Source organism: Pipra filicauda, unplaced genomic scaffold (assembly GCF_003945595.2).
Source record: "Pipra filicauda isolate LSUMZ 115617 unplaced genomic scaffold, ASM394559v2 scaffold551_size315643_pilon, whole genome shotgun sequence".
NCBI classification, from domain to species: Eukaryota; Metazoa; Chordata; class Aves; order Passeriformes; family Pipridae; genus Pipra; species Pipra filicauda.
This window is the reverse complement of record NW_024104700.1, coordinates 128,902-195,305: the sequence shown is the minus strand read 5'-3', so window position 1 is coordinate 195,305 and position 66,404 is coordinate 128,902. Positions and strand designations below refer to the sequence as shown.

At 61.5% G+C, this 66,404-nt stretch overlaps 6 protein-coding genes across 10 annotated transcripts in view; 2 read left to right on the top strand and 4 right to left on the bottom strand.

Annotated features, from left to right (window-relative positions):
* Positions 1-137, bottom strand: part of HDAC3 (histone deacetylase 3) — a 14,359-nt gene extending 14,222 nt beyond the window's left edge. Inside the window, exon 1 of the mRNA XM_027711830.2 lies at positions 34-137. Within this exon, the coding sequence (XP_027567631.1) occupies positions 34-88 (55 nt within the window). The 5' untranslated portion in view covers positions 89-137. The remainder of the gene's footprint in view (positions 1-33) is intronic.
* RELL2 (RELT like 2) overlaps positions 1-15,385 on the top strand; it is a 15,663-nt gene extending 278 nt beyond the window's left edge. Inside the window, exons 2-9 of one of the 5 annotated variants that reach the window (XM_027711826.2) lie at positions 882-1,010; positions 5,288-5,501; positions 7,091-7,156; positions 7,234-7,297; positions 7,617-7,799; positions 12,223-12,781; positions 14,343-14,385; positions 14,678-15,385. In XM_027711826.2, coding sequence (XP_027567627.2) covers positions 882-1,010; positions 5,288-5,501; positions 7,091-7,156; positions 7,234-7,297; positions 7,617-7,799; positions 12,223-12,781; positions 14,343-14,384 — 1,257 coding nt within the window. In that variant the 3' untranslated portion in view covers position 14,385; positions 14,678-15,385. Of the gene's footprint in view, positions 1-881; positions 1,011-1,389; positions 2,144-3,520; positions 4,593-4,709; positions 4,845-5,287; positions 5,502-7,090; positions 7,157-7,233; positions 7,298-7,616; positions 7,800-12,222; positions 12,782-14,342; positions 14,386-14,677 lie in introns of those variants that run through there. The other 4 variants (XM_027711825.2, XM_039387308.1, XM_027711829.2 and 1 more) reach the window with 4 other exon arrangements.
* FCHSD1 (FCH and double SH3 domains 1) lies at positions 15,362-21,219 on the bottom strand. The gene is made up of 19 exons (XM_027711823.2): positions 21,123-21,219; positions 20,651-20,748; positions 20,230-20,275; positions 19,302-19,375; positions 18,906-19,050; positions 18,692-18,828; positions 18,555-18,618; positions 18,318-18,446; positions 18,022-18,144; positions 17,845-17,940; positions 17,660-17,767; positions 17,453-17,557; positions 17,014-17,244; positions 16,844-16,927; positions 16,597-16,753; positions 16,307-16,512; positions 16,102-16,198; positions 15,958-16,025; positions 15,362-15,827 (listed from the first exon to the last, which is right to left on the bottom strand). The coding sequence occupies exons 1-19, from the start codon at positions 21,141-21,143 to the stop codon at positions 15,762-15,764; spliced, it is 2,055 nt and encodes a 684-aa protein (XP_027567624.2). The 5' UTR covers positions 21,144-21,219; the 3' UTR covers positions 15,362-15,761.
* Positions 21,220-23,750: 2,531 nt separating this feature from the next.
* LOC113983057 (proteinase-activated receptor 3-like) lies at positions 23,751-26,262 on the top strand. Its single transcript, XM_027711811.2, is given in 4 exon segments — positions 23,751-23,883; positions 24,908-25,926; positions 25,928-26,076; positions 26,238-26,262. Coding segments are annotated over 4 exon segments (1,290 nt in total). The 5' UTR covers positions 23,751-23,786.
* On the bottom strand, positions 26,197-46,632 carry ARAP3 (ArfGAP with RhoGAP domain, ankyrin repeat and PH domain 3). Its single transcript, XM_027711813.2, has 34 exons — positions 46,584-46,632; positions 43,862-44,974; positions 43,237-43,298; positions 42,841-42,914; positions 42,337-42,407; positions 37,853-38,122; positions 37,348-37,417; positions 36,794-36,914; positions 36,432-36,619; positions 35,511-35,617; positions 35,205-35,404; positions 34,989-35,074; positions 34,636-34,818; positions 34,255-34,417; positions 33,818-33,949; positions 33,592-33,745; positions 33,342-33,444; positions 32,934-33,132; positions 32,785-32,848; positions 32,326-32,489; positions 32,003-32,215; positions 31,737-31,842; positions 31,068-31,215; positions 30,855-30,923; positions 30,489-30,563; positions 30,254-30,368; positions 29,963-30,091; positions 29,648-29,781; positions 29,421-29,503; positions 29,187-29,222; positions 28,688-28,751; positions 28,407-28,544; positions 28,033-28,071; positions 26,197-27,369 (listed from the first exon to the last, which is right to left on the bottom strand). The coding sequence occupies exons 2-34, from the start codon at positions 44,932-44,934 to the stop codon at positions 26,803-26,805; spliced, it is 5,400 nt and encodes a 1,799-aa protein (XP_027567614.2). The 5' UTR covers positions 44,935-44,974; positions 46,584-46,632; the 3' UTR covers positions 26,197-26,802.
* Positions 46,633-51,730: 5,098 nt separating this feature from the next.
* LOC113983060 (START domain-containing protein 10-like) lies at positions 51,731-58,506 on the bottom strand. Its single transcript, XM_027711812.2, has 6 exons — positions 57,901-58,506; positions 54,079-54,226; positions 53,871-53,974; positions 53,661-53,778; positions 53,383-53,435; positions 51,731-52,689 (listed from the first exon to the last, which is right to left on the bottom strand). The coding sequence occupies exons 1-6, from the start codon at positions 58,063-58,065 to the stop codon at positions 52,477-52,479; spliced, it is 801 nt and encodes a 266-aa protein (XP_027567613.1). The 5' UTR covers positions 58,066-58,506; the 3' UTR covers positions 51,731-52,476.
* Between the last annotated feature and the right edge of the window lie 7,898 nt (positions 58,507-66,404).

Genomic DNA, 66,404 nt, shown 5'->3' with positions numbered 1-66,404 from the left:
CGCTGCCCCGGCCCCGGCGGGCCCAGCCCGCACCGTAGTGGAAGTTCCCCACGTCCGGGTCGTAGAAATAAGCCACGGTCTTCGCCATGGCGGACAGGCCGCGCTCCTACCTACGTCATCACCGCGCGACACCGCGCTAAGGGAGGGCTGACGGAGGGGGTGGGGTTAAGGTGGGCAAGGGGCGGGGCTAACGAGACAGGGGCGGGGTTATGGGAGGGGGCGGGGCTAAGGGCCCCCGCGGCCCCAGTGCCCGCCTCCGGCACATCGCAGTTCTCTCCCGGCTCATCCCAGTACCTTCCCAGTCCACACACCGGCCTTAGAGCTGCCCCTTGTCCTGTCCCTCCAGGCCCTTGTCCAAAATCCCTCTCAAGCTCTATTGGAGCCCTTTTAGGCACTGGAAGGGGCTCTAAGGTCTCCCCGGAGCCTTCCCTTCTCCAGGCTGAACAATCCCGATCCCCCACCTGCTCACCTGGTACCTACACCTGCCTCCCAGTCACCCCAAATGCCCACAGTGTCACCTCGCTGCCCACTAGCTGCCTCCAGTCACCCCCAGCTTCCCCCAGTTACTCCCACGTGTCTCCCAGTGCCACCCCAGCAGGGTGCAGGTCCTCCCACCCCCGAGGTTGGCAGGGAGAGGGGGCAGGGAGGCACCGAGGGCAGGGGGAGGACAAAAGCCAGGTGGGAAATTGCCGACTGGGAAGAGGCTCCATGTGGAACGGGGGAAACCTGAACCTCAGCTGGATGCAGGCAGTGACTGGGAATGAGCAGGTGCCGACTGGGAACGGTGGTAAAAGTCTGTCCCCTGGGGGCTGGAAAGAACAAAGCGTGAATGGAGCACCCAAAGGCTTGGGAAGCTGAAATCTGGGCTTGGTCCTGCACAGCATCCTGCCCAACCCACTGGAGTCTCAGAGAGGAGCAGGACCCCCAAGGGGCACCCCAAGAGCTGGCTGGGAATGGAGGCCGTGGCAGATGGGCACTGGGATGTTCCCTGGCTTCTCAGAGGATCCCGGGTGATGAATGTACGGGAGGAAAACACCTGGATGTGCAGCAAGGGGGGCTTCCCACATGTGTGGTGGGGCAGCAAGGTGACAGTGGGATGATGTGGAATTTTGGGTGTTGTGCTGGCTGCAGATGGATGAGAGAATGTGCCAAGGTGTGAGTGAATGGTGGGATTATTAAATGAAACTTCTGGCTGGCTCTGCCAGTTCCTGCAGGAATGCTACTCCCCCTGTGTGGGTTTCCATTTGGAATACCAGTTCCTGAGCATGGAGCAAGGATCATAGGATGGTTTGGTTGGAAGGGACCTTAAAGCTCATCTCGTTCCAACCTTCAGAGGAGACCCAGGACCCCGCTGGGGTCACTCAGAGCAGCCACCCAGCACGGTGGGCACCGAGTCCAGCACCCACCACCAGAAGAAAATTTAAAGGACTTAAATTTAAAGGATTTAAGTTTAAAGGATATAATTTTAAGGGATTTGAACGTGCTGCACAGCACGGGTGTGCTGGGAACTCATGGAACACGGTGACGTCTCGGTGTGACGGTTGTCCTGTCACTGCCCCTCAAGCTGCTGCCACCAGATAACGCCCAGCCGGGGACATGGAGCCACCCGGGGAAGCACGTCCCAACACCCATCTGGGGGAACAGGGTGAGGAAGGGAGAAACACATCCCTGCTTCCAGCCAGGATCCCTCTGCTGGCTGACCTCCCTTCTGGAAGCTGGTTGCTGCTCCGGGCATCTTCACGGCTCTTGGAGCAGAGCAAGGGAAGCATCAGAGCAGGATATTTTTAGATGCACTTTGTGCTCAGAGAGCAAAACCACACTGTGGTTTAACGGCCATCAGCTGCTGGGCATGTTGGGAAAGCTGAAATAAGGGCTCAGGATTCAGGGAGATGTTGGACACCATGGGATGGAGCAGCTTTGCAGACACGACGGCAATTTTTGGGCTGAGCATCGCAGCGGAGACCCCCGGAGGAGCCTGCCTGTGGGATTCCAGGATCCGGGCAATCCAGCCTGTTTAGCTGCCACGTGGACAGTCAGCGGGGCCGGGGTGGCCCATCCCCTGAGCGGGTGCAGTCCCATTGTTTGTGGGGTGACATTGGCTCCCATGGCTGCGGAGGAGGTGTGGGAAGAGAGCGGACGAGAGGTAACGTGGCACCACAGTGGGATCAGGGCTGGGTGAGGGATGAGGGGACAGGGACAGAGTTGTCCCTCCACTCTCTCCTTGGTCACTCTGTCCCTCCCTCCCCAGCCACCTTTTGACGTGGAAGCTTAAAATTTAAGGGCTTCCAGTCAATGCCATGAGAGGGACCAGAGCCTCCAAGGGCCCTCAGGATTCAGGCCCGGGAAGGCCCAAGTGGGTGACCTGGGGAGGAAGGGCAGGGGATGGTGGTGCTGGATGCTGTGGGCAGCCAGGAAGCAGGCAGGAAGCAGGCAGCTGCCTGTCCCAGACATCTGGATGGATTGTCCTGTGTGTCAGCTCACGCTGCCTTTTTGGGGTCACACAGGGTGGGGACAGGAGCTGGGATGGGGTCAGGAGGGGACAGAGGATGCAGAGCCCACACTCTGGAGATATCACGAGCATCCAGCCCGTGGCCACGTCCACACCAACCTAACTTGGTTTGGGGCTTCATCCCATGTGGAGACCATCCCCACTGGCCAGGATGGACACGGCAGCCTGCTTGGGAGGGAGAGCTCAGCTGTGTGGGTTCATGGCTGCCAAGCTGGCTGCTCTTGGGGCAGAGAGGAACCCTGGTGTCCTTTTTGGGTCACCTGTGAGGGGCTGCATGGGACAAGGCTCGTGGTCTGACCACTGACGTGCTAATGGGATTCCCAGTGGGATGAGGACTGGGAAGCTCTGGAGGGATGCTGAGACTGAGGTGGTGGAAGCAGAATGGAGACTGGGAGCACACGATCCCTGATGGGAGATTAGGAAGAGAAACACTAAGAGAAACTGGGATAACCTGGCTCATCCTGGTTCACCCTGTGGAGGCCAGGATTTGTCTCCAGGCCATGGCTGCTGTGCCATCCTGTGCCCCTGAGCTTGTGGAAATGCTTTGACTCCAGGGGCTGTGGGAAAATGAGAATCCTCCCTCGAAGTGGGGAGTGCTGAGCAGCTCGGGCTCGTTATGCCCGACACGGCTGGAGTCTGGAAAGGGGGTGGGGTGCTGGGAGGGGGGTGGGGTGCAGCAATGCATCGGGTGGGCGGGAACGCCCAGGAGGAGAAAGAGCGATTTATTGTGCAGGACAGCGTGCGTGGGCACGAGGAAAAAAGCTCCCCATGACTGCACCCCCTCAGGGCTCTGCAGAAACCCAGACCTGCCAGTTCCCCCTCTCCGAAGAAACAAGGGCAAGGAGTAAACTGCCTTTGAGGTTTGCTTTTTGAGGTCTTCACCAGCGGAGACTCCCGTGATGTGGCAGCTTGTTGGTCCAGCATTTGGAGATCTCTCCTCTCCTCTCCTATGGCCCAGCAATTCATGGCAGGAGGAATAAGTGTTGCTGCCTGTGGTGTTTTCCTGCCGTAGATGGTCTCTCTTAGGACCTGTCTCCCTGCTAGGACAGCAGACAGATGGGTGGCACCTATGGTGTGGTGACCTCATGAAGTCCCAGTGATGGAGGAGGCCCCTGAGAGGTGACTTTGTCACCTGTACAGAGGGACAGGAGCCCTCAGCGTGGCACAGTGGCAGCCTGGAGGGGTTGTGGGTTGTCTCAGGGCGATGCAGAGTGTGGTGGGATAATTCCCATGAAGGAATGTGTGTTTGGATCGGTGCTCAGCTCAGCAGAGACGGGGTGGGAGGGATTTCAAGGGTTGCGTGTGCTCCTCAAGGTCTGGGAGGAGAACTGGCAGGTGGGTGAAGGACAGAGAGGAGCAAACCTAATGTGCAGCAGGAAAACAGGGATGGGTGAAGCCTCCCAGACTGAGGATAATGTGGTGGAGATGAAGGTTGTGGGACCATCACAGCTGGAGTTTTCAAATGGCTTAACCACCCCTTTTTTTGGAAGGAGGGAGAGACAGGGATCTCCCTGAGCTCTTTTCCCACCATCTACTCAGTGCTGTGATCCCAGTGTGGGTGTCTGCACCCCTCTCCCCCTGCTCATGCTGGTGTGGGGTCAGTCCCGGTCTTACTGAACCCCATTCCACCCTTCTCCCTCCCATTGCCAGAGCTCAGTGAGCTAAAAATCACGGAAAGGAAGGTGGCAGGGGAATTCGGGGCTGGCACGCGTGCGGGTGAGGTTTATTCACCCCGGGGCGGGCAGCAGCTTGGCAGCGCCGGCTTCCCTGAGCAGCGCTCCTGCTCGTCCTGCTGCAGCCCCCGGCATTTCCCTGAGCTCCGCTCCGCACCTTCCTCCGCCGAAACCGCTTCGGAGAGATTTTTTTCCTGGGATCGGGACGGGCTCGTGCTCTTGTGGCAGAGAGCGGCAGAGAGCGTCAGGCAGAAGCAGCTGGCTCCTTCCCGGGGAAGGCAGGCAGGGAGCCGGGAGCCGGGGGCCGGAGGATGCTCGCCGCGGTGCCCGTCCGCGGGGATGCGGGGTTGCTAGGAGGCAGGTGAAGGTGAAGGTGAAGAGGAGAGCGCTGCGGAGGACCGCAGGCCCAGGTACCGCCGCAGTGGGGCTGGGGGACAGCGGGGGGGACCCTCTGTGTGCCGGGAAGCGGAGCCGGCGAGCGGGAAGGCGAGCCCTGAGCCCTCGGGAAGGGAGCCGGGAGCGCCGGGGGGAGCCGGGGCGGAGGGAGCCGGCTCTGTCCTGCGGGAGGACGATGCGGGAGATGCCGGCGGCTCGGCCCTCCGCCAGCCCGGCTCCCGCGGCTCCATCCCCGCCTCTGCCAGTGCCGGCGGAGGCCCTCGGCCGTGAGTACCGAGGGCTGCGGGGGGAGCGGGGCGGCGCGGGAGGATGCTCAGCCATCCTCAGGCAAGGGCGAGCGGGGGATCGCCGCCCGCCGCAGAGCCCCGGGCAGGCCGGGGCACCGGTGCCCTTGGGAAGCCGCCTGCAAGGGCCAGGGGAGCGCCGCAGCCCGGGGCCGGCGGGCCTGCGGGGCCGCTGCCGCCGCCGCTGCCCTTGGGATGCCTCTTGCCGGGTGCGTGCGGGGCAGCAGTGTCCTTGGGACACCGCGCCCAGACACCTCCGGCTTGTCCTCGCCTCCCCGGACCTTGCGGGGCAAGAGATGAGCCCCGGGCAGCCCGCCCCGAACTGGGAGCTGGCTCTTGCCCGGCAGGAGGGAGAGGAGGATGGGCACAGGGACCCTGCTGGGGGGAGCACCGGGAGCTCTGAGCTGCCTTCCCCCTTCTCCTAGATCCGCATGTCAGACCAGAACAGCACCGACGATGGGGAGTCAGACCCCCAGCACAGCCTGTCTATGGTCTTCCTCCTCGTCCTGGTCTTCTTCATCATGGGGCTGGTGGGTTTCCTGATCTGCCATGTCCTGAAGAAGAAGGGTTACCGGTGCCGGACCTTCCGGGACGATCTTGACCCAGATAACAAAGATGTGCTGGCAGAGCTCCAGGACAGTGAGTGCTGGGGCCACGGGGGCTCGGGGGGGCTGCCTTTTGTCCAGCATGGACTGGTGCTCCTTACACACACTTCTGGGATGTGGGATGGGACTGGGAGAGTTACCTGTGACGTGTGGCTGGGTTGGGAAAAAGGGATGGAGAGAGTGTTCCCTGGGGATGGGGAGTGTGTGGCCCGGGGATCCCTCTGATCTGCTGGCTCCACAAGCTGGTGGTGACAGGGAGGTGGGAGCCAGTGTCTGGCTCTTCCCAAAGGAACATTACCATCAAAAGGTAATTCTGATGGACCTGCTGAATTCCCAGTGCCTGAATTACAATCCATGCTCCCCAGGGAGGGATACAAGGTGTCACCTCTGCCCCTTCGGCATTGGGAGGTCTGGCATGGGGCCAGCATGGTGCTGGTTTTGTCTTCTTCCAGTCCCTGCTGTGCAGGCCAGAGGAATAGGGATATTTCCTTGATCACCGTGCTAGAACGGGACCTTTAGGGATTTTTTCCCATTGCTTCAGGCCACTGTAAGTTGCTCTTGGGTGGTTGGGTTGGGAAGTCACTGCAGCATCGAGCGTGGGTGCAAAGTAGAGCCCGGCCCAAGTTGGTTTCATGAGTCTCTGCTGAAATGGGGAAGGCACATTCCTTCAGCTGCTTCCTTAGCTGGAAACAGCCACATGGTGCTGCATAACTCCTCCAGCTTCCATGTGCCTGGGAGGATCAGCACCTCCTGCTGCCGTTTCTCGTGCACGGGGGGGAATGTGACTCCTCCAGCTCACCCACGGATGCAGCAAGAGCTTCCAGGTGTCCACGGATCTGCTTCTGTGGCTCTAATGACCTGGCTGTCCACGACATGGAGACAGTGAACCTTCCAGGATTGGCTTTGCCCTCTGGACATACCACAGCCCAGGGAAACATCTCCATGGACTTCCAGGACCATGGTGGCAGCCCTTGACCATGTTCTTTGAGGCAGCTGCCTGCCAGACCACAGCTCCAAAGAGCTTACAGGAACAGCTAACACAGCAGACTGTGCTGAAAGTCCATCCTTCCAGGCCTCCTGTCTCCAGCAGTGTTCAAAAGCAGGTTGTAATAAACGTTGGAGAAGAATTCCACAAGCAGAGCAAGCAGCAGTCAAGTTTCCCCTCTTTTAAGCTTCTAACAGTGTGCAGCTCTGGGGCTTTCTCCATCAGAGGTGTTTTTTCTGTGTTTAACAGGCCCCAGTGGGTTTATTTTCTGTGAACATGTCCTGTTTACCCTTGGAGACTCGAACACTCTCAGCATCCTGCATCCAGATGCTCCTGGGCTGGACTGTCCCTACAAGGAGCCTCCTCTTTCAACTTTTTGGGACCTGCTTCCCATTCATTTCTCCAGATGTCCCCCAGTTCTGAAGGAGCAACACAACCCCCCTCTCCCTGCACACACAGCTGCTGGCTCAGCCATTTCCTTTCCGGGGTGAGGGATCTGGTGTTCCCCAGTGTCTTCCCAGCATAATGAGGAATATGAGGCTTCTCCAACCTCTCTGTGGTCGTGGCTGCTCTTGGGGAGAGAACTCTGAGTAGAGTCTCCAAATCCCAGCCCTCAGTGCCCCGTTGTCTCTTTTCAGATGAAGAGGAGGAGCTGAACGAGGACACCGTGGAGAAGATCGTGAGGTGCATCATACAAAACGAAGGTGAGCACGTCCATGGGCCGGCCTGGAGCCGTGCTGACCACTTTGGCTGACACATCCCTCTTTTCCTCTCTCTTCAGCAAATGCAGAGGCTCTCAAGGAGATGCTGGGGGAAAATGAAGGGGACGTCCCAGTGCCAGTGAGGTGAGGGAAGCCAATAGCAGCTTGTGGCTGATGCAGAGTGGGGGAGAAGCAGCCTTTGGGTATCCCTTTGGTCTGGAGGCTGCAGCCAGTCCCGTTCCAGCTGTTACAAAGCATCTTCCCCATAAGAAGTCTTGCTCTCCTGAGGGTTTTCAGGAGTGCTTCACCCCACTGGCAAGGGGAATAGCTCTTTCTCATTCCTATCCTCAGTGGAGGTCCCTTCCAGAGCTGCTGCTCCCAGTGCTTGCTGCAGTGGGGCTGCACCAAGGTTGGGATGACTCCTATGGATAACACGACCTGTCATGTCCTTTCCCTGTTGCAGCCTTTGTCCCCACAGCCAGGATGGGGGCCCACCACACCACCACACGGTGCACCTGGGCTCCACACAGGCCCCCTGCATCCACTGCAGCCGCAGGAAGAGGCCCCCGCTGCAGCGACAGGGACGGTCCAAGGAGGGCAAAGGCCGGATGCATCCCGGAGAGACCACCGTCTTCTCAGTGGGCAGGTACTTAAACCAGCTTTGCCAGCCATGGCCCTGGTGGAACAAGCACCATGGGCTCTCCTCAGTCCCCTGATTCCTTTCCCCTTCCTCCTCTGCCCCAGGCTGGGCTCCCTCTTGCTCTTCCCTGCTGAGATGCTTCAGCAGCAGCTCTGGAGCTGGAAGTCCCAAGGACCCAGGTGGCTCTTGCACCTGGAAATGCCTGTGGTGTGTGGAGGGCTGTGATGCACCCGTGGCTTCCCTCCTTCTCTGGGAAGGTGACTCAAGCCTGGCTTTTCCTGCTGAGTCAGTGCTGGGCACAGCCCCAGGTCCGTGTCCTTTCAGTCTGCTGTCCCAGCTCCATTCAAGCAGGGCTCCTGCTGCCCAGCTGGGGGCTTTAGGAACCTCCTCAGGAGGAGAAGGAGGGGGCAGTGTGCCCCAGGTGCAAGTTACCTCCTACCACCACCAGAATGAAAGAGTGGCTGTGCTGCCCCAGGTCGTTGCCTCCAATGGTGTCTGTAATTAGATGACACAGCAGGAATATAAGAATAGGGGAGTGCTCCTGATACTTCCCACAAATACTTCTCCAGTCCCCACCTGGTCTCACCTCAAGGGACTTCCTGAGCTTCCTGTGGTCTCTGTGTAATCAATAATCTGCAGGACAGTCTCCAGGCTCGCCCAGGTTGCCCCATTCCCGAGCAGAAAGGCTTAGGAAAGTCTCCCAGGGCTCGGCTCCCCACAGCAATGGTGACTTGCACAGGGTGACAAGCAACTGCCAGTCCCTGGAGGGCCATGCTGGTGAGGCACAAAGCTCTGTCATGCTCAAATCCTGCAGCAGGACTTCATTCAGAGACTGAGCCTTGATAAAGCTGCATGTTGTGGTCCAGAGAGACAGTCCTTCCATGGGAATGCTGAGCCAGAGTGGACATGGAATCATGGAGTGGTTTGGGTTGGAAGGGACCTCAAAACTCATCTTATTCCAAACCCCTGCCATGGACAGGGACACCTTCCACTAGCCCAGGTTGCTCCAAGCCCCGTCCAACCTGGCCTTCAACAATTCCAGGGATGGGGCAGCCACAGCTTCTCTGGGCAACCTGTGCCAGGGCCTCCCCACCCTCCCAGGGAAGAATTCCTTCCCAATATCCCATCTAACCCTGCCCTCTGGCAGTGGGAAGCCATTCCCCCTTGTCCTGTAATGGGGGTTTTTCCACTGTCAGAGCCGGGAGCTTCAGTAGGGAGGTCCTGGGGCTTTATGGGGAGCTGGAGAAGGGGGAGACATGCTGGATCTCCCCATGCTGAATTCCAGCTCAGATCACATCTGGGGACTGACAGCTCCTGGTGTTCTGCAAGCCAGGTCTCTGCACAGTTGCGTATTCATGGCTAATTCATTCCCTGGCTGGTGTCCAGCTCCATCCACTCCTCCATGTCCTTTGTCCAGGCCCTTCCCAGTCTCCTGTCACTCACCTCTGAGTGCCAGAGAAGACGGTCTCCTTTCCTAAAGGCACCTTCCCTCAAGTCTTGGTTTCTCCCCTTATCCCTGTTCATATCCCATGTCCCACCAACCTTCTCCGCAGGACAGTCATCCCATTTCTCCAAGGCTGTATTTTAAACCCCCAGTCTCCTTGGTACAAGGACCTATGTGCCCACGAGGTACAAAACCACCTCCAGATTCTGCTTCTTGTTTCCAAACTGACCCCATCTCTTCCAGATCTTTGGTGACTTTCCCAGGACTGTCTTTGCAGTGTCTTATTTATGACAAATATCTTGATTGCACGAAGTACCTTGACTCAAGACTGACCATACATAAACCAGCTTCTTTAACCCACCTCTTGGATTAAAGGCCCAGCCTGAGGTCTTTTTCTCTTTTATGTTTAGTTTTTTTTTTCCCTTGGACACTGGTTGAGAGTCCAGCCCCCTCCTACATGGACTGAGTCCTGGTCCTGGTAGACACAGGTCGTGGCTGAAGGACTGGAAAGGATGAGAACTGTGGAGGTCCACCAAGATGACCTGGGGCTGGAGAATGTGGCATGTGAGGAGGCTTTTTTAGCCTGGAGAATTATAAAGGGAGGATCTAATTGTTCTCTAACACTACCCAAAGGGTGGGCAGAGTTTAAGTGAAGATGGAACAAGACTCTTCTCAGACATGCACAGGGAAGGGCAAGAGGCAAAGGCCATAAATTTCAAGAAAAGAAAACGAGAAAAGACAAAATGAAAAGCTATTTCACCATGAAGTGCAGACCTGGGACAGGGTCCTCGGGGGTGGAGAGATTTCCATTCTTGGAGATTTCCAAATCCTGACTGGATGGGGCTCTGGGCAAATTGATTGAGGGTGGGAGGTAGCCCAGCTTTGAGCAGGGGATGTGACTGGAGACCTCCTGAGGGCTTTTTGCCCCTAAATTATTCTGCACTTCTGCAGCAATCTGGAGTGCTGCTGATCTGTACTTTCATATCACAGGATGATTTACCATTTCTCTCAGGGCTTTCCCTAAACCAGCTGTTGTCAGTGGCAGAGCTCATCCACCAAAGCATCTGAATCTGACTGCCTGTCCTCAGCCTGATCAGCCACAGTGTGTCCCATCCTACTGAATCCAAAGCCTCAGCGATGCTGATGAGGCAGCCAAACAGAGCTCTCTGCCTTCCCCTCAGCAGCTGGAGGTTGGTTACGTTACCTCTCGTGTCCTCTCCACTCCAAACCTTTCCTGCACTTTGAATCCATTCAGCTCTTCCAGGCTGACATTGCTCAATGGCATCACCAAGATGTGATCCTGCCACTTGTGCCTCCTCCCAGTCCCTCTTTGGGACCAGAACATTCTTTGGTCTTCCCAAATCGCAGCGCTGGTGTCTTGTCTCCCAACACCTGGACAGACCTGAAAGGCCACATTTGCTGCTGCTTGGCCTGACCTGAGCAGACCTGTGGGTACCTTGTCTGGAGCTGGAGCATTTCTCCTCTTGACCCTTCCAATTCTGAGCAGCATTTCTGACCATGCTGAGGGGTCGGTGCTGTCCATAGGCTGGTCCTCAGCCTGCTGGTGGTCTCCATCCCACCTGGCATCTGTCCTTATCTCTCAGACCTCTCTGCTCCTCCCTTCAAAAGCTGCCACTCTTGACCTTTGGGTTTTGCTCTTCTTTCAACCCCAGCAGTGCTTGAACTTTGCAGTGGAGCTGTGTTCTGCCCTGGTGCTGTCTCACAGCTGATCCTCAGCACATCCAGGGCTGTCAGCAGCTTCTCCACGTGTGAGCCAAGCGCAGGGAGAGCGGGAGTGGGTGAGTCATGGGCTGCAGGAGGTCCCTGTGGTGGGATTGGCGTGCTCTGGCTGGTGGACACCAGCTCACCATGGAAGAGATTTCCTGTCTGCTGGTCCAGCAGTGGCTGGCAGTGCTTGTGAGGAGGAGTCACAGGCGTGAGTCACAACCAGCTGGCTCCCAGATCAGTTTACACTACACTTGCCTACACTTGACCCCTTACAAGCTCAGGGAGTTGGGGTTGTTCAACCTGGAGAAGAGAAGGCTCCGAAGAGACCTTACGGCCCCTTCCAGTGCCCAAAGGGGCTCTGAGAGACTTTGGATAAGGGCCTGGAGTGCCAGGACAAGGGGGAATGGCTTCCCACTGCCAGAGAGCAGGGTTAGATGGGATATTGGGAAGGAATCATTCCCTGTGAGGGTAGTGAGGCCCTGGCACAGGTTGCTCCGAGAAGCTGTGGCTGCCCCTGGATCCCTGGAAGTGTCCAAGGCCAGGTTCTACAGGGCTTGGAGCAACCTGGGCTAGTGGAAGGTGTCCCTGCCCATGGCAGGGGTTTGGAATGAGATGTCTTGAAGGACCCTTCAAACCCAAAGCATTCTGTGATTCTATGATCCCTAACTTCACTCTACTCCCCATGTGAAATATTGCATCACCTCTGATTCTAAACACACCCCTTGAGCTTCTGCAGCTGTTCTCCTGCCCACCTGGGAGCTCTGAGCTGTTACCTGGTCATGTGGAACCTTGGTGAACCACTCAGGTACCATCCGTCACTCCAGGGGATGGTGCAAAGTGTGCTCTGGCAGATTTTAGCTAAACAGCTCCTCCTGAGTTGTTTAGCTGCCTTTACTCCCTGTACCCAAATCACTGCCAAACCCTGTCCCTACCCTCGCTTAGGGCACACTGTCACCCAGGCTGTGTTTCAGAACATTTCCAGCAGCTGTGATCCATCTTCTGCTGAGAGGACAAGCTGGGAGGGTCTGCACCAGCTGACATCTGGATTGGAGGCTGCATCCTTCTCTTTCTCTTTATTTTGCTAAAAATGCAGGGGAAAATGGGGTTAAGTCAGTGTGGGCACTGCTAGAGCAGGGGTGGTGCTGAGTGAGTCTGAAATGTTGGAGATCCGAGGCTGGAGGTACAGGCAAGCTGGGAACACAGCTGTGAGAGAGGAGGGGAAGGATTTTGATCTGCCCTGCCCCCCCCCCCTTCCAGGTTTCGCGTCACACACATCGGGAAGAAACCCGCTGTCCCAGAGCAGCAGGACGGCCCCCTGCCCGACGGCAGCCGGGAGCTGAGCACGGAGGAGCTGGAGCACAGCAGCGACCGGCTCCAGCGGGAGCGGGCCCTCAATGGGACTGTCCCCACGGGGGGCCTGCAGAACGGAGACATCCAGAGCGGCAAAGGTGGGGAGCAGAGCCTCTCCACCACCCCGGCCCCCAACACACCAGCCAGCTCTGGCACTCGCGACAGCCGTCGAGCGGGCACGGGGGCCGGCAAGGCGGGCTCGCCGCAGGATGCTGGCACTGCTCCCGGGAGCGTGAGCCGCCAGAGGAGGCTCCTGAGCCATCCGGCCCTGGGAGGGTCGAGTCCCAGCATCCCGGGAGAGCTGGCGCGGGAAGGAGCCGGCATGTGCCTGGAGGAGGTCGGACTGGGGTCGGCAGATGAAGTGTCGGATATTCACGGGAGCCTGAGTCTGCACGAGCAGGCTGAGGAGTTGGGGAGAGACGACAGCAGCAGGAGACAGCCTGGAGCGGAGGACGAGGAGCAGCAGGTACGTTCCTCCTCTTCCTTATCCCCGTGTGGTCCCCTGGGCTGGAGGGGATTGCTTTTTCCCACCCATTTTCCATGTCTGTGACACGTGGAGTCACCATGACAGGTCCCACCCTGGTGGTACCCGTGCTTCAAGGGGAGTAGGGGATGCTGCAGACCCAGCTGCCCCTCGAGCAAGGGGTGTTTTCCTCTGTGGTTGAGCTCTTTGGGGATATCTATTTCAGTCTTAACTTGGTGGAGCTCTACCACACATGGTGTCCCCAAAACTGCAGCCTCAGCGTGGCCAGCAATGAACAGGCAGGGAGAGGTGTCTCTAGGAGCCTTTCTTGCCCTGAAATCTAGGGAGTTGTGAAGCCAAATGGTTGGTTTTCCCTGCTCAGAGAGGAGAGCTCACTCTGCCTGAAGCTCCAGCACCCTGGTATCTCCTAATCTTCCCACCCAACCACCTTGCTGGAGGAGCCAGAGAGCTCCAGGGTGATGGCATGGTTTGCTTGGCCACTGGTGGCCTCCTGTTTGGGGGATTTGCTCCCTGAAACTGCCTCTGGGATCTTAGCACTGAGCAAACGAGGCAGGTGGTGGTGGGAGCAGACACCCAGCATTTCACTCACACTCACGACATGGTTCTGCAGTTGGGGTAAGAGGATTTTTGTGGAAGGGGGCTGGGGAAACACCCCTGGTGTGATGTCAGCAGCCCCAAGAAGTGGCCTTGACTCCCCCCACAAAACCAGCATGAGGGCACTCCTGCAAAGTCCAAAGTCCTCGAAAGAAAAAGGGAGTCAAACACCTGGGTAAAATTCCTGGCATGCTTCAAGGCCAGGGAGATCCCCACGGGCATGGCACATACCAAGAGCTCTTGGCACAGGCTGGGATGGGGCAGGACTGGGTCAGCGTGGGAGAGCCCTGGGAAAAGGTGCCTGGCTGGATGCCAGCCTAAGGAAAAAGCAGGATCCCACTGTTTTACTGTTTCCCTCTTTGCCTTCTGGTGTCCAGGCTGGAAGGTTTGAGCTGTTTCATGGAGAAGGGCAGCCCAGGGCAGCCAGGTAGGATAGAGCTGATGGCTGCAACCATTCTCCAGAGACCTGGAAAGGTGGTGACAGGTCCTTCCATGGCTCAGTACACCTTGGGTGATGGCTGTGGTACCTCTGATCCCTGGGGAAGCAGTTACATGCAGGGCAAGCCCAGGGACACGGTGATGTGTGTCCCCTCTGTGGCTCCAGACTCTTGCCTTGGACCCTGCATGTGGTGTTGAGGTGCTCCAGGACATGGGGTCCCAGGAGAACGGTGATGGGACCTCCTTGGGATGTTTGTCACTTGAACCCTCCCCTACCCCCTCAGTCCCAGTCAGGCCACCACAAGGGTTGTTGGCTGCTGCTCATCACGTCCTGCAGGCAATGGGGAAGGGCAGAGGTGATGTGTGGGCTGTACTTGCTCCTGGAGACTCAGTGGGGTTCTGCCCACTGGCCCAAAGGTTGCTGCTGCGGCCAAGGGAAAACTGGCCCCCACCCCAGCACCCTGCCTCTGCTGACATCCCTCCCCATGCACATCCCTCCTCCATCCCACAGGAGCCCAGCGCCGCGGAGAAGGACTGGAGATCAACGGTGTGACGTGAGTGCTTTGTCCCTTGTCCCCTGGGGCAACGTCCGAGGTGGGGTGGGGTGAGGTGGGAGGGCGCTGGCAATGTCCCTGCCCTGCTGGATCACAGCTTGGTGATGGAGACGGAGAGAAGGTGAACCCCTTCTCCAGGGGGGTCGGTTCCCAGTGCTCCAGGTCCCGCACGGGCAGGACCACATGCCCAGCCACGGGCAGCGATGCCAGCGGGCAGACACGGGCCTGGGGGCGGATGGGGGGATGCTACGGTTGGTGGGGACAAGTTCTATCCTGCCCCTCTCCCCCACAGCTCCTCTCCGCTCCCGGCTGGAGCGTGGACAGGAGGCGCGCAGCCCCCCGGCCCCCACGCCGGGCGGGGGGCTCTGCCGTGGGGCAGCCGCGGGGCAGCCGGCCCCGGCCCCGGGTGGGCAGCTACGCGCTTGGCATGGCCGGAGCGACGCGCCGGCGTTACCGACAACCGCGCTCGGCGCCAGACCTCATCCCATTGGCAATAGGTACCCGATCCCACCCACCGCACCCGCCCCGGAGACCCCCCCGGGGGGCGGGCGGGCAAGGCAGGGGCAGGACAGCACCCTGTCCCCGCCGCCCACCCGGCCCCTGCAGCCCCCCCAGCTCCGGGGCAAGGATCAGAGCGGGGGCTGCAGCGAGGGGCGGGGATGGAGGCAGCGGCTCGGGCCCCCCCGGGCGGGGGGCAGCACCCCCCCCCCCACCCGGCACGTTCACTGCAGAGCACAGCCCCCCCGGGCACTCCTGCCACGCAGAGCGGGCACAGGCACAAATCCTGCACCGGCGAGGGACCCTGCCGGTCCCCGGGGGATGCTGGCGGAGACAGGAGCTTCCAGCCCCATCCCAGCACAGGAGGGGCCGGAGCCCGGCCCAGGGGCGGGATCACCCCCCGGCCAGGCCAGCGGGCAGCCCCGGTGCCTGCCCGAGCTTCGGTGTAACCGCCCTGTACATAGACGAGCTACAATCATTAAAGCTGCTGAACCCCTCGCCAGACAACTGGATTTATTGGGAACAGGCCCCCCTCCCCTCACTCCTGCCTGTGGGGGGCTGGCAAGGTCCAGGGATGAGCCCCCCCAGGAACCAGGGCTGTGCAGGGGGTGCACGGGTGACGCCAGGCAGAAAGGGCAGAGGCAAGAGGTGGGTGAGATGGGGCCTGGCTGTGGCACTGAGCACCCGGACAAAGGGCTAGCCAGGGTTCCTGGTGCTGCACTGGGATGCAGGAACACTCTGCAAGTGGCACTGGGCGGGTTGTAGCCCCTGGAGAGACCAGCTCAGGGCGTGGGGCAGTGCCAGGGACAGCAGCCTGTGGTGGTTTGCTTGGGCAAAGCTTTTTGGGGAGCAGAGAGGGATGAGGGGGACTCGCAGGGTCAGCTGAAGTGCAGCTCGGGGTCGGGCTCAGGGACTCTGCCGGGTGGTGGGGGCGGCGCACGGAGCTGCAGAGAGAGGAGAGGAGAAGCAGTGCCAACATGCTGAGGCCACTCATGCCCCCTGACACCCCCCAGAGCACAGAGGTGACACCATCCCTTGTCATGGGAGAGCTGGGGGAGGATTGGGGGGTCTTACCGGCCGGAGTCGGGTGGCTGCCAGGTCCGGAGAGCTCTGCCCGCTGCCTGTGCCATCCTGCCGGCAACCTGGAAGGGCCCAGCAGCTCAGCCTGGCTTTCCAGGCCCTCCTAGCCCCTTCCCAGCTTCCCCCCCCAGCACTCACCTCCCAGTGATGTCTCAGGAGCAGGGCTGGGGGTCAGCATTGCCCCGGGGGCGAGGCCAGGAGGGGAGAAGGGTGGAGGGGATGGCGACGGCAGCTCCTGGGAAGACACGACCGAGAGGGATGGGAACAACGGGAAGGGGGTCTTTTCCCCCAGCAGACAGTGGGAACAACGCCCAGGGGACACAACGACCCTCCCGCCACTGACCTGCCCTGCCACCTCCCGGGCCCCGGTGAGCTCCTCCACCACCAGGGAGGGGAAGACGCCGACACGGCCGTCGAAGTCGCCGGTCCAGAATCCGTCGTCCACCTCTCCAGCGGCACGGGGCAGCACCCGGATGATGGCTCCCTCGGGGAAACTCAGCTCCTCAGGGCTCTGCCCCTCGTAGTCGTACAGGGCCCGCACCAGCCAGGCTGTGGGGACGATGGGGAGGGCGCTCAGCACCTTCTACGGTCCCGTCCCCCTCCCCGGGGTGGGGGTGATTGTGCAGCACCCACCTCCAGGCTCCAGCACCAGTTCTGCTGCCATGATGCTGGAGAGCTGGCGGTGCAACGCCGAGGGTCCTGGGGGGCCGAGCCCAGCCCCTGACTCACACCCGAGGGACAGCAGGTACTTTTCGGGGACGTAGCCGACCTGGCCTGCCTTGTTCCGAGCCTGAGGGGGCAGAAACCATGTGAACATCCCAGCCTATGGACAGGGAACAACCTGGGGACCTCAAAATGGTGAGACTTAGCCTGCTCCCACCTTCACCCATTCCTCTGCGTCCCCGTCCTCGATGACCTCCAGCTCCTCGCCCTGGGTGATGGACAGCTCGTCCGCCTGGCAGCCCTGCAGGGTAGAGGGACAAAGTGGCAGGGAGGCTGAGATGCCATCCCTGGGCAGGCAGGGTGAGAGACAGGCAGCTGGGGCTGTACCTGGTACCCAAAGATGACCCGGCAGGTGTAGGGGTAGGTGCGAGCAGCAGGACCAGGCTCATCGTCCCCGTCTGGCTCGTCACTGTCCTCGTAGTCATCGAACTCGGCCAGATCCAGCCCCGTGGGTGTCTCCTCGCCTGTCCCCACCATGGCCCCCGCCAGCCAGGCATCCACGTCCAGCCCTGCTGCCCGCAGCAGTGCCAGCCGAGCCTCGGCCTTCACTCGACTGACCTGGGGACACCCACAGTGCCAGAGTCTAAGGGGACACCCACGGTGGGGGGACAGCCAGTCCCAACCTCATTGTCCCCATCCCCAGTGTGGGGGCCACGGAGGTAGAGCATCCCCAGGGACACATCCCCAGCACCACATCCCAGCCACCACACCTCCCCATCCCTGTGTCCCCCACCCTGGGGGTGACAGACCCGCTTGGGGAACCCACCTCCGCCTTCCGGATGTTTTCCCTCGCTTCTTCCATCTGCCGCTCCACGGTCGCCACTTCCCCCTCGGGGACCTGCTGCCGCCTGGCCTCCAGCCGCTGCAGCACCTGGGAGGGCACCCGCGGGTCAGAGGGTGGTGGGAGCTGCTGAGGGAATGGAGCTGCTCCTTGAGCCCCCCATCCTGTCCCATGGGGCAGGACAACACCCACCTCCTCGCTGTGTGCCTTGTTTTTGCAGTCCCGGGTCACGCGCGTGGCCCAGCGCCGGGCCTCCTTCTCCAGGCTGGCTCCATCATCCCCTGGCGGCAGCAGGCACACCTGGGCAAGGACACGGGGGTGAGAAAGGCTTGGCTGCACAGACCCCCACGTTGCTGTAATGTGTCCCCCTCACCTACCTCCTCCACCCCGGTGAGCTGGAAGCGCTGCTCGGGGGCCAGGGAGAAGGCGGGGTGGTCCTGCAGGAAGAGGAGGAGGTCCTGCTCCCGGCACACCTGCGGCAGGGGAGTGCTGTGGGGCCGGGGGGCTCACCTGTGCCCTCCTGTCCCACCCAGCTCCCGGGACGGTGCCGTTACCCGCGCGGATGCCTCTGCAACGCCCTGGAACCAGTCCCGCGTGGCCCGGCAGGTCTCCACCTCCGTCCGGCTGGCGGCCGACAAGTGCTCCCGGAGCCGCTCGTAGAGGTCCCCGTCCAGCGCCTGGGGGAAAGGGGGTGGAAACCCCCCCAGCACTGCCTGCATCCCTCCTGGAGCATCCCTGACCCCCCTGTGCTGGCGGGACCCTCCCTGCTGCCCCCCTTGCAGCAGCACTGGGGAGATGCTCCTGGTGGGACCCTGGGGAGGGGGCACAGGGGGGTCTGGGCAGCTCTTACCTGCATGGCTGCGGGCAGCTCCACGCGCTGGTAATGCTCCAGGTGGGCAGTGGCAGAGACCAGGGCAAAGCTGTACTCGTTCTGCACCCCCGCCAGCTGCCTCGAGTGCTCGGCCAGCCGTGCTGAGAACTATAGGGATGGGGAGAGCAGGGCTTGGTTGATAGTGTGGGGGCCACCGCTCTGTGTCCCCCTGCATCCACCCGCCTGGGTACCCCGCCAGCCCCCTGCACTGCTGACCTTGGCACTGAGCTTTTGCAGACTGGCCTTGGTGTGAAATATCCGCCGGTCGCTCTTCCGGAGGCTGGGGAGGATGGGAGAGGGGTGTGAGACCACTCCACAGCCACAGCAGCCCCCCTACTGTCCCCCACACTCACCGAGCCTCCACGTCGGCCGCCTTGTCCCTGGCCACTTCGCTGCTCCGCTGGAGGTGTGTGAACTGCTTCTTGGCCTTGTCCAGCTCCTTCACCGACTCCAGCAGCTCCGCCTGCGCCTTCTGCAGCCGCTCCATGCCCTGCGGGGAGCGTCAGCCGGCGGGGGGACAGCTGTCCCCACCGCCCGGGCACAGGGGACACATCCTCGCCCCGGTACCTTCTTGAGCATCCTCTCCTTGGAGAGGCGGGCGGTGCGGGCAGCCTCGGCGGCCAGGGCGCGGTAGCTCTCTGAGGCGGTGACACGGACCTGCCCGGCGTGCGCCGTCCCCTCGATGACCCCCTTCCAGACAGCGGCCACGCTCCTGCAGGCACGGGGTGAACGCGGGGCAGGTGCTCCCTGCCCCACTGCCAGCTTTTGGGGACAGCCAGCAGGACAGCCAGCACCCCCAGCCCTGGTGGAGCCCTCCCAGTCGGGCACCGCACCCATGGGGACATCCCACCCAGGACTGCATCCCTGGACCTGAGTCACGGTTGGCATTAGGCATCTCCCAGCTGGGAGGCCATAGCCAGCCCTGGCCCCTTGTCCCCACCCCTGTCCCTGTCCCCAGCCCACCTGGAGTCGCCGGCCTCACCGCGGCCCCGCTGCCAGTCTCTCTTCACAAACTGGCTTGCCAGCCTCTGCAGTGCCTGCAGACAGACCCGGCATTGCTGGCACTCCCCAACCCTGCTGAGCACCTCAGCACCCACTGTCCTGCTCTAGGCCTGAAACTGGGGTCCCCCACACTGGCTGCCCACCCCATGAGCCCAAGGACACATATGTCCCCCCAGAACAGAGACACCCCCCCCTCCAGTGGCTCGGTGTTAGCAGAGATCCCCTCATGCTCCCCATGAGAAAACCTTTTTGGGGAGCAGCCACCAGAAGATCACCCTGCTGTGGCTTTTGGGACCAGAGGTTCTACAAGGGGACACCACCAAGGGACACTGGCTACAGACACAGAGCAGAGGAGCCCCCAGGAAAGCCTAGCACAGAGAGACCCCAACCCTGGGGGAACAGTTTCCCCCCACCTCAGGAGGGTGAAGAGTGGGGTGGTGCCGTGCCTGGCTGCAGGAAGGGGGGACACAGTTCTTCTGCAGTATGTCCCCAAGGGATGCTGCAGGGACATCTCCCGGCAAAACCAAGCTCTGACATTTCAGAGCACTGCCCTGCAATGACCCAGCAGACAGCAGAGCCCAGCAGTTTCCCCCCCACACAGGGTTTTCCCTCCAGGTTCCCAAAACACCCGAGTTTGGACCATGCTGTGCTCAGCAAAGCTCCCGGCGAGTGTCTGAACATGGTTGGGGTCCCCTCAGCGAGGGACATCCAACTGTCCATCTGCTGCCACCCCCTCGGGCAAGCACAGAGCTGCCAAGCCTGGATAATTCCTGAGGCTGCCCATCGCCTGCATGAGGCTGTGCCCAGCTCTGGACACCCCAAAAAGGCAGGATGGGGCCCATGGCTCCCCAAGACATTGGTCCTGGATCTGGCAGCACCTCCTCCTTACCTGTCCATACTCCCTGTCGATGGCGGCCCTCTGCTTGCTGTAGGACCTGGGGGGAGAGGGGATATGGGGCAGGAAAGGACACACAGAGAGGGGCAGGGACAGGCCACCCCTGCCATCCCCCCTGCTATCCCCCCCTGCCACCACTCCTCTGCCATCACCCACTGTCATCACCCCCTGCTCTTGTGCCCCTGCCCTCATCCCTGATACCACCCCACACCTGGATGTCCCCATCAGGCCACCCCAGAGGCTGGTGGAACCTGTGACCTCGAGGTGCCAGGTTCAAGGTGAACTGCGCCCGGTCTCTGGGCCACACGTGGGATGAGCTGCCTGGTCTCTGATCAGGGACACACTCACACCAGTGGGATGAGCTGCCCGGTCTCAGCTCTATCGGGGGGTGTCACACACACGCGTGGGGCCGTACCTGATGTCCTCCAGCAGCTCGGCGTCCCGCTGCTGCTTGCTCTGCAGGCCCGAGAGTTGCTCCAGGACGTGGACCCGCAGCTCCTGCGTGAGCTTGACCTGCGAGACCGCCCTGCTCAGCCCCGGCCCCGCCGCGGCGCCGGCCGCGATCGGCTGCGGGGATGGGGTGCGCAGACGGGGTGCGGGGATCGGCTGCGGGGATGGGGTGCGCAGACGGGGTGCGGGGATGGGATGCGGGAATGGGGTGCGGGGATGGGGTGCGTGGAAGGGGTGCGGGGATGCGCTGCCCCCCCGGCCCGGGTACCGGTCTCCACCGCCCCTCCTCCTGGGTGCCCCCCAGCCACAGCCCCGCTTCCCCAGCCCCGGTGAGGGTCCGCCGGCGGCGAGTCCCGGTCGCGGCTGCAGGACACGGCAGCACGGGAGGACACGGTCCCGGTCGCCCGCCCCTTGCCCCGGCCCGGCCCCGCGCTCACCTTGCGCGGCGGCGGCTGCATCGCTGCGTTCCCCCGGTGCCGTCCTGATCCCGGTCCCTGTCCCGGTCCCGACCCCGATCCCTGCCCCCGATCGCGTGCGCGGAGCCCGGAACTGCCGGGACGGGCCCTCCCCCGCCCCGAATAGGCCACGCCCCGAATAGGCCACGCCCCATCAGACCACGCCTCATCAGGCCCCGCCCCCTCCCGAGGACACGCCTCCATTACCCGGGCAGGCGCTCGGAAAGCCCCGCCCACCGCGCCGGCCAAGCCACGCCCACCGAGGTGGCTTTCGCGCCCCCTGGCGGCCAGTGCGGCACCAACGCGGGGAGCGGCGGATACGGGACAGGGGGACACGGGACAGGGGGACACGGGACATGGGGACACGGGACAGGGGACAGGGGGACACGGGACAGGGGGACACGGGGACACGGGACAGGGGACAGGGGGACACGGGACAGGGGACGAGGGGACACGGGACAGGGGGACACGGGGATATGGGGACAGGGATGGGGAACATGGGACAGGGGGACACGGAGACACGGACACGAGGATAGAGGGACACGGGATAGGGGGACACGGGGACACGGGACAGGGGGACACGGGACAGGGGACAAGGGGACACGGGACAGGGGGACAGGGGACAGGGGGACACGGGGATATAGGGACAGGGGTGGGGAACATGGGACAGGGGGACACGGAGACACGGACACGAGGATAGAGGGACACAGGATAGGGGGACACGGGACAGGGGGACACGGGGACATGGGGATGTGGGGACACGGGGAGACAGGGATATGGAGACACAGGACAAGGGGACACAGACACGGGATATGGGGACATGAGGAGGCAGGGACATGGGGACACAAGAATATGGAGGCACGGGGATGTGGGGACATGGGGCATAGGAACATGGGGATATGGGGACACGGGGAGACAGGGACACGGAGACACTGGGACATGGGGACATGGTGATATGGGGACACAGGGAGACAAGGATAAGGGGACACAGGGAGACAGGGTCGTGGGGGCACAGGGAGACAGAAGGACAGGGACACAGGACATGGGGACTTGGGGACATGGGGAGTCAGGAGGACAGGGACACAGGGATGTGGAGACATGGGCACATGGGAAGACAGGGACATGGGACACAGGGATAAGGGAAGCAAGGAGACTGGGACCCAGGGAGGCAGGAGGGCAGGGATGCAGGACATGGGGACATGGGACATGGGGACACAGGGACATGGGGACACAGGAGGGCAGGAGGACAGGGACATGAGTGACACGGGAACACAGGGAGATACGGAGGAAGGGACATGGGGACATGGGAGGGAAAATGTGGACATGGAGACACTGGGATATGGGAGACAGAGACATGGGGACATGTGAAGACAGGGACATGGGAACATGGGGACATGGAGACATGGGGACACAGGGTCACAGGAAGATGGAGAGACAGGGGAGCACAGGGATATAGGGACATGGTGGGTTCTGGAGCACAGGGCACTGGGAATGCTGGGGACCAAGTCCTTGTGCACGAGGACACACAGGGCACTGGTCCCAGGACATGGTGACACGTGGGGTGCTGGGGCACTGGTTCTGGGCACGAGGACATGTGGGGCAGTGGGGCCTCAGCCCTCAGGCACAGGGACACACAGAGTGCCACGTCACATGGGAGATGCAGAGCCCCTGGCATGGCAGGACCCTGCCATGGGGACACGGGCACGGTGCTGAGCAGTGGCATTTGGTGGGGGACACCTGGAATCATGAGGTGTCTCCAGCCATCCCTTGTCCTGTCTGTCTCCCTGTCCCCCATCCCCTTCCTTTCCCTCCCATCCCTTTCAGCTCTCACTTCCCTGTTCTGGTTTTCCTCTGTGGTTCCTGCAGAGCTTGTGGCTCACTCCACTGTCCCATTATCCCCTTCTTGCTCTTTCCATGACATTTTTGGAGTCAGCTGCACATCCTGGATCCCCTGGTGCGTGACAGTGCATGAGGCTGGGCTGGGCTGGAGAAGCGTCACCGGGTCTGTTATTCCCCTCCTTGTCCCCTCTGCTGCAGGAGGGAGCTGGGAAAATGGGTGAGGGCCACCCAACACCCACTTTGGTGACAGGGAGGGGACAGCAGAGTGGGACAATACAGGGTGGCCCCATCTACAGGGTGACATCAACTGGTCATCCCGACCACAGTGATGGATCCCTGGGGGTGTCTGGTCCTGGCAGGGCTGAGCAGGCAGGTGCCCTGTGTCCTGGGGGTGCTGCAGTGGGGCAGGGACACACGTCACCGTCCGCCTCCTTCCTGTCCCACATGTGGGGCACAAACAGCTCCATCTTCCCACTGCCGTTCTCCACCGTCTGCCTACGGCCGCCTCATGTCTGCGTCCTCCTCCCCACAGCGTGGCTGTGTGCCGGTGGCTGGAAATCCCCCCGGCCTCGATGATGTCCCCTGGATGCTTGGGGGTGGTGACAACTGTCTGACACCTTGTGCTCCTGTCTGGCCGTGCACACCACAGGGACGTGGGCAGGACGCTGGTGGTGACGTGGTGGAGAAAGAGGAAGGGGAGCAGGGGGAGGGGGCTGGGGCTGGTCCCACCGCAGTGACGTGCAGGGGGACCAGCCCTGCCTGTGGCATTTGTGCAGACCCGGCTGGCGCAGCGGCCACTCCGCAGAGATGTCCCGGCCGGTGCCATCGCCCGGCTGCGCTGCCGCCTGTGTCACCCTCCTGCTCAGCTGCGCCTGGCTCGGCTCTGCCACACAACCCTCCCCGAGTAAGTGCCTTGCTGGGTCTGGGGGTGATGGGACAGGGCAGGGAGGCCTCGCGGGGACACCCCAATATCACGTGCCATCATACTTGGAGGGGATATCTGGGTGTCATGGAGAAAGCTTGGGGCACCGCTCTGCTGCCTTGCCTTGGTGTTCACACTGAAAATCTGAGTGAAGGCCTGAAACCCAGGCAGCATTTCCCCTTTTGGCAGCAAAAGTCAGATTACTTCTCTTGTAACCTGAATTTTCCCATTCCCTGGATGTGGAGAGGTGGCAGAGATTGTGGGAAACCTGTTGGATGTAACCTAAGCCCCCCAGGACGAAGCGTTCTGGGGACCCACCTGGATGGAATTTTTGGAACCAGGGGTGATGTGTAGGGAAGCGGAGCCTGGCTGCATTTTGTCAGCAAGCCAGAAAAGGGATCTGATCTGGAGACTTCTGTCCCTTGTCCCGGGACCTTCCTCTTCTTTGCGTTTGTTCTTCGCATGCAGCGAAAAACCCCCAACCGCAGGAAGACAGGGACCCATGGAGGGCAGCTGAGCTGGGGAGGAGGAGGCAGGAGCTCCCATCTCCCATCCTGGCACGGATGTATCCCAACCCTCTGCTGGTGTGGGTTTCCCATCTGCCTTTTTGATCCCGTTGTGCTGGGCTTGGTAGGACGAGGGACGTCAGCAGAGCTGCGTGCCCCTGCAGCGGTGCGTGGGAGCAGAGCCCAGCTGGGATGTGGGCAGGGTGCCCAGCTGGGCTGGCACTGCGGCTGTGGTGGATGGTACATGATGTGGCACAGCTCGGATTTGCCAGGGCAGCAGGATGTTGGGGGCTCCCGTGTTGGAGCTGCCCCTGCTGTGGGACAAGGAGACACCAGCTCCTGTGTTTGCTGGCGGCTCTGCAGGGAAGGGGGACAGCTCCTGCGTGGTCCCCAGTGGGAGGGGGCTGCAGGGAAGGGGGACAGCTCCTGCGTGGTCCCCAGTGGGAGGGGGCAGTGGGAGGGGGCTCTTGGCAGAGCGTGATGCCTCGTGTCTTCCTCAGTGCCTGTCAAAGGGCGATCCTTCATCCCCCTCACGCCCCGAGAGAAAAACCTGTGCCCCGGCGCCTCCGAGGAAGCTTTTCTCAGCAGCACCCTCAGCACCCTCCTCCTCCCCGCCCTCTACTCCGTGGTCCTGCTCGTGGGGCTGCCAGCCAACGCTCTGGCCTGCTGGGTCCTGGCCACCAACTTCAGGAGGTGTTCCAGCACCCTCTTCCTGCTCAACCTGGCTGGTGCTGACCTGCTCTTTGTCCTCCTGCTGCCCTTCAAGATCTCCTACCACCTCTTGGGCAACCACTGGTTCTTTGGGGACTACTTGTGCCGCACCATGGTGGCCTTCTTCTATGGGAACATGTACAGCTCCATCCTCTTCCTCACCTGCATCGGCCTGGAGCGCTACATCTCCGTGGCACACCCGTTCCTGTGGAAGGGCTCCAGCTGGATCAGGGGCAAGGTGGGCATCTGTGTGGGCATCTGGCTGGTGGTGGGGGCTGGCATGAGCCCTCTGCTTTTGCACTCCCAGACACAAGATATCTCGAGCCTGAACATCACAACATGCCACGATGTCCTAGAAAAGGGAACACACATGTTCTTCCGCTACTATTTCCTCTCCCTGGTGGGGCTGGGCTTTGGTTTGCCCTTCGTGCTCATGACCATCTCCTACAGCTGCATCCTGGCACGGCTGCTGGCCAAGGGAAGGTGCTATGGGCAGGTGGTGCGTGTCCTGGCCCTGGTCCTCCTGGTCTTCATCCTCTGCTTCACCCCCAGCAACGTGCTGCTCTTCATCCACTACGTACTGGAGCCCACGGGGTGCCACAACATCACCTACTTCTGGTATGCCCTGGCCCTGGTGCTCAGTGCCTTCAACAACTGCTTTGATCCCTTCATCTACTTCTACATCTCCCAGGATTTTCGGGGCTGGGTCCAGGATGCCAGAGGTCGCTGCCTGCGGGGGCTGGAGTCCTCGATGGGGAGGTCCACGGAGAAGACAGCCTTGCCCCTGAGGTCCAGTGAGCAGAGCCAGGGGGTGCCAGGCTGTGTCCTCCTGCCCAGCGAGGAGGGATCCTGCAGTGTGGAGCCCAACACGAAGGGCTGGCAATAGACTTGGGCAGAAAATCCCGCCTGGATCTGAGGTTCACTATGACTTTGCCCCAGTTTTGCAGTTCCTCCGATGGTGCTGGCACTGCCCCATTTCATGGGTCCCCCAGCTGGGTGCCTGGCCCTGGCACCTTGATCTCCCCTCCTGCCACACCCTGGCATCCCTCACCACTCCTCCTGCAGTGAGCAAACCCTCCAGAGTACAAATAAACCTTTATTTCTCCCTGCTGGTGGCAGGAACAGGTATAAACCCCCTCCCTGAGCAGGGGCTGTCCTCCATTGCCGGACTACACGCTGGGCACACACGGCCAGCCCTGCTCCTGTTGCCCCCCCACCAAAATAAGCCACAGTAAATACAAGAAGGGAAGGGGGAGTGACTTGGGTGTCCTGACCCTGCCCCATGGGCCCAGTGCTGGAGAGGGGACAGGCTGTGTCCCCCCGTGCTGGCAGACACCGTGTGCCTCCCTGCCTGACACGGTGCAGTGCTGCCAAAACATGCAGGCACCACGTTTCCACTTTTATTTTCCCTTTTACTTGCTTCCCTCGGTGCTGGGCTCCATGACAGATGTGCCACTCATGAGTGAGAGCACTCGTGGCAGCATCCCCAGTCCTCCCAGGAGGGGGTACCAGGGCTCAGCATGCCGGTCTCCACTAGTCCCTTGGTGGCCACCAGTCCCCAATCCTTGCCCGGCTCCAGTGTAAGGAGGAGGAGAGTGTGGATTCCGTGATGTGGGAGCGTGGGGGACCCATCATCGCTGCCACCCAGGTCAGTGGCTGCCCCTTTGGCACGGCGGGTCACGGCTCACGTCACCGGCTGGCCCGGCCCCGGGGTTTGGCCATCGCTCTTCCTGAGGATGACGCTGCTGAGCTCCTGGATGAGTTTGTCATTGATGGGCGAGGGAGGCTGCAGGCTCCTCTTCCTGGGCAGCTCCAGGGAGCTCTCTGCACCAGGACTGCTCCCCGGTGTGGCTGCCTGCTCCCAGTCCCTGTCCAGCGCCAGGGAAGGCTCCACATTCCTCTCCAGAGAGGCTGTTTTGGTGGGTCTGAGCCCCTGGGTCGGAGCTTTGCCGCTCTCCAGGTTCAAGCCCCTTTCGAGGGACACGGCTTTGGTGACAGAGGGACCTGTCACCCTCTGGGCCGGGCTGGCAGGCAGCGAGGAGCGCAGTGGGGTGGCTGGGGGCTGCTCGGGGAATGGGGCTGGTTTCTTGGACCTGTCCACGGGGGGCACAGCCGACAGGTCTGCCAGCAGCCCCTGCCCCAGGTCCAGCACGGCCAGCTCGGGGAAGTTCCCCACCTCCTCGTACACAGGATCAGCGTCCACCTCCTTCTCCTGCTGCTCCTCCAGGGAGTCCTGGTGAATCTTCATGGGCTGGGGAGGGCAGGGGGTCAGGGTGAGGGGCACTGTCCACACTGCTCAGCTAGACCCCTCAGTCCCCCTCACCTTGCCCTCCCTGCACTCGGGCACTGCCTGGGAAGCTTTGCCCCTCACTATGGGGCTGATGCCCACAGAGGACCCACCCTCCACCAGGTCTCTTGGCTCAGGCACTGCTGCCCCTTTCCTCCCCATTACTGATGGAGGGGGAGCATTTTGGTCCTTGCCAAGGCACGGTCCATGCCACCAGCCCAGCAGCCCTTGGCAGAGGGGCTCTGGGGTGGGGAGGGCAGGTGGATGCCCACGTAGAGCTCAAAGCCAGGTGAGGTGAAGTCCAGCAATAACTTGATGAGGAGCAGGACCCAAACCTGTTTCCTTGCATTTCTTTTACCGATCCCCTCTGGGCAATGTGTGCCCAGTGAGAGAGGCTCTGGGAACTGGGCTGGACTGTTGTGGTCTTGCTTGCCCACAGCGGGACCATACAGGGACCCCCATCCCCAGGTGCAGGACATGCAGAGCAATGGGCACCCCCTCTGCCACACAGCACATGCAGCATGGCCTGGGCATAGGTGGGGTGCTGCAGGTGAGCCCTGGCTGCTGTAGCCAGCAGGAGCAGTGCAAAGCCAGCCACGGACACGCTCCACGTGTGCAGGTACTTACAAAGAACATGGACAAAGTCCTTCGCGTGTGCAGGCGGCGCTGGAAACAGAGGAGACGGGCACAGGTAAGCACAGAGGGCACGGGGCAGGGCCAGGGGGCCTCGGCAGGCAGAGGAGGGGCAGTGGGGTGCAGCACCCCCCATGTGGGGTCTGCAGGCACAGAGAGCTGCCACGGACACGAGCACAGCACACAGCACACAGCACCCAGCACACACACTGCCGAGCACAAGGACACACACCCACAGCACCCAGCGGTGCCGGGCAGCACACACCCACCCCATGGGCTCTGGGGTGGGCACACGGTCTTGGGATGGGTGCAAGGACCAGGGTGGGTGCAGGAGCACCCGTGGGCAGGGGGAGCTGCGGGGGCTTTACCAGGGTCTGGTTGGCAGAGAGCATGGTGGCGTCGGTGCTGTCCCCGTGCAGGGGCACCAGTGGCATCGTGCCAAACTTCTGCTTGGCGAGGTCGGAGGAGGAGCGTCGGCGCAGGATCACGGGGTGCCGGTCGTCGTGCTGTGCACAGGGACAGGGTGGGCACAGGGGTCAGGCCAGGCTGCCCTAGCAGCTCCATCCCAGCCCTACCACCCCCATCCCAGCCCTGCCCAGCCCCATCCCAGTCCTGCCCATCTGGGTGGCACAGCCAGTCCTACACCCACCTGAGCCTTGAGGATGCTGGTGGTCCAGTCCCACAGCTCAGCCTGCCCCGAGCACACCAGGCACCTGCAGAGGAGACAGCAGAGAAGTTGCCAGAGAGCAGGGCCAGTGGGACCCCTGCGCCCTTGTCACCTTGTCTGTGAGCCTGGGGTTGTCAGGCACAGCTGCACCCCGTGGAGCTGCACCTCTGAAACTCATTGCACGCCCAAATTGCTGCTTCAGGGCAAGGTGAGAGCTCATTGGGCACCCAGCATGTCCCAGGGGTGCTGGTGGGGATGGGGAGGTGGGAAGGGTGTGTAGTAGAGAGATGGATTACCCCTGGAGCCTGGCTCCCCCCTTGTGCCAGGGACCTTGTGGCCCCATCACTCTGGCTCTGGCATGCCCCAAGCTCTGCCAGATCCCAGGGCCCTGTAGCACTGCCCTGGCTGTCCCAGTCCCACTAACACTGGGGATAGATCTTGACATCCCTCCAGCCCCAGGATGGCAGGGGCAGATACTCACAGCTGCTGCTTGTCCAGGGTCAGTGTGAAACCCCACCTAGGAAAGGAAGAGACAGGCTGTGGGGCAGCAGTGCCAAGCTCAGACACAGCCCAAAGGCTGTGGGCAGTGGTCCCACAGACCCAGCTTTGGTTCCAGGTGGAGCCTGGCGTGCTCCCAGCAGGTGGGTTCATGTGCCAGGTGCAGGGATTGAGGGATTCATGCCCTGGTGCCATGGCCAGGGAAGGACCCACTTACTGGGCTGGTGGCTTCAGCTTCTTCTTAATGCCCATGTAAACCTTGGCTGCATCCAGGGGCCACTCCCGTTCTGGCTTGGAACTCTGGGGAGGGAAATCAGTGGGTCAGCCCAGCTTGGTGCCAGCCTCCCTGCCAGGAGGACAGCCACCACCATGCCACCGCTGTCCCCAGGCTGCCTCTCCCTGCCTCTCCCCTGCCCTCGGGGTGCAGGTCCATGCCCTGGGTACCCTCTTCTCCTTGAGCAGCAGCAGCCTCCGGTCCCGGATCACAAAGTAACGCTCCTGGAACTTGTTCCCCAGCAGCTTTGGGGGCTCCTCACGGCATTTCAGCAGCCCACACTTGGGGCTCTCACGCTTGACACCTGCCCAGAGTGAGGAGATGGGGGTGAGGGGGGCTGGGAGGGGCAGGAGGATCCCACTGTGGGTCTCGGGGATGTGACCCTGATGGCTGCAGAGCAGCGGCCAGGGCAAGGGGAAGTTCAGGCAGAGCTGTCCCTCTCTGGGGACACCCCCAGGGGCTGGGACTTTTTGCGGCTGCCTTACCTGTGAACAGACAGCTGCCCTCGCCAATGGGGACCTTCCTCACCAGCAGGTACGCGGCGCTGGGCTCCGGGAGCTTGCACCACTGCAAAGCTTGCTCCAGCACCTTCTCCTTGGGGTGCAGGGGCCTCTCTGGGGATGCAGAGACACTCTCATCTCTCTGTCCCCGTTCCCTGTGCCAGTCCACATTCCCCCTGCCACCAGCACAAAGCCTCCTCCCCCTGTCCCACACCTCCTTCCCACCAGCCCAGCCATGCCAGGGGTATCCCCCCCGTGCCATCCCACCAGGCTCACCCAGCTCCCCGTTCTCCAGTGCCTCGAAGGTCAGCCAGATGTCCAGGCTGGCTGCCACGTTGCGCATCTCCAGCACCTGGTTGGTGAGTTCCTCGGCCGTCATCGTGGGGGACACCTGGGGCCAGACACACGGGGAGCTGCGTGGGCGGTGGCAGGATGGGTCCCAGGGACAGGCTGCACCCAGAGCCTGAGTCCCTCCTCGCTCCCCCTGGCACAGCCCTCCTTTGGGACTCACCTTCAGGGTGACACAGCAGTCGGGCAGCTTCTGCTCCAGGTAAACCTCGATGATGAGGTCACCTGCCTGTGAGAGCTGGGGAAGAGCGGGTGGTGTTGGTGCCATGCTGGCACGGGTGCTGAGCACATCCCATCATCCCAGGGGCTGGTGATGGTCTCTTAAGAAGTTGGGGCTGCTTCTCCCCTGGGCAGGAGCCTCAAGGTGATGGGCAAAGGGAAGACAAGTGGGGAAAGTCCTTTCCCAAATATCTGGTGTGGGACAGTGGGGACCCAGGGTGGGCAGCTGGGAATGTCCCCACCCTCCAGTCAGTCCCACCGGCCCGGGGGTCCCTGGTGTGGTGGGGGCCAGCAAGCACATCCATAGTACCTGAGTGTCTTTCCAGGTGGTGATCAGGCTGTTCTCCAGATCCATCTGGGATACCTGGTCCTCGTCAATCTGCCGGAGGAAGGAGGAGCAGGGTCAGTGTGGAGCGGGATACGGAGGACACAAGGCCAGGATGGAGGAATGCAGGGGAGGCAGAGATGGACAGTATGGGGGGATGTAAGGGGAGCTGGAGGGGGCTGGCAGGCCCCTGCTCACATTGAAGATGCTGACGTAGTTGTCGATGAGATCTTCCATCACCTTGACCTCGTGCTCCCCTTTGCCATCGGTCTGGAAGAGGCTGGGTGCAAAGAGCAGTGACAGGTTCTTGGTGCTCATCTGGTTGAGGTCTGCACATTTCTGCACCCTGGGACAAGGAGCTGAGAGGTGAGGGGCTGGTCCCACTCTGGGTTTCAGCCCCATCCACCCTCCCCTGCCTCATACAAATTCTCCTGAAAAACAGCTCGAATTTACCCAGCCCACCAGCAATGGGAACTTCAAGCCAGGCAGTTCCTGTTATGAGAACTTCCTGCTGCCATCAAACCAGACAAGAGCCCCACCTCAGCCGCTGAGTCAGGAATGGGAATGTAGTGTTCTGTTTTGGGCATTTAGTGAAGTCTACATCCCACAGGGGGGTGTCCCCTAGTCCCAAACCTCCTGTCACTCCCCCTTGCTGCAGGATGACTTTGGGAACATTCAAGGTGTCCCAGAGTAGCATGTTCCAGCACCATCCAGAGGGCTGGTGTGGCAGGGCACGGGCATGGGGCTCCTCCTGTCTCTCAGGGTTGGAAGGCAGCATTCCCTGGGGAGCAGGGAGACCCCACATACTGACTGTTCTTGGGGACCCTGGCTGGACCAGGGGACCCTGCAGGGAGGTGGCCCACTGACCGGTAGAGGTGCCCGATGAGCGCAGCCAGGGTCTTGTGGTTGAGGCGGGGCAGGCGATGGATGAGCTCCTTGTACCGCTCCAGGCGCTGGGGCTTCGAGGGGATTTCTGGAGGGAGGGACCCATGTCATGGATCACTGCTGAGAGCAGCAGATCCAGAGATGATACAGAGATGACCAGGGTTGGCACCAGGATCCTGTGGGATACCGGCCCCAGGGAACCCTGGCAGGTGGCCCAGCATGGGAGCAGCGTCGGGTGAAGGAGGTACCTGCAGCCTCCTTCCACTGCGGGTGCAGCTCCAGGGTGAAGATGGGATCTTCCAGCTCGCGGAAGAACCTCTTCAGGACGTCAGTGACGTCCTCGATGAAGTTGTCGTTGATGCGCAGCTTGACGTTGCGGGCGTCCCGCCGGAACTCCTCCATCAGTACCTTGATCCGCGACTTGGCTCCGTTCTTGCGGTAAATCCCCTCGTGCCGCAGCCCTGGGACAGGGACACGGGGTCACAGGGGCTCGGTCCTGCTCAGATAATCCCCAGTGGGGCTGGTGGCCCCCGCGGTGCGCTGGGGGCTGTTCCAGCCGTGCCGTGCTCACCGTACTGGGTGATGAAGGCGATGCAGCTGTCCACGATGATGGGGATGTCCCCCCGGCTCAGCTGCTGGTCCCGCAGCGCGTTGCCCCGGCCCCCTGCCGAGGCCTGGATGTCCGTGTACCACGCTGCCGAGTCCACCCGTGACAAGCCCTGCAGGTAAAATGTCCTGAGAACAACAAGGCAGAAAAGAGGGAATGAACGTTGCCGGAGGGGCAGGTTATCCCCTCCTGCCTGGGACAGGGAGCAAGGCACAGCCAGGCTGAGCTGAGGGATATGCTACCCCATCAAGAGACCCAGGCTGGAGTGACCTCTGCAAACCCCTTGTCACAGCTCTGCTGTCCCAGTAGCATCCCCACCATGGGGTTTGGATCAGCATCGACCCACGCATAAGTGGCTCTGCCCTGGGCAGCCTGCTGGGCTTGCCTGGCTCATTCCCCATCATTCCCATGGCCAGGACTCACCTCCCCATCTCCACCAGGATCAGCATCTCCTTCTTGTCTGGAGTCTCCGTGGGGGGAACCAGACCTGCGTTGGGGTGAGAGGTGGAGGGGTCAGAGCCGTGCACAGCCACCACCGCACGGTGCCTGTGCCGGGCTGTGACAGCACTCACTGAGCTCCTGCAGCCGCCGGAGGTTGATGCTGTCCTCAGCCCCGTCCTCCTCGGCGGGGCAGATGAAGAGGTGAGCTTTCTGGAGGATGAAGAAGGCCTGCTGCCACCTCTCAGGGTTGAGCATGCACTTGTAGCGCAGCTGGCCCACGCGCTGGAACTCGTAGCCCAGCAGGCAGTGACAGCTCACGGGTGTGAACCACTGTGGGACGGAGCGAGAGACGAGCTGGGTGAATTCAGGGCTCAACCCCCGAGTGATGACTCCCATGAGGATGGGGTAGGTCACCAGGGAGGATGAGACCCCCTGGAAAGGGAGGAGGGTGCTTCCCACAGCAGATCAAGAGGTTGGGAGGAATCAGTGAGGGCAGATCCTGGGGACACAGCAGGGTGCCGGGGCTGGGGCTGGCTCACCTTGCCGATGGCACTGGCCCAGGCCTGCAGTGTCTCAGGCCCATCAGTTCCCAGCTGCTGCACTTTTTCCCCAGCGAGGAACAGCTCGAGAGTGAAGCGAAACCTGCAGAGGATGAACCAGCCCATCAGGGCAGCCCCTACCCCGACCCTGCACCCAGAGCCAGGGCAGACCATCGCACCCAGCAGGAGAAAAGCCCTCTGTGTGCCCCCAGGCTCTCTGGGCACGTGGTGGGGGCACGGCTGGGGGTACCTTTCGGTGGGGCAGGGGCTGGTGAGTGCTTGAGCTCTGCTGACACCCAGGGAGAGGAGGTCCCCACTCTCAATGTGGCCCAGGGGCTCAGTGCATTTCTCTGTCTCGAAGAAGAGCAGGGATCTCTCCAGGGAGCACCACGTGCGCTGGAAGTCTGTGGGAACATGGGGTCAGTGGCACCGGGATGGGCACCCCCTGGATGCCCTCCTGCACTCCCCACACTCACCCTCTTTGCTCTTCTTGGCACCTGGGAGCTTTGGGGGGGCCGTGGCCCGGTGCAGGTACCCGCTGTGTGTCACTGGCTGTGTGATCTCGTTGTAGACGCCCTCCGGACCCGGTTCCCCTGTGCAGGGGCTCCCTGTGGGGCACGGCACTGAGAGTGGGGTGGGAGCAGGCACCCACCAAATTGTGAGTAACAGAGGGGTCGGGAGATCCCACTCATGGAGGTGTGGGCAAGGGGGTGTGCCAGGCATGGGGTTCCCTGAAAAGGGGCTCCAGAGGAACTGCTGCCTTGCCCCATCCTAAAAGAGAGTCCCAGGCGGGGTCCCCAGGGAGCCTCAGCACCTGATGATGTCCCCAGCCTTGGGGCATGCCGAGGGGGACAGGGGCAATGGAAAGGAGGAAGTGTCCCCATCACAGATGGGGCTTGAGGGTCCTCATTACCTGAAAGGTTCCTGGGCCTTTTGCTCTCCAATCCCCACCAAAGGTCAGCCCCTGGGGCCACCTCACTGGCAGCAGGGTCAGATGCCAGACCAGCCTCTGAGGACGAGAAGAACTGCAGGATGGTCTTGAGGAGGGTTGGTCCTGCCACCGCAGTGCACAGTGCCTGGGGTGAGACAGTGCCTTTAGGGACCACGTCCCGGCTCATGGAGACCCCAGACCACTCCTAGGGATGTTTGAAGGCAGGCAAACCGGGGCACAACCTCCCAAGATATGCCTGGCACGAGGGGGTGTGCACGCACAGCCAGGCAGGAGGTGTTGGCATCTCAAACCAGGAGCTCTGGGATGGTTCCCAGCACCCCGGTCTCCTGAGGTGGCCCCTACCTGGAGCACGTCCTCCTGGGTGGGGCAGTGGGGATGGGGCAGGCGGTACCGGCCCTCCCGGTACTTGCGGGAGATGAATTCCCGCCTCTGCTCGGCGCTGCTGTCCGGGTGGATGGCCTCGCTCGCCGGGAGCCGAGCGGCCCAGAACCGGTTGGCTCGGTCGTTTCCCAGCACGATGAAGAGCTGCAGGAGAGCCCCGTGGTCATGGTGAGCACCAGGGCCAGCGGGAGGAGCAGGATTGCCAGTGTTCCTGCACCCCAACAGAGACCATGGGGCTGCTGCCCTGCTAGAGGAGCAGCCTGGCCCCTGAGCACACCGTGCCAGCCCCGGTGCCCTGCCCCGAGTGCCTCTACCTGTACGATCTCGTTGGACCAGACGCTGGTGTCCAGCTTCAGGCTTTGCACCTTGGAAATGTTGGAGCCCAGGCTGCGGTGCTGCCCTGCGGGGAGCAGGAGAGTGAGCACCCCTTGACCCTGCCAGGGAACTGGGACCCAAGCTGTGCCCATACTCCAGCCAGCACCTGCCTGCCCAAGCAGGCCCCCATGTGCCCCCCGGGGAGATGTCCCCACCTGCACACTGCTTGCAGATGACCACGCAGAGGTTGATGGATGCCCAGTCGGGACTCTGAGCCCAGCAGTCTGCACAGTATTTGTTGGCTTTGTTGGACCAGATCTTCTCTGCCACCTCGTAGTCATAGAGCATCTCAGCCATGGCCTCCTGCAGCGCCTCCATCCACTCCCGCTTCTCCCGCTCCGACTCCGCCACGAAACTGTGGGCGCCAGCACAGCCAAAACTCAGGGCACTGCAGCAACCAGCACCCAGGCCTGGCACCTGGCTGTTCCTCCCACCTCATCCCACCTGGGTGCCGGGGATACCTGAACGTTTTGGAGGGGGTGATGAGCTCGAAGCTGCGGTTCTTGGCTTCGCGGATGGTGGAGCCACGCATCTCAATGAAGAACATGCCAATGCCCATTTTGAAGAACTGCAATTCAGAGTGACACTGCTGTTGGTCCTGCAGTGCCACAGCCGTGGTGGACACACCACTCCGGACACACCCGTGATGTTGGGGCCTCCGGTACCCCCATCATCCCATCCCCGCTTTGCCTGGATGAGACCCTGCCATGTCTCTCAGCCACCTCACGTGGCCTGACATAAAGCACCCTGCAAATATGTTATGCCTTCGAATGAAATGCAAGTTCTGCCCACAGCCCCTGAAACCCGGCTATCCAGGTCCTTCTGTTTTCAGGATTTGAGTCAGGGACACTCATAAGACAAACATCATCCTGAGCCAAACCCTCAGTTGATGCTGATTGCTGGGCAACCTGGAAATGAGGTGATGGAAAAAAAACCCAGAAAGGTGAGAAAATTGAGCAGGAAGGAAGTGGGGGTTCTGTGGGCAGCAGCAGGGTGTGAGGTGACAGTGCCCTGCTGCTTCCCATGGGGCAGATGCCCCTTGCAGCAGACGTGTTTGCTGCTGATTCCATGCTCAGTGACCCACCCACCCTGTGATGGATTGGGATGCCTTGGTGTGACTGAGACCAAAGCACCCGGCAGAGATGACGATAAGTTGGTGACAGCGAGGAGATGAGGAGGGTGGTCCACTCCTGGTATCCAATACTGCTGCCCTGTGCAGGATCTCCATCTTCCTGCCCTGCCATTCCCTTTCTTCTGCCCATCCTTTTCCTCTCTGCTCCCTCTTTGGCACCAACCCTGGCTAAGCTCCCTCCATCCCTGCCATCCCATCTGCCATTGGCACAGCCCTCTGTGCCAGCCGGGGGGCTGCTCTGGCCACGAACCTGCTCACTCTTGTACAGCCACATCTCAGGCAGGCTCAGGGCTGCGAACACCTTGGACTTCTGGCCCTTCAGCTCCAGGGTCCCCGACTTCTGGCAGTGAGCGGTGTTGGCGGGCCGGGGTCGGGACCCCACCAGGCGCTGGTCCATCACCTTCTTCTGCAGCGTGGAGCACCACTCATTCCTCTGGGCTGGGGACCAGGCATGAGGGAGCAGGGCTGAGCCCTTCCCAACAGCCCTGGCATGGAGCAGAGCACCCGGCAGGCATGGCAGGGATGCGGTGAGAGCTGCCCTTGGGATGCTCCAGATGGAGGAGGGAGGCAGGGATGGTTCTTTGGGGACTGGGGGCCTGGGTTTTCACTCACCCTCGTTCTCAGCACGGAAGACGAAGATCCGATGGCTGGTGACAACCTGGAACTTGTTGTCCTTGTTGGAACGAGCCATCTCGATCACGGACAGCGGGATCACCCCCTTGGGGTAGGGCTCCTGGAATGGGCCCCAGGCAGGGTTAACCCCCTTTGCCCTCCCCACAGGGCACCCCCATAACCTGGCACATCCTCCACATCCCCTGGGTGCTGCCTCATAGCACAGCCCAGGGGGCACCAGCAGCCAGGTAGGAAAGGATGGATCCATGGCTGGTATCCTATTTTCAGTCTGCCCCAGGGTTTGTGAGCCAGCAGGACCCCCCCTTTCCTGCTCCCTGTTGGCAGAGGGCCCCTTGCTACCCCGAGCTTCCCATGGCTGAGGCTGTTTTAGGAGCCCACCAGGCATCAGGGCCATGGCTGCTCCACCCTGGGGAAGGCAAAGCATTGCTGGCTCCTCACAGAAGGACAAGGGGAGGTAAAGGGGGTATAGCAGCCCCTGTGGTGTCAAGGCACAGTGCAACCTCCCCACCCTGCCCCATCCTGTCCCTTTGTACCTTCTCGCTGCTGAAGTACATCAGGTTCTTCCCGTCGAAACGGACGTAGCGCCTCTGGAAGACATAGTTCCTGTTGGGACGGCAGAAAAACTGTTGGGAAGGGGATGATCCCCCCGAGGACCCCACATCTGCTCACAGATCCCCCCTTCCCCCAAGGATGGCTGCACAGACACCTTTGCAGCACAGCTGGGGTACCCAAGAGGGTTCTCCTCCCACAGGGAGGTCTGGCTGCCCCAGCAGCACAGTGACCAGTGTGGCCACCTCACCCAAGGGGACTTCACCTATGGAGGCTGCCCCATCCCACCCCTGAAAGTGTTCCAGGGCAGGTTGGACACAGCTTGGAGCAACCTGGTCTAGTGGAAGGTGTCTGTGCCCATGGCCGGGGGTGGGAACAAGATGAGCTTTGAGAAAGTCATGGCAGCTGGGACACCCCAGCACCCACAGGATAGCTTTGAGATCCCTCCCAACCCAACCCATTCTGTGATCCCATGGCTGTCCCACGTACCCCTGTGGGGAGAGCTTGTCCAGCCAGCCACTGAGCATGGTGGGCCGGGGCTCGGAGAGCGACGTGAAGCTGGCGTAGGGGGAGATGGTGAGGTCGTCCAGGACCTCGTCTGGGTAGAGATGGGCTGGGAGGCTGAAGGGGGCCCCCTCGGCCCGCGGTGCCTCCACGGTGGAATAGCCCTCGGTGTCGTTCTGGACGATGCGGTCGATGAGCCGGCTCCGGGTCTCCTCGTCCTCGCTCCGTCCCTCGCTGCTGCACTCGCTGCCTGTCCTGTGGCACATGGGGCTGTGAGGGAGCCAGGCTGCTCACCATGCAGGCTCCTGGCTAATCCCACCCCATCTGGGGACACCTCCCATTGCCCCTGTCCCTGTCCTGAGCGCTCGGGGCACCCAGGGATGTGAGTGTTTGCGTCTCCGAGAGCAGGGTGGGACAAGGGCTCAGTGCTCATGAGGCCATCAGCAGCCTGAGGCTCAGCCAGTCCTACATCATGGCAAGGTTGGGGCCACCACACACTCCAAATCCCTGGCATTACCTCCTTCCCCTCTTCATAGGCAGCAAACCAAAGCCCGGCAGCTCCCCCGCCCCATGTCCTGTTCCCTGCTCTACACCCATCCCAGCTCCCACCTCACCAGGGCTCTCAGCCCCTCTCCCTCTGCCCCTCCAAACTTTCTGGAACCGTGAAGATCTTTCTGCCACGACACCTTGTGCCTGCTCTTGTGCCCAGCCAAAATGCCCTGTAAAAGGATTGAGATGGACAGATGGGCCAGTGGAGCTCCTGCACCTTGGGAATCCAAGATCTCTATCTCCTTGGGAAGCCATGCTAAAGCCCCCAGCCAGGCCTGCTGAGCCTCTCCAACCACAACAATAAAAGGAAATTATAAAAATAAACCAGGGCTAAGGCTGCCCCTTCCCATCAGCCCTCTCATTTCTCTTTCCAGCCATTTTTCTTTCCCTGAAAAGGAAATGTGCTGGAAAATGTCTGACAGTCCCAGGAGCTCACAGGGGAGCTGCCCAGGTGAAATGGTGATGGGCAGGAAGAGAGCCATGGAAGGCAGAACACGCCAGCACCCACAGGAGAGCACCCAGGATTCCACTGTGGAATCCAGTGCCAGCATGAAAGAAAGGCTCCAAGAAAGGCAACAAGGAGGGTCTAAGCCCTGTCCCAGCTTCTGCCTGAGGAGCACCTGAGCAGGCTGGGCATCTCCAGGGGCACAGGGTGAGTGATGGGGGCGGGTTCACGAGGAGAGCACACAGGAGCTGGGGGACATCATAGAGAGCCAGCAGGAGCAAGGCTCAGGAGCACTTGGGAAAGGAGCACCTGACCTGTGGGACTCCTCCTTGCAGAAGGAGAAATCTGTGAAGGAGAAACCCCCTGAATATGAGAAACTGCCTCCAGTGTGAATGCATGACTAGAAATGCTTTTGGAGCAGAAAGACCTCAAATTCTCCCAACACCTGGTTTTGGGCACTGACTCATCCTAGGAGCCAAGGCTGTGCATGGATCTGTGCTTTGGCCCTGGACAGGCACCTTGTGAGGCCATGAGACATCAGATGTCCCTGATCCACATGGAACAGGAGCGAGTCTGTCTGGGAGGATGCTGGGCTGGACCCACCCAGGCTGCAGGTGGGTTCTTGGAGAAGTGGGGTGGTGTATGGGATGAGGAGGTGATAGAGAGGGAAAACAGCCTGTTTGGCTCCAGTGTCTGGAGCCAAAGGAAGGGCAAGAAATGGCCAGGGGTGGCTGGAAGGCTCAAAGCACAAGGAAAATTACTGTTTAATTAGCATAACAGAGCCTTGGCAGGGTGAGTCATCTGGCTGCAGTCCCAGCCTGGTCTGCAGCTTCTTCAGGAGGGACTGGCCAGGCAACAGGGCAGCTGGAGGACTCAGTGAGTCAGAGGCAGACATCAGCCTTGAGTGCCAGGGTTGAGGGGGAGACAGACCCAGGGAATGGGTCAGAGCAAGAGAAAAAGCAGATAAAATCCATAACAGCCCCTTCCTGAGCCATGACTTACAGCCAGTGAAGCTATAAAGAGCTGGAGGACAGGGAGCATCTGCCAGGGACAAGCAAAGCCCGTGGTCTGGCTGGAGTGGGGTCTCTCAGCATCCCGGGAACACACCAAGACCCAGCTCTGGCCTCAAGGACAGGGCTGGTGGATGAAGCCTCCAAACAACAAGTCTGCGAAGGCCAGGTCATGTCCTTCCAGCTGGTGTCAGGCAGTGAAGACAAGTAACCCTGGGGACAAATGAGTCCCCAGGGCCAGGAGAAGGTATTTCCAGGCCAGCTGAGCCTGAAGGGTGATCCCTGAGGTGCAATGAGTTGGGGCAATGTCATCCTGTCTGTGCTCATGTGGGAGATCTGGTGGAGGACGGAGGTTGGGCGATGGAGGGAAGGGACCTGCTGGTGGTGAGGGGACCAAGGAGCTGATCCTGGATCTGGTTACTGCAGCTGGAGGTCACAGTCAATGAACCTGTGAGTGGGCACCTGGAGGGAAGGAGGGAGGGAGGGAGGTAAGGAATAGGCTGTCAAGGACACAGCATTCCCAGTGTTTCTTTTCCTGAAGGGAAGATGCCTCGAGGTGTGAGGTGCATCAGTCCAGGGTCTCGGAGCAAACCAGGGCAGAGTCCACCATCCTCACGACGCTGCCTGGTGAGTCTGACCCAGTCCCTTGAGCTCCACAGGGTGACACAGACACTGCTGTGCCACCACCTCTCTCCTGTGAGACTGATGTCTGGAGTAGGGCAGGGGATGCTTTTGGCATCAGCATTTCAGGGGGCTGAGCATCACCAGCTTGCATGTAGGTGGTCAGTGTGAGAGCAGGTAAATCCCACCCTAAACTCCAGGCTCTGCTGGACCCTCAGAGACTCGGCTCTCAGTTTCCCAGGGAATTTTGCATTCCTTTTCCTCTTTGCTGAGGATATTTTGTTGCTGGTGAGGTGGCTGTGCCCACCCCTAACACTGGCACTGCCTAGAAAGCAAGAGGGCTCCAGGCAAAGCTCCCCCACAACAGGGTGAGAAGAGCTACCACAGGTAGAAGAAAAGGGAAGAAGGGACTCTCTGAAGTTTGGGAGTGGGAAATATTTCCTGTAACAAGCGGATCTGTGGGCTGCAGGAGACCCTCCTGTTATTCCCAGTGACCAGCTGCCGGTCAGCAGGATGAGGACTGGCTGAACTGGAGAAACACAAGTGCTGAGGAGGAGGATGAGGAGGTCCCACAGAAGGACCAGGGCTGGCCAGCAGCCCCTCAGCAGCTGAGCAGGAGCCCATAGCTCTGCTCCAAGGGATCGTGGTCAGACCAGTGGGGCTGGTTGAGGGAGGAAAGCGTTGGAGCAGCTGGATGTGGAATGGAGCACAACGCAAAAGGTCTTCAAAGGCTTTTCTGTCGCTACTTCCACTCCTCACACCCCAACCACCCTTGTGCTCAGTCTGGGAGGAAAAAAACCTGTGAGCCACTGCCCCTGACACTGCTGACAGTCACATCCTGCCTCTTCTCAGCAAGACCAGGCTGCAGACTCCCTGGTAGGTCCACAGCTGCAAGTGCCTGACTAATGATCTCAGGATATTCTGGATCCCAACTCCTTGGAAGCCACTGGATGGAGACTGTGACCCACAGGGCAGTGCCCAGCTCTGCTCTGAACTGCTGATTCAGAGGCTCCACGGGAGATTTCAGGATTTCTGTTTGCAAAACTCCTGTTCCCAGGTATTTGCAGTTCCCCGCCCGTGGCTGTGTCAGCTCCGTGCCACTGGATCAGTGACAAACACCCACAGCAGGAGATGGGCTGGACCAACACTGGGCCAGAAAGGGCCATGGGCATGCACTGGCCAGCAAGGCCATGGCCAGAGCTGAAGGACACAGAGCTGCAGCTCACCTCCTCCTCTGAGCAACACAGGAAAAGGAACCCTCCCCATCCGAAATGGGAAGAGCAGCTTTCCTTCCTCTTTCTGAGATGCTATCAGGAGGTATGGAAAGTACATTTCAAAAGCATTTTAAAGGTGCCCCTCACAATTTCAGTGTCTAACACAGTGTGACTGAGCAGCAAATGCTGATCTGATGATGCTGGACCCTTCGGATATTGCACATCCCTCCATCTGGAGCTCGGAACTATCTCATTTATGAGTAATCCCTGTCGCCTGTGGTGTTTTCCCACTCCCAGAGGCCAAATCCAGGCTCCTCTGGGTGTGCAGGTGTCCATTGCCACTGGTGCTGCCTCAACTGTGCACCCACAATGTTTGTTGCCAAGCCCTGTCCCCCCAGGGGCCACCCACCAGCACAGCTCCTTCTTTCCAAACCCACCAGCTCTCCTGGAGGCTGCTGACCTGATCCCAGACACTTCTGATCAGCTCTATGGTGGGGGGAAACCCCCCATTCCCTCTCAGGCTGTCCCCAGAGATGTCCCCTGTCCCCAGAAGTGTCCCCTGTCCCCTGGCATGCAAACCCCTGACCCTGAGCCCAGCCCAGCCCCTGTAGCCCAGGGAGGTGATCCCACCTGCGGACTTCTCGCTCCAGGTCCAGCTCGGACACTGCCTCGTAGCTCTGACCAGCGGAGATGCCAACACCCTGTGGGGAGAGAACAGTCACATCTCCTCTCCCTGTGCCCTCTCCCATCCCAGATCTCCTCATCCTGCCCAGCCCACAGTGCAGGGGGCTCAGTCTGTGACCCCCAACCCAGCACAGAATCACAGAATATCCTGAGCTGGAAGGGACTCACAAGGATCATCCAGTCCAATTCCTGGCCCTGCACAGACACCCCAACAATCCCACCCTGTCCCTGAGAGCACTGTCCAAACACTCCCTGAGCTCTGGCAGCCTTGGGGCTGTGCCCACTGCCCTGGGGAGCCTGGTCAGTGCCCAACCGCCCTCTGGGGAAGAACCTTCACCAGGCACTGCTGGGCACCATGGGCTCACCAGTTGCAGCTCCCAGCTTTGCAGCAGCTGGTAGGATGCAGAGTGACAGCAGGGGACAGCCACCATCCCCACAGTCTGCCCTCACCTTCAGGTCCCGGGATGGGGCTACGTGCCCAAAGATGGTCTCGCTGTAGGGGCTGACGGGCTGCTCGTTCACCTCTGTGGGGAGACGTGGGAGGGAAAGGCAGTCAGTGGTGCCTGTGGTGAGGGAGAGACCAGCCAGGACCCCCAACATTGGAGGGGGACCCTCCTGAGCCCACAGTGCACCCCAACATCCAGGGCACACGACATGGCAGAGATGCCAGCCCAAACACTTGTGGGGTTGGGTGCTGCCTTGGAATGGGGCACCCCAGTCCCTGAGCGAGGCAGGAGCACTGGGCAGGACCCAGGGGAAAGGCAAGGTGTGCGTGTGCCCCCCTCTCCCCCCTTCCCTGGGACACCAGGAAGTCCCCAGTGCTCACCAGTGCCCTGGGGCTCTCACCTGGCTTGCCGGTGGGTCTCTGCGGGACGGGGGGCAGGGCCCCGCTGGGCCAGGCGGGACTGCTGGAAAACAGGAGAGGGGTTACTGGGCTGGGCTGGGCTGGGCTGGGAGCCTGTGGGGTCCCATCTGGCTGGAGGCTACTCCTGACCCAGGCTGAGCCCGGCTTTGCCCTCTGGAATGTGCAGCACCCCCTCCCTGCTCCCAGTGCCCTCCTTGCTCCCTTCTCCTCTCCACCCTGGGACCTGCCAGGCTCTGTCTCCTGGGCATTTCCCAGCAGGAACCAGCCCCAGAACCCTCGCTCAGTCACCCCCTCACCATGCTGGGGACCTCCAGCCCTGCTGCTGGGGAGGCAAGGAAGGGGCAGCAACTTCTCCCCACAACCAGAAGGAGCCATCCAGGGGCCCAGGGCCACCCTGTCATATCAGAGGGATCCCAGCTGCTGTATCCAGAGCTTGGAAAAGACATAGGGAAAGTGGGGAAAGGGCTTTGTCTGGCACCTGGAGGCAGGCAGGCACAGGCTCTGGGGTGGGATGGGGTTCCGAGGGTGGGGGGCTCTTTGGATTGTTGCCTCTGGCTGCTCTGCACCCCCCTCCACTCCCAGGGGCGAGGGGAAGCATCTGCTTACTCAGGCTTGTCATCCGGCTGGGTCAGCTCCTGCGGGGACAGAGCCGGGGGCTGAGGGAGACCCTCACCCTGGGGACCATCCTCCCCTCCCGAGTCCTCAGCAGGTGCTGCCGGGCGCTCCAGTCCTTCGTAGATGACATTGGACACCATCTCCAGCCGGCCCTGCCCTGCTCCCACCCTGGGGCACGGCGAGGGATCTCTCCTGGCTGGGGCGGCTGCGGCGAGCAGGGGAGGGTGGGAGCGGGGGTGACCCTCCGGCACGTTCCCAGGGCTGGGCTCAGCTGCCAGGACCCTGTGGCTGTGCCGTGGTGGGACAGACGGCACGGACGGGGGGGATTTCTCCGACGGCTCCAAGGTTTGTCCATGATTCGGAGCTGGGGATGGCCGTGTCTCCTCCCGAGGGCTCTCCCGAGCTCGCAGTCGGGATGTTATCACACCCATGGCCACGGCTGCCCCTGGATCAGCCGGCGGGGCTGGCCTGGGCTCCGGGCGCTCCAAATCCGTGGAGCTCTCCCCCGGCACAAACCCCTCTAGTACCACAAAGGCTGCAGGTGCCCCGCCGCTGCCCGGGCCGCGTGCTGGCACTGTGGAGCGCGCTGGTGGCACGGGCACTAACCCCTGCTCGGGCTTTGAGCGAGGGAAAACCGTCCTCGGCTTGGGGACCGGCTTCGCGACGGGAGGAGCAGGGTCCTTCTCTACAGGCGATGCCTGGCTGGGCGCAGCAACACGCTGCTGTGTCCTAAAGGCGTCGGTAGTCCCTCCTGGCTGTGCTTTCATGGCATCCTTGCCCGCCTGGGGGGCATCCAGGGCCTCCGTGGCTCGGGAAGGGGTGTCTCCTGCTGCGCGTCCTGTATGGGGTTGACTCAGCACCCGCGTCTGCTGCGCCAGGCTGAGGATCCTCTTGCGGTGCCCGGTGGCGGTGATGCCGAGCTGCTGCAGGTCGTGCCCGTCCAGCGAGGCGGCATCTCTGGCCACGTGGTAGCCGTGCTGCTTGAAGACATCCCGGTACCTCTGCAAGTGGATGGTGGCCAGCCAGTCTGCGATATCCGAGTCAGGGCCGCACGGGGAGCTCATGGCCCTGGGGTGCCTCTGCAAGGGGTGCTCAGCCCATCATCTGTGCAAGGAGGAGAGAAAGGGGGTGAGGGGGCAGCAGCCAGGGAAGGGGGTGGGTTCAGCTGCCGTGAAGGGCACAGACCCTGTGAGTGGGAGCGCAGGATGCTTCTTCCATAGGTCTCCCCACCTCGCTGCTCTCCCCGGAGTCGCTCACCTCCCAGCTCGAGGAGCCGGCATCCTGTTGTTCCTCAGCCCAAGCCTCTCCACCCCTCCCCGGAGCTGCCGGATCTGGCCCCGCGTTGTCGGCGAGGCCGTGACCTGAGCCCGGGCAGGAACCGAGCGCCCGGGGGCTCACGGGGGAGCGGGTGGTCGAGCAGACGCCGAGCGCTGGGACATCCCGGGCTGTGCCGAGCGCGGGGCTGGGCGGGAGGACAAGAGCCGGCGCAGCCGCGGGGGTGTCCCGGGCAGATAACGGGGGGAGCAGCACGGCCCCTCCCAGGGGATGAGCTCCTGTGCCGGCCGGCTCGGGGAGGGCTCTGCAGCCGGAAGGGCCAGACCATAATCTCTCTCTCTCACTGCTGGCGAGGGCATGGGAGAGGTCAGCATGACTCACGGGCAGGCAGAGGGGGGACAGCCTCCCACCCACCCCCGGCCGGGACGGACCCCCCACCGCCAGCACATCGACACGGACGGACGTGTTCCACCAGGCTCGTCTCCCATCAGGGACCCCCATCCCCAAACGATTTGGCAGCACAGCCCCGGGACAGAGCCGCGGGCTGCCCGCGGGGCGCTGAGGGCCTTTTTCCCATGAATCATGCGGCTCCGCACTAAACCATCTGTGCTGACTGTGCTGCCACTGGGTCTTTTTCCAGTTCCTCCATTTCCCTCTATTGTTCGGCGCAGGCTTCCTTCCTGCTGCCTGCACGCTCCCACGCATCCCCTGCCCCCTCCCGCAGGAGCTGCGTCCCAAACCCGCCGAGGGACAGCCGGGCTGAGCCCCCGCGCCCCGGCACGGGCAGCTCCGGCTCCCCAGCGCTGCCTGCCCGGGTGCCGCGGGTGCCACGGGGAAGTGCCTGGCAGGGGCAGCGCTGTCACTGCGAGCACGTGGGGGGGATGCTGTCAGAGAGGAAGGAGGGACAGTCACGGCAGGAGCTGGGGGAGCAGGATTTGCAGAGCAGAGCACGGGCACATGGCAGCTGGAAGGCTGCTTGTTGATGCAGGACCTACATAAAGGGCAGGGGGAGCCCAGCACCGATGTGGGCTGGCTGTTTGTGCCACAGGGTTAAAGCGTTGTACCCACTTCTGCCCAGCAGCCCGGCGATGAAATGGGGCAATTTCCTCCTTTCTCATGCCTATATCGCCCTGAGGGATCTGTGGCCAGCTTTGCTCTCTGCCTGTCCTGCCTGGGGCTTCAGCTGGCTCATGAGAACCCCCCCTGCCCAGGCAGGGGGTACCTGGGCTGTGCCGGGCACCAAGTTGTGGGGTGGCACTTTGGGACAGTCCAGCCGTGCCCATGGGCAGTGGCACCTCACAGGCAGGTGGACATCATCCCATCCCTACAAACCCACGTGGACCAGCCAGTGCAGTGGGCATGGACTGGCCCAGTCCCTTCCCCACCGTCCCCAAGTCTGTCCCATCCATCCCCTGCCACCCTCGGGGTTCGCCCTCACCTCTTGTGGTCTGCAGCCCCCCAGGGCCGGCTCTGGTGGAGCAGCATGGTGGCAGTGCTGCTGAGGGCTCCAGGGCTGCCCTGCTCTGGGCTCCAGGGTGATGCCAAAGCAATTCCCTGCAGGAACTGCTGCGGGTGCAGACGGGCTTCACAGCACCCAGCCTGCGCCTCCCACTGCCGGTCCCTCCTCCAGGCCAACCCTCTGGTCCCCATCCCTGTCCCACCCTCCTGTCCTGTCCCTTCCCAGGCATGATGCTGCCCCGTGTCCTGTCCCTCAGCCAGGCTCTGCCCTCCTTTTGGGGGCTGTCCCCCACCCTCCTTGCTCACTCCTCATTCTTCCCTTGCCTTCCCAGCAAGGGTCCTGCTTCCCACTGCGAGCCCTCAGACACTCATTGCCATGGGGGACCAGGATTCCCTGAGACCCACACTCCAAGGATGTGTTGCCGAGGGATATCTCTGAAGTTCTTGGATGTATTCAGCTCCATCTGCTGTTTCTGCCCCTGGCTGGAGGCAAGAGGAGATATTCACTGTCTCTGCCATGGCACAGGACTGGGAAGGGTGCAGCTGCTGAGAAGGTGCTGCCAAGTGGGAGGAAAGAGGGAAAACTGTTCATGCTCATGAGGGCACTTGGGAGGACTGGCACTGGGGCTGGCTGGGAACATCAAAACCTCCCTTGAGCTGCAGGGAGGCTGGGGATGCAGCACCCCATCCTACTCCTGGTGCCCCATGGCAAGGGGGATGTGGAGTGAGCCACAGCTGGGGTAACAGCAGGGGCTGGGGTGGAAGGGGGATGTCCAGAGGGATTCTCTCCTGCAAGGAACTTGAGCTTTCACCATGGACCGGCCCAGCTGCCTTTAAGAAAGCACTTTTCACAAGAGCCCCAGCAGGGCTGGCAGTTTGTCTGGTTCTGCCCTTACCCAACCTTGCACACAAAGGATGTCCGAGCCTGGTATCTCACAACATCCTTCTCTGCTCCTGATGCCACAGCTGATAACCTCCCCCTGCCCTGGAGGGTCTAGATCTGAGGACACCCTTACTCCAGCTCAAGCCAGTCCTTTCCTGCTCCAGTGATGCCCCCAAAAGCCACTGCAGGGATTTGGGAACATTGGGAGCCCCTGGTGTGGGAGGGCCACCCTGTACCAGCCTCTCTGCATTCAGGAAAGGCAGGTTCTCCTTATCACAGGCTGCTCCTACAAAGCAGAAGCAGAATTCAGCACGAGTTTGGCACAGCTTTTGCCTTCCTCCCCCTTCCCTGCCAGCTGCTCCGGCAGGGAGTGGCACATCCCCAGGGCTGGGGATGGCACGGGTGGCCCCGTGGACCACCTTGCAGGTGGGGTGTGGAGACAGGGAGCACAGGGACCCTGAGGGTGTGCAGGGACCCTCTGGCCCTGCACTGCAGACTGTGCCCTCCCCCTGCCTCTCAGAGGAAGCTCTTTGGCACCGCTGCTCGTGGGAAGGTTGCTGAGGTCTGTGGTGTGAGCAGGAGGGATGGAGCAAAGGGTGCTGGCAGTGCTGGTGACAGATGATGTGTCACCATTTCCATCCTGCCCTGCTGGAGGCATTGGCACCAGTGAAGTCCTGAGTGGGGCCGGATCCTGGCTCACCGCTGTTGAGCCCCCAGCAGCACCTCCAGAGACAGAATTCCAGGATGGGTCAGGTTGGAAGGGACCACAACGCCTCCCTGCTCCAGCAGGGCCATCCCAGAGCACAAGGCACAGGATTGTGTCCAGACAGCTCTGGAATATCTCCAATGAAGAGACTCCACACCCTCTCTGCTCTCTCTCCAGGGCTGGGTCACTGCCCAGCAAAGAAGTTCTTCCTCCTGTCCAGCTGCAACTTCCTGGGCATCAGTTCCTGCCCGTTCCTCTTGGGCCATTGCTGGGCCCCCCGAGCAGAGCCTGCTCCAGCCTCTGCCCCCTCCCTGCAGCCCCTGACACACCCTGGGGAGGGCCCCTCTCAGGCTCTGCTCTGGAGGCTGAACAGCCCCAGCTCCCTCAGCCTTTGCTGCTCCCAGAGCTGCTCCAGCCCTTGGGCATCTCCGCAGCCTGCGCTGGCCCCGCTGCAGGAGCTCCCTGGCCCTGCTGTGCTGAGGAGCCCCAGCTGGGCCCAGCCCTGCAGATGTGCCTGCCCAGGGCTGGCCAGAGGGGCAGGATCCCCTCCCTGACCTACCAGCCCCACTTTCTGCAGCACAGGTTTCAAAGCCTCTGCCAGGGTTTGCCATCCTGCTGATGGGATCTATATTTAGACAGCAGCATCCTTGGGCAGAGGTAGAGAGCCCTGTCCTGGCTGTGGTGTTCACAGAGCAGGAAGCCTGCTCCCTGGAAGAGGCAGATGGGCAGGATCAGAAAACACCCCTAGGGCTGAGGGATTGGGCTTTGGGAAGATGCTGGCAAGGGCTGGAGGAAGCTAACATCAAAGTGAAGGTTAGATCCTTCCAGCGAAAAGGCCTGTGTGGTCCTTCCCCTTTCCAGGCAGTACCCAGGATGACACTGTCCCTCAAGGTCCACGTGTCCAGATGCTCATCCATCCATCTCTTTATCCATTCTTTCCTCCCTCCCTCTCTCCCTTGCTCCCTTCCCTTCCTCTCTCTCCCTCCCCCCTTCCTCCTTGTCTTTTTCTAGCCATCCATCCATCGATCCATCCATTGATCCATCCATCCATCCACCCCTAGCCATCAGCTTTCACTGCACCCTGGAGCAGCTTTTGCTTTTCCTTCAGCCCTGCCCACACTGGATCGTGCTGGGGGATGTGTGGGGTGATGGTGGGAGCATCTCTTGGGAGCAGGCCGGGGTGAGGGACACTCAAAACTCATACCTAGAGGGTAAATGTCACATTTAACAGCTGGAAATGTGGGGTGGGGGCTGAGCCTGGGGGCTTTGCCAGGGCACAGCTGAGAGCTGAGCCTCGGGGAGGGCTTGGTGGAGGAGTGGGGAGGGGGAAGCTTGAAGTCGTTGGGCTTGGAAACCTGCTGGATCTCTCCAGCAAGAGCCCAGCTGAAGGTCAGTCCATGAGGTAAGAGGGGCTGCAGGGGGGCTCCTTGCTGAGCTCAGGGTCCCGGTGGGGGTGGTGGGGCCAAGGGCTGCCCAAGACCTCTCCATGAGCTCAGGAGGTGCAAATCAGGAGATCCAGGGATGGAGTCGCATCCTCCCCCAGCCGGGGCACGTTGGACACTGCGTGTGGCCAGGACGGGGGGCCCATGCCACGCTGCCCCTGCCCCCCATCCATCAGGGCTGACATCACTGCCTCCGGGCTAATCTCTCGTCCAGCAGCAGCTTCCCGTTTCCTTTCCAATCTCTGCGCGCGGGCGGCTCCTCTCCGCTCGGGGCCAGGCAGGAAAAGCCGTCCAGCTGGGCTGTCCTGCTGGGCTGCAGCCCCCACATGCCTGGCCCTCGCCCCACTGGGCCGTGGGCCACCCGCTCCCCCAGAATCCCCAGGAGGCACCCGGGGGGGCTCGGAGCCCCCCACACCCTGCCTGCCCCTTCCCTCGCTCGGGACACCAGTGCCCGGCCCCCTTCCTGTTTGTGCCACAGGAAACCCGGCGGTGGCACATCAATCGGAAAGAAATCCCCGCGCTGGGGCTGCTGGTGAGGCAGCCCCCCGCCTCCCCAGCCCCCAAATTTCACCTTGCTCCCTGGCTGGGGCGATGCTGGGGGCCAGGAGCTCTGCTACAGCTCAGTGCTGGATGTGGACCCGTGTCCCTGCCACCCCAGCAGCCCTTCTTCTCCCCGTGCCACCACATTTCCGGTCATTTTGGGCCACATCCTGGGCTGAGGTGTCACCCGTGCCGGCACAGCATTCCCTGGGGCTGGCTGAGGAGCGGGGACTCCCCGCCGGGCTCTCGGTGCTCAGGCAGCAGCTCCTCACACCCACTCAGGGCTGGCTAAAAATAACCCCACGGTAGAGCTGCAGCCTGATCCTGCAGAGAAACATCCGGGGAATGAGGTGGGATGAGGCTGCTTCCTGCAGGACTGGGGCTGTCAGGGGTGGTCTTCACCCCATTACCCCGAGGGCTCGGGATGCCAGCGGGCTCTGCCCCATGAGGGTGTTTAATGCCCTTGCTCCGGTCGCAGAGCACAGCTTTTCAAAGTGTTTTGGGGGCGATTTGGGACTGGGACGTGCGTTTTCACAGGTAAAACTGTCCCTGCTGAGGGTGCCCTCCGTCTGCCACCATGGCGGGAGCAGCATGAGGAATGGGGGCTGCTCCCCTCGCCAGGAACCCGGAGCACCGGGAGGAGGGAGCTGCACATCTGCTGTCCTTGGGTTTTCCTCGTTTTCCTTGTGGAGGCGGCCGTGCAGCCAGCCCAGCTGCAAGCCGTGGGAGCCGACTGTCCCCTCCCCAGCACTCTGTATGTGAGTGCTGTCCCCCTGAGGCAGCACAGGGGACACAACGTGACCTAAGGGGGTGGCTAAAGGGGGAACAGCGAACATCCACACCCGGGATGCTGGAGTGGGTGTCTGGGTGAATCGGAAAGGCTCAAGGTGTGGGGAAAGCATGGACAGGGCAGTGGCACTCACAACTCACAGCAGGTCAGGGGGACCAGTGAGCACGAGCCAGGTCAGAGAGGCCCCAAAAGCCACAGAGGCAGGGTCTCAGCAGGGGCCTCAGGTGGCTCTGGGCAGGCTGCAAGCCCTGGGTGCTGCCAGGGGGTTGTCCCACACCACTGCCTCGACTGTCCCCCATGTGCTGGCTGTGTGACATCCTGGCCATGTTCCCTAGTTTTTACCTTGCTGGGACAGGTCTGGGGCTGAGCAACCCAGCACCATCATCAGTGACAGCTCTATTTGCACAGGTCAGGCTTAAACCCAGCTGTGGCAGGAGCCCAGCAGCCATGGGCAGCCTCGGAGTGTGGGGGCGAATAGTGGGTGGAAAATCCCTCATCTGTCAGCGTATTCCCACAGCAGTGTCTGTCTAGACCAACTTCCCGTTGGTGGGAGCTGCCCCGTGCCCCACAGCCTCACCCACGCACACGCAGGGGTGCAGAGCCCGGCATCCGTCTGTCCTGCCCTGCTGTGGCCACCCCGCTCCCTGCTGAGGGTCACCCCGGGCTGCTGGATGGACCAACCCTCCTGTCCCACCCACACCAAGCACCTGCACAGCCTCTGGGTGGGCTCGGTGCCAACCTCATCCCGTGCCAGCCCGACGCTCTCTCGCACACACACCAACCCCTTTATTGTTGTGCCAGAAACCACAGCAGCGGCAAACACCGGGAGAGTGGGGACACAGGCTGCCCAAGCCCCCACTGCCAGGACAAGCCCCCCCAAACACCACCTGAGGGAGGGGTCCCCAGAGCCAGCAGGGCTAGAGCCAGCCTGCAGAGGCAAGCCTGGCACTCAGGAGAGGACCTGGGAGGGCTCCCTGAGGTGAAGAGCTCACACAAAGGGTGGTGGGGCTGCAGTGGGTCCAGCCTGACCTTGGCTGTGGCAGACCTTGGGCCAGAGCGGGTCAATCTAAGCCCTGTGCTGCTGCAAAGCCTGAGCAGAGCCCCCACAGCCCCCCACTTCTGGACCTTTGAGGGACACCCTTGGAAGATCTTAACATGGGAGAGGCATATCCTGATGCCAGGAAAGCTCCTATTCACTCCATGAAGGGTTCCCCCTCTCTTGCTCTGCCCAGCCTCTCCTTGGGGCACCCACTCCCACTGCCAGCACTACCTCCTGTGGGGACATCTCCATGGGCACAGGGGGCACCAGGGTGCCCATCCTCCCTCTTTCCAGCATTTTGTGACTCAGATTCCCATGGGACAGCACCCTGCTGCCCGGGTAGGGGGGTCTATGATGGAGTTGGAGAGCAGATCTGCCTATTGGGGGGCACGGGGCCAAATTCCTACCCGTGCCCCCTGGCTGCCAAGCCTCGGTCATGAGGGTGTCCCCCCACAAGAGCCCGTGGAGAGGGCTCAGGCCTCGTGGTCACTGGTGCTCAGGTGGTCCTCGGACAGCCCCGTCTCGTCGATGTTCTCCAGGGAGTCGGCGTGCTGCACCGAGAGCTCGGCCAGGCTCACGCTGGGCAGGGTGTTCTGCTCCGGGTACACCCAGGGCTTGTACTCGGGGTCGTGCTTGCGTTTCCACTCCGGGTACTTCAGCCCAGCCTTGTAGATCTTCTTCATGGCCTGCAGGCAGAGCGGATCTGGGGATGGAGCCCCGGCTCCCAGCTCCCCCACTGCTGGTTTTTGGGGGTGTTGGGAGGGGATGTGGGCCTGGCTTGGAGCACAGAGCCCCAGCAGCATGCCCAGTGTCACCCAGCACCCATCCTGTGTGTCACCCAGGACACATCCTGGGAGCCCTGGTCACCCAGCACCTGTCCTGGGAGCCCTGGGTCACCCAGCACCCATCCTGTATGCCACCCAGGACACATCTTGGGAGCTGTGGGCCACCCAGTACCCGTTCTGGGAGCCCTGGGTCACCCAGCACCCATCCTGTGTGTCACACAGAACACATCCTGTGAGCCCTGGTCACTCAGCACCCATCCTGGGAGCCCTGGGTCACCCAGCACCCCTTCTGTGAGCCTTGGTCACCCAGTATCCATCCTGTGTGTCACCCAGGATCCATCCTGTGTGTCACCTAAGGTACATCCTGTGAGCTCTGGGTCACCCAGTACCCGTTCTGTGAGCCCTGGGATACCCAGTACCTGTCTCATGAGCTCTGGGTCACCTAAAACCTGTCCTGTGAACCGTGTGTCACCCAGCACCCATTCTGTGGGCTCTGGGTCATCCACCACCCATCCTGCCCCTACCCAGGGGCTCTTAGGGGCAGCTCATCCCTGCTGCCTGTGCATCCCACCACCAGCCACGCACCCTGCTTACCTTCGGTGCCACAAACTGGGAGACACGGTTCACCACCCACTTTGGCAGCGACCCTGCAAGAGCCCAAAGCCCCGTCACTCGGGCAAGCAGGGCCAGCCCCAGGGGAGGCACCGTGAGCCTGCAGTGCTCCGTGCCAGCCTGAGCAACCCCAGGGCTGATGGGGGAGGGACCCCCCTCTTCCTTGGGTTGTCCCCACTCCCCAGAGTGATGGAGAGCCAGCGGGTGAGCTCTGGGGGCACACTGGGCACGGTGCCCCCTCCCCTCCCGCTGGCACTCACCGCGAGGGTCCACCTGGGTGAGGTAATAGAGGACACAGGCACCGGCGCCGTTGGCCTTGATCAGGTAACCCGTCTGCAGGGACACGGCCCTCACGAAATCCTTCCGGGGTGGGTAATTCTGCAGAGAGATCCCGTGCCCCTTAGAGCCTGCCCAGCCCTGCCCGTGCCTGCTGGCACCCCTGCCAGGACCGGGGGCAGTGGGGGGCTCACCGGGTGCTTCACGCTGTAGTTGATGATCATGTAGTCGTTGCCCAGGGGCAGCCAGGAGCGCAGGGTGACGAAATCCCGGTTCTTCAGGGGGCTGGGGCACTTCCCTGCGGGCAGGGAACAGTTACACCGCCAGCCCCACGGCCCCACACGCGCTCCCAGGGCTGTGGGGCTGGGCAGGGGGAGTCTCCAGGGGCTGGGGGCTGCTCACAGGAGTAGTATCCGACGTCAGCGTTCACGGTGAGGCGCCCGATGTCGTAGGTCTCGATCATGTTGGAGTCCCATTTCTTGCGGTAGCTGGTGTCGTGCAGCACATCGTAGAGGGTCTCGGCAGGGACATCCTTGCAGGAGATGCGGGTCTGTGGGGAGACAGGCAGGGGGTCAGCACTCAAGCCCAGACCACGGAGCTTTAGGCTGTCCCTGTGGGCAGTGGTGTGTCCGTGTGGGCAGTGGTGTGTCTCTGTGGGCAGTGGTGTGTCCCTATGGGCAGTGGTGCATCCGTGTGGGCAGTGGTGTGTCCCTGTGGGCAGTGGTGTGTCCCCGTGGGCAGTGGTGGGTCCCCGTGGGCAGTGGTGTGTCCCTATGGGCAGTGGTGTGTCCCTCTAGGCAGTGGTGTGTCCATGTGGGCAGCGGTGTGTCCATGTGGGCAGTGGTGTGTCCCTATGGGCAGTAGTGGGTCCCTATGGGCAGTGGTGTGTCCGTGTGGGCAGTGGTGTGTCCCCGTGGGCAGTGGTGTGTCCCTCTAGGCAGTAGTGTGTCCACAAGTGCAGTGTGTCCCTGTGGGCAGTGGTGTGTCCCTGTGGGCAGTGGTGTGTCCATGTGTGCAGTGGTGTGTCCCCGTGGGCAGTGGTGCGTCCCCGTGGGCAGTGGTGTGTCCATGTGTGCAGTGGTGTGTCCCTGTGGGCAGTGGTGTGTCCATGTGGGCAGTGGTGTGTCCATGTGGGCAGTGGTGTGTCCATGTGGGCAGTGGTGTGTCCCTCTGGGCAGTGGTGTGTCCCTCTGGGCAGTGGTATGTCCCTCTAGGCAGTGGTGTGTCCCCGTGGGCAGTGGTGTGTCCCTGTGGGCAATGGTGTGTCCATGTGGGCAGTGGTGTGTCTCTGTGGGCAGTGGTGTGTCCCTATGGGCAATGGTGTGTCCATGTGGGCAGTGGTGTGTCCCCGTGGGCAGTGGTGTGTCCCTGTGGGCAGTGGTGTGTCCCACTAGGCAGTGGTGTGTCCCTATGTGGGCAGTGGTGTGTCCATGTGGGCAGTGGTGTGTCCCTGTGGGCAGTGGTGCATCCCTGTGCTGCTGTAAAGCACGTGTGCACGGTGGATGCTCTGCACACATGGTGCAGGACACGTCTCTGCTTCAGGACAGCCCAGGCAGAGCCCCTGGTCCTGCACCCAGAGCGGGACTGGAAAGACCCTCTGCCCTCAAACAGAGATGACTGGTGGTCCAGGCTCTGGGGACCCTCAGGGACAGCAAAGGGATGCTCCTGCCCTGGCAGGATGGTCTCGGGTGTGGGGTCCAGCCTGGGGAGGCTGGAGGGGCCGTGGCTGTAACCTGAGCCCTGGAGCTGCCCACCCTGCCCAGCCGGTGCATTATTGATGAAGGCAGCGGCCCTGCTCCTCTCAATGCCGGGAGGAAGGAGATGTCATCTGCTCCTCGTTAGAGGCCTTGCATCTTTGATGAGGTGCTGTGTAACTGGAGATGGCCCCCTGAACGTGGCAGGTCCCATCAATCTCGGGCAAGCTTTCCCCGGTGGCCTGGGTGGTGGTTTGTGCCCGGCGTGCTGGACTCGTGCCCAGGACAGGCCTGGAGATGTGCTGCAGTGCCCAGGGCACCGTGGAGGAGTGTGGGAGCACCCAGACCCCTCCTCCGGCTCCCCCGCCCCAGCCACCGCCTCCCAGCTGGGTCGGAGGTGCTGCTGCAGGGAGAAGGGTGTTTCCAGCTGTAGGTGGAGCTCATGGGGCTCCTGGAAGCTTCACTTATCACAGCAGGAGCATCTCATCCTTGCACCCCCCAAATTCCCCACTAAAGCCTGTGCACCACCCCCTTCAGCCTCGGATGAAACAACACTCACCAGGCATAGCGGGTGATCAGCTGGAATGGGGGAAACACAGAGCCCAAAACCATCCCAAGGGATTTCAGGCGGAAAAAATCCAAAGCTCCAACTGCTTGGTGATCTCTGGGTTAATTAACTCCCTCAGTTAATGGAAAGACTGCGGCTCCTCTGACCCCAAGTTCCAGAGAGCTGTGCAGCTCAGCTCTCCCATAGGACTGGGTGGAATCCTCCATCCCATATTTCGGGAAGAGTCCCTGGGCAGTGCTAACCCCTATACCATGCCCAGACCCTCTCCAGGGTAGGGAAAAACCACATCAAGGAGGTACCACTTCCAATGAACCAGGCTGGGTGATGGTGCCTGACCCCCCGGACCTGCCTGGGGTCCCCCCTCTGTGTGGCTCATGGTGGCAAGGGGGACATAACTGCACCCCCTCTGCCAGGCAGTGTGTTTGACCTTGGCTGGACTCCAGGGCTTCCTGCCAGCCTGTCCTTCCAAGCCTGCCCTGGTCACACGGAGCAGCATCCACTTCTCCAGTCCGGATCTCAGGGATGTGGCGACACGGAGACTGCGGGACACCCTGTCCAAGGCTGGGCTGAAGTCCCAGCACAGGGCTCTCCCCGACCTCCCAGCACCCACACAACCAGACCTCTCTCCCTGCAGGAGGCAATCAGGCTGCTCAGGCATGATTTGGCCTTGGTAGGTCCCTGCTGCTGTCACCACTGCCCTTCTCCTTCAGGACATGGCTTCAGGACGATGTTCTCCATCTCTTTCCCAGAGATGGGGGTGACACAGCAGCCCATAGTACCTGGACCTCCCTTCTGGGAGATGGGTGTGATGGATGGCCTCTTCCCAGATATCAGGGAGCTCCTGCAGGCACCAGGACCTTTCAAAGAGATGTTGGCCAGACCCCTCAGCACCCCTGGGAGTGTCCCTGTGACCTGTGTGTGCCTGACTGGCTTAAGTGCTCCCTGATTCTAGTCCAAAAGCTCTTCCCTGGCTTGTGGCAGCAAGGAAATACAGCTGCTGCTTCTCCTCCTCCTCGCCTTGGCCCCGAGGGGCCTCCATCCACGGCAGCTGTGTGCCCAGCTCCTCCTGGTGCCTCCTCAGCTGCATGTGCTGGGGTGCAGGCACCTGAGATGTGCTGCTGATTGTTCTGTGCTCAGGAGAGTGGTGCAAGAGCCTCCTCCAGCGTGTTGTATCCCTCCCCACCACCTCCCCGTGCCTTCCCTGCTCCTCAGGTCACGGTAACCCTCCCCTAACACTCCTAGCTGAACAATCTCTCAGTCAGGTGGGCTGTCCTGTGGGTAAAATGCTCTGCCCCTCTCCCTGTTTTGGTGGATCCCATCCCCGCCTGGCAGTTTGGATTCTTGGTGGCCAGAAAAACCAAAGCCCGTGACACCCACCATGGAGCCAAGCATGGACCCACAGGATGCTCCCACACAGGGAGCCCACCTAAGATGGGTTTCCTTTCCCCCCAGTACCCTGTAACCTCTCCTGATATGCCCAAGGTCACCTGGCAGTGCCACTGGGGCTGCATGGATGAGCAACAAGGTGTAACAACAACCTGAGGGGCAGGGGGGCTCTTAAACTCTCCGAGATGCTCATCCAGTGAGGATAGGAGGTGATGTGCCCCGGGATGGGGGAGCCAGGGAAAGGACACCAGGGAGGGATCCCATCAGCCTGTCTCACGTCCGGGGGCTCCAGCAAGGCCATCTCCGTAACGTAACTGATCCCAGGGCCTTCCCACCTGTGCCCAGACCAAGGGCAGTGCAATGTGAGCCCACATGGCAGGAGGCCTTGGGCATCCCGGCAGGTCGAGAGGATAAAGCAGCTGGAGAAGCACCTTTGGGGGTCTAACCCTGCCAGCCCTGGGATTTGGGGCAGAAATACCCTAGACGGGCTGGACTGTGCACCCCAAGCGTGGTCAGCACCCCAGGGACCCTCGGGAGTCCCACAGCTGGGGCAGGGAAGGTCGAGGGTCTGCTTACCTTGATTTTCTGCACGGTGCAGCTTTCCTCCTGGCCCTGACTCCACACCGTCACACCAGCCTTGTTATACCGACAGTGCCAGCCCTCCAGGCTCTCACACTGATCCCTGAAGGAGCTGAAGTCGGAGTCATCTGGGATATAAACCATCTCCCCTCCTCTGGACATGAGGCTGAGCTGCTGGACCCCGGGCGCGGGCACTGGCTGCAGGCAGGCTCCTTCTGCCTCACCTCTCGGGAAACCCGGCTGTGCCCTTGAGCTCTGCCTCGCTGGGTGCCTGCTGCAGCTCACATCATCCTCCCAGCCCCGAGCCCGTGCCCCTGGAGCGGGCACCGGTCGCCCAGGCACCCCGGGATGGGCAGAGACCCGCAGCCACCCCGGCCACGCTGCGCCGCACGGAGCAGCGGGGGGGAAGGCTCCCTCCCTGCAGTTGCTATCGCAGCTGCCGGGAGCTCAGATGTCTTCCCCGGCCGGCTCTCCGGCATCACATTTCTCTCCGCTGGCTGTCAGCTCCTCTATTATTCAGCAGGTAGCAGCACGCAGGTGGCTCGGCTTTCAGGGCAGAGCTGCCCTCGGCTCCCCGAGCCCCTCGTCCCTCTGCCCCTGCTCTCCCCTGGCCGGTGCCCTGGCAATCTCTGTGCCTGACTTTGCAGCACCAGCTCGCTGGCAGGATCAGCTGATGCCGGGAGCAGGGGCCAGGCCTCCCGGCAACGCCAGCACGGGCCCTGGGATGGGGCCACGCTCCAGTGCACAGAAGCTTGGCTGCCGAGGGGCCCCGGGTGTGTGGGGTGGGCTCCTGGCCCACCTGGGGATGGGAAAGAATTTGCAGATGGGAGGTTGCCCCCGCTGGGCTCGCAGGATGATGCTGGTGGGGAAAGGCCCCTGGGGGTCTCCAACCCTCCTGCTTGGAGCAGAAACACCACCAGCACAGGAAAAGTCAGCCACGGCTTTACCCCGTCTTGAAGGATGGACTTGCCCACCTCACAGGTCCTGCTGCTCTGCCTCTCAGGGGAAAACTTGCAGTTCTACTGCCCACCCTGAAACTGCAATTCATGCCCCTTGTCCTTTGGTACATCTCATGCCCTACCAGGAGAGACCAGCTCTGTCACCAAGGCACCTGCCCTCCAGGTATGATGCTGGTAAATCCCAACCCATCCCTCTTGTAGCCTCAGGTCCCAGCCCTGCCAGCAGCATCTGCTCCCTCTGCAGCTCCTCTGCCTCTCCCTGAACTGGAGGGGCCACTCTGGACACTCTGCACCCAGCTGGGGGTCCCCTGGTGCTGCATGGAGGGGACAGGCTGGTGGCCACACTGTTCCTTGTGCCACCCAGGTTGCAGCTTGTCCCATTTGTCCAGCCTCTTGTCCAGAACCCAATCCAGGGCCTTGTCCCAGACAAGAGACCCTGTCCAGTCCCTCAGTGCCCAGCCTGGATGAAACCTGAGGTTATCTTGCCCATCTTGTTGATGTTCACAAGGTTTCTCTTGACCTAAATTTTGGATTTCTCAGGGTCCACCTGCACTGAGACTCTGCACACTCTTTCCCCAGGTTTAGCCTCACCTGCAAGCAAGGCTGCACTTGCCTCCTCATCCAACCCTGGGACAGGGATGGGGAACAGCCCCAGTACTGCCCCTGGGGTACCCCACTTGAGACCAGCATCGACTGGGGAAAAACTCGTGGAAGGGCCGGCAGGGAGAAAGCTGGAGAGCTGCAGCTGCTCCCAAGGCCTTGCCTGGGCAGGAAGGCTGCCTGCACTGCCTGTGCTCCTCCTCCAGGCACAGGATCATCGTGGGGCCATGTGTTTCCGAGCTTGGGATGCTCCAGGTGCCAGAGGCAGAGCTGCCAAGTGCCACGCTTGGTTAAAGAGCTGCCGCAGTGGGCAGGGAGTGGCAGATCCAGAGCTGGAAAGACCTTGGGGTGGCCTTGGGGCTGCAGAGCAGGGAACAAGTGTGGTTGGACAGATTTATGGCCTTGGGCTGTCTGACACCACTGCTGTGGTGTGCCTTGGGGTGCACAGGAGTGTGTGTGAGCTTGTGCACCCCCGTGTGTCCATGTGCAAGTGGGGACAGCCACCCCCATGCCCTGCAGGAGCCAGACACAGCCTGGAGTGGAGGGACCTGAGCCCGGGGGCTTTGTAGCCTCAAAGTGTGTCCATGGGGCGAAAGAAGGCAGGACACTGAGGTCCCTGGGATGGAGGAGCTCCGACAGGCTCTGTGGGAAGGAGCAGGCTGCTGGCACAGCAGCACTGAAGTGGAACCAGCCCTGCCTGGCCGCGTTTCTCTCTGCGCCTGAGAGACAGGAGCATTTCTCTCCCTGGCTGGACAGGCTGGAAACTGGAATGGAAAGTTCTTTCTCCTCTTCTGCAGCAGCCCCTGGGGCCACTGATCAAGCTGGAAAACAGTGTAGCTGTCCAAGAGCTTGCTGGTCACCATCACATGCCCCCTGCAAGCCACCAGCTGAGCTGAGCTGGATTCCCATGACCCACTTGAAGCACCCAGGGCTCGAAACAACCCCGTTTACTACTGCCCTTGGCTATTTTGGAACCAAGGTCTGGATCTGGGTGATGCTGCTGGGAGCCTGCTCACCCCAAAGGAGAAGAGAGGAGGTGAGTGTAGCAAATGTGAGCCACACATTAATGTGGCCTTGGCTCTGTCACAGCTTGATTAACTTCTCTTCATTGACCACGAACCTCTTGGAGTGAGTCCAGAGGAGGCCACAGAGAGGCTCTGAGGGCTGGAGCCCCTCTGCCACGGAGCCAGGCTGGGAGAGCTGGGGGGGGTTCACCTGGAGAAGAAAAGGCTCCACAGAGACCTGAGAGCCCCTTCCAGGGCCTAAAGGGACTCCAGGAGAGCTGGAGAAGGACTTTGGACAAGGGCACAGAGTGACAGGACAAAGGGGAATGGCTTCTCACTTCCATTATGGGATATTAGGAAGAATTTCTTCCCTATGAGGGTGCTGAGGCCCTGGCACAGGTTGCCCAGAGAAGCTGTGGCTGCCCCATCCCTGGAAGTGTCCAAGGCCAGGTTGGACGGGGCCTGGGGCAACCTGGGCTAGTGGAAGGTGTCCCTGCCCATGGCAGGGTATGGAATGAGATGACCTGTAAGGTCCCTTCCAACCCAGACTATTCTGGGATTATGATGATTCTTTGATCTCAGGTGCAACTTTGGGATGTACCCCCAAAGTACGACAGTCCCATCCTTCCCTGTGGAAGAAGTGTCAGGAGCTCAGCAGAGGGGAGGGAGGAAATGAGGGATCCTTCCCTGGAGGCATCAGGGCTGCCACCTTAGCAAGGCCTGAGCCTGAGGGACATGGACTTTACAGGCTCATTTTGCAGGATTATCTGTTAGCAGGGAGCTGGACAGTGAGTCCCATTGTGTGGTGCCTTCCAGCCCCTGCTTTTGGGGCTGGCTGAACCTGCACCCCGGGGTTAGGGGGAGTGGCTCATCACACCTGGTTCAGTGGGACACTGGCTTTCCTTGGCTATGGGATGCTGGCAGCTCGTGGTGGCCCCATGACTGGCATTCCCTGGGCTGACAGGGGCCCACTGTGAGCACGCAGGGTCCTGCTCTGGCCACACCATCAGTGTGTGAGGGTGGTAGGGGTGACACGGGGGACTGTCACACCAGCAGCCCCAGGGGTCCCTGTGTGCCCCACGGCCACCAGCTTGATGAGTGGAGCCTCTGCAGAGCCTGGTGGGGCTGGTTAGGGTACAGCAAGGAGGACTCAGCTCCCGTCCTGGCTGTGTCTGACTTACTGGTCCCTTCCTCCTTCTCCTCCTCTTTTCATTCTCCAGGTCAAATTTCTAAACCCTCCAAGTGTCTTTACACACTCCAGAGCTGGGATATGGGATTTACATCCTGGGAGTGGGGTTGCAGGGCATTGCATGTGGGTGTTCACTGTTCCATTAATGAGCTTGGATGCCTCAGCAGGTCGGGCTTCCAGCCCCTCCAGAGCTGGAGAAGAACATCCAATCCCCTCCACAGCCACCACTCCTGCTCCTCCCAGAATCGACTTTGAAAGCCTTTGCAAATTGAAAGGAAAAATGTTTTTCTTACAGAAAATGGTTCTGCTTTGGCTTTGTGTGAACCACAACACTGGCTGCCCTCAGATCCTGGTTCCATCAGGGTTTGTCTCCTGGGGAATGAACAACAGAGTAGAAGGAAAAGGTGAAGATGGGCTGAGAGTTTCTTGTCCCAGAGGAAGCCAGATGGAACAATCAGAAAGGGTTACAGCTGCCATACAGCATCAGGAGATGGTGGCTGGGGGGGTGAGGATGGTCCCAGGATGGGAGCAGGAAGGTGGTAAATACTTGAGAGACATCAGGACATGCTTTGGCTGGGCTGCCCCACCTCTGAGGGACAGTGAAAGGCAGGAAAGCCAGGGGAAAGTGAGATCCTGACCCAGGAGTGGTGCAAGGCATCAAACACCCTGGGGCTGCAGAGACCACTGGGGATACTCCAGAACCCCAGGCCTGCAGGGACCTCTGGGTGCCAAGTGTGGTCCCAGAGTCCCAGGACTTCAGGAACTGCCTTGGAGTCCCAGGGCTGCAGGGGCCCACAGGGGCTCCAGCGAGATCCCAAAGCCTTGGGGCTGCAGAGACCCCTGGGGCCCCTGAGAGACTTCCCCAGTGACACCAGAGCCATGGGGCTGCAGTGAGCCCTGGGGCCACAATGGAACCCCAAAACCCCAAAGTTACAGGGATCTCCAGGATCCTGAGGAGACCCCAGAGCCCCAGGGAGACCCCAGAGCCCTGGAGCTGCAGGGACTCACATGGTGGGGGTGGTAGTGGTGGGGCAGTGATGAGACCCCAGAGCCCTGGTGAGCCCCAGAGCTGCAGGGACCCCTGGGTGCCTGAGGGACACCAGAGTCCCGGGGTTACAAGGATCTGTGGGTGCCTGGAGAGACCCCAGAGCCCTGGGCCTGCAGAGACTCCCAGATGCCTGGAGACAATGCAGAACCATGGGGCTGTAGGGATCCCCGGGTGCCTCTAAAGAGCCCAGAGTCCCAGGGCTGGAGGACCCCCTTGTGTCTGTGACACCCCAGAGCCCAGGGGCTGCAGGGACTCCTGGGTACCTGGAGAGACCCCGAGCCCTGGTGAGACCCCCCAGCCCTGCAGGGACCCCCCAGCCATGACCCCGTCCAATCCACCCAAGTTCAAACCCACCCACGAGCCCGTCGGGCAGTGCCACCCCATTTCACTCAGGAGGACCGTGTCCCCTACATTGGGGACATCCCCGGGCCAGCGCCACCGTGCGCAGGGACCCTGCTGCCGCGAGTGCAGTCTGCTGTTCACCCACCGGGTGTCACGCGTGCTCCACGGACGACAGCGAGAGAGGGCCAGCACCGGGGAGAGCCAGGGAACGGGACAGCCGAGGGACAGAGGGGAGCCTGAAGTCCTGTCCCCCTGCTCCTCGCTGATGCCACCACGGAGGTGGAGGTTGGGGCTGTGCCTGACCTGGGTCCCCAGGCGAGTGCTGGCTGTACCCCACTCCTGGGGTGGCACCCCAGTGCTCGTTGTCCCCTGCTGCTCTGAGCTGTTCTGTGGCACCCCAGGGACAGCTCAGCCTTGGCAGCTCGAGGGGGTTTGGGGTGATTGGCACCTCCGTTTCAGGCTCGGTGTTACTGGTCCCAGTTAAGGGTCCCCGGGGCAGTGCTGGGGGCACGCTGCTCTCGGTGCCTGTCAGCCCAAAGAGGGTACCCCCTGTGAATTTTACCATTAAGATGAAGCCCCAGAAAATGTCCTTTTCCCCCTTGCTCCCACCTGGCATTCCCGTTGCATCCCTCCTGCTCCTGGCAGTAGCCTCAGGCACCCTGAGCCCCCCCAGGGAGAGGGACAGCAGGACATCCTGCACCCGGGACTACCAGCTTTAACGTGGAACTGTTTTTGCCACTTTGGGGTTTTCTGGTGTCAGGGAAAAGTGTGTCTGTGTGTGTGGGGTGCTCCCCACAGTCCTTCTTGGAGCTGGGACGTGGCACAGCTGGGGTATCCAGCACTGCTGGGTCCCTTCCCTGCCCCCAGGTCTCATCCCTGGCACCACTTCAGGAGGGGATGGGCAGGGGCAGCACCAACCCCCCAGACAAAGGCAAGGAGGGAGCTTGGAGCAACCAGGTGGCAAAGCTGGGTGGTACCAGTGGCAAAGCACAAGAGGGTGTTGGGGGAGGCTGCCAGGCACATTCCCAGGGGCTGGCACAGCTGACAGGGGCATGGAGAGGTGGATGAGGGTCCCCTGCTCACCCCTTCATGAGGTTTGGCCTCAGCTCTGCCCACCAGGAACCCAGTGGAGGGCAGTGTATGGGGTGGGCTCCCTGGGGTACAGCCAGTAGGGCCCTACAGCAGCTCTGCCCCATTGCAGGTGGGTCAGAAGGTCCTGTGGGTGATGTGACTCCATGTATTGGAGGCTTGGAATAAGATGGTCTGTCAGGTCCCTTCCAATCCAAACCATGCTGTGATGTATCTCCTGAGTACCCACGTGCCCCTCTGCCACCTCTCTGTGTCCTCCAACAACTGGGGTCATGCCAGGGCAGGGTGCTGCCTCAGGATGCTCCTCCAGCTGCGTGCATCCCACCTATCCATGGAACATGTCTACAGAGGAGGCAGCCCAGCGACACACGTGTGTGACACACGGCATGGGAAAGGCAGCACCCTGGGGCAGGCACATGTGTGGGCACAGCCACGGAGCAGCAACATGTTCACGGGGTCCTGCCACACACAGGGACATCCAGCAGGCACCTGTGCCTCCTCCACACACTGTGGCATGGAAGCCACATGTCTGGACATGTGTGTTTACCCACCTACACGTGCCCAGCTGGCAGCACACGTGTGTCAGCACATGTAGCTGGCACACAGCCCATGGCTCCAGCCGGATTCTGGGACAGCCCACAGTTACTGGGCACCCCCACAGCCCTGCACACACCCCTTGAGGGGTGCAGATGTGCCCTAGGAGTGTGCAGATACACCTGTGCACACTGCAGCTGCTTTGGGTTGTATTTGATGCTCCTCATGGGCCTCTCCTTAATCCCCTCCCACTCCATCTCCTGAGCCTCCTTGTTGCATCCTGCTCCCCTCCTCCCTACTGTCACCATCCCTGTACTGTGAGCCCGTGTCTGCCCTTTCCTGTCTCTCCTACCCCTCTACACTGCTTGTTTTAGCTGAATCCTTCTCCCCATGTCGTGCTGTGTCACCCCTTGGTTGCCCTGGAGCATCCCTCCCTGCCTGCTGCCATCCTGGAACCCTGCACCCCCCCTGGCTCCCCAAACTCCTGCTCTACTCCCCCATGTTATTCCCGGTCTGGCAGACAGGGATGTGGCACCAGCAGCCCCACAGCTGCCAGGCCAGGGCTTGCCTGCACAGTGCCCCAGCCGGGCATCAGGATGATTTAAAAGGACTGTGAAAAATGTAGTTATTTTTTCCCCTTTCAGCTGCAAGTCAATACTTGGGGAAGGATGTTTAATTATCTTTGTCACCCTCCTAAATCTCTTTATGAGAAGGTTTGGCTGCAAATCTCCACATCATTTCAGAGTTATTGGCTAGTGCAGTGCACAGCGACACAGTAAATTAGCCGCTCGGAGCAGGCGTGGGTGCTCCCACCACTGCCAGTCCTGCACGTGGCTGGTCCCCCTCATCCTGGGGCTGTGACAGGCTGGTGGCAGCAAGGAAACCCTCTGATAGCTCAGGAGTTAGGGCTGGTGTCCCCTCAGGTGTGGGCACCACCTGGTTGTCATGGCACAGCACATGCCCCATCCCTGGGGATATGGCATCTCCTGTGAGTTGCCAGGACCAGGCAGGATCCAGAGGACAAGGGACACCCCAGGGCGACCTCCTGCACCAGGAGGTCCATTGTTCTCACTGTGTGAGGCCCCCAGCACCTCCTTCAAGATACTCTCCCCAGCCCTGGAGCCAGTCTGCCCAGACCCAGGGCTGTGGTTACCTGGTGCCCACTACCCCCACAGCTGGCAGGATTCCACTGGGGTGGCCCAAAATCACCCTTGGCTGAGGGATGGACCAGGATGAGGCTGAGACATCTAGAGGTGCTGGGTCCACCCAGCTGCTCTGAACCCCCCAAAAAATCCCCATGTTTGAAGGCAGATTGGAGAGGGGTGGGTGGGCTGAGATCCAGCACTGGGTCCTGCTGCCATTCCCAGGGCAGGACCCACCCTGGGTGCGGGTGCAGGGCTGGGTGGGCCAGTGAAGGCGACAGATGGAGAGCAGGCACAAAAAGTGGGATGCAGCCCCCCACCCATCAGCATCCCTGGAGGCAGCACCCAGCACCCAGCATGCCCTAAACTCCCCCATTCTCATGCAAAACCGGTAGAGCTGGGGCTGGGCTGGAGGACCGAGATACGCCAGAACGAAATACCACCTTCCCGATAATGCCTTTTATTGGACTAGGTGACACGCAGGCTTTAGGGGGATAGCAGGAGAATCCTCTCGGCTCATCCGCAGAAAGGATTTCCACAGCCCTCCCGGCGGCTTGTCAGCGCTCGGCGCCGAGTCCCTGAAGAGTTATTACC

Bases quoted from the DNA above. Each gene is read 5' to 3' on its own strand.
- FCHSD1 (XM_027711823.2), bottom strand. From the start codon at position 21,143: ATGCAGCCGCCGCCGCGCAAG. The intron at 16,754-16,843 runs GTGGGAGCAGGC...CTGCCCCCTCAG, and splicing joins ACGCAGAGGAATGGGTGAAG to GCTCGGAACAAGGCAGGCCA. The intron at 16,199-16,306 runs GTCAGTGGCGGG...GTGTCTTCCCAG, and splicing joins CCCGGGAGGTGGCAGGGCAG to GAGCTGCCGTCGCCATCCCC.
- LOC113983060 (XM_027711812.2), bottom strand. From the start codon at position 58,065: ATGTCCAGAGGAGGGGAGATGGTTTATATCCCAGATGACTCCGACTTC. The intron at 54,227-57,900 runs GTAAGCAGACCC...GTCTCCCCACAG, and splicing joins GCACCGTGCAGAAAATCAAG to ACCCGCATCTCCTGCAAGGA. The intron at 53,975-54,078 runs GTGAGCAGCCCC...CCCTGCCCGCAG, and splicing joins TGACGTCGGATACTACTCCT to GGAAGTGCCCCAGCCCCCTG.
- ARAP3 (XM_027711813.2), bottom strand. From the start codon at position 44,934: ATGAGCTCCCCGTGCGGCCCTGACTCGGATATCGCAGACTGGCTGGCC. The intron at 35,618-36,431 runs GTTCGTGGCCAG...TCTGAATTGCAG, and splicing joins GGCTGTACAAGAGTGAGCAG to TTCTTCAAAATGGGCATTGG. The intron at 29,223-29,420 runs GTAAGTGGGTCC...TTCCTTTCCTAG, and splicing joins AAGCTGAAGCCACCAGCCCA to GTGGGGTTTCACACTGACCC.